Source organism: Scyliorhinus canicula, chromosome 18 (genome assembly GCF_902713615.1).
Source record: "Scyliorhinus canicula chromosome 18, sScyCan1.1, whole genome shotgun sequence".
Lineage (NCBI taxonomy): Eukaryota > Metazoa > Chordata > Chondrichthyes > Carcharhiniformes > Scyliorhinidae > Scyliorhinus > Scyliorhinus canicula.
The window spans coordinates 66,861,913-66,933,474 of record NC_052163.1 but is presented as its reverse complement, the minus strand read 5'-3'; the positions used below and the strand labels follow the sequence as shown (position 1 = coordinate 66,933,474).

The following is a 71,562-nucleotide window of genomic DNA, read 5'->3' as shown; positions in this document are numbered from 1 at the left end:
GGCCTCCTATTGGTCCTTGAGCTCGATCTGTCTAGCCCGGGGTCCAGCACTGTGTTAAAGTCCCCCCCCATGATCAAGCCCCCTGCCCCCAGTCCCGGAATGAGGCCCAATAGGCGCCTCATAAAACCCGCGTCATCCCAGTTCGGGGCATATACGTTGACCATCACCACTTTCTCCCCCCTGCAGCTTACCCTTCACCATCACATACCTACCCTCCTTATCCGCCACCACCTCCTCCGCCACGAACGACACCCTCTTTCCCACCAGAATCGCCACCCCCCGGTTCTTTGCGTCCAATCCAGAGTGGAACACCTGTCCCACCCACCCCCTTCTCAGGCGAACCTGGTCCACTACCTTCAAATGGGTCTCCTGTAACATTGCTACATCAGCCTTCAGTCCCTTCAGGTGTGAGAATACCCTTGATCTCTTGACCGGCCCATTCAACCCCCTCACGTTCCAAGTGATCAGCCGGGTCGCGGGACGACCCGCCCCCTTCCCCTGCCGATTAGCCATGTCCTGTTCCCTGCTCGCCCCGGGTCGACCTTCCCCTTCTGACCCGCTCCCCATGGCGATGTCCCCCTCCCCCCACCTCTCCAGTCCTCCACTTCCCGTTTCTGGTCTTTTCAGCAGCAACCCGGTGTCCCTCCCTAACCCCCCCCCCCCCCCCCCCCCCCCCAGGCTAGGACCCCTCCTAGCCGCGATGTACCCTCCATCGTACTCCCGTAAGTCAGCTGGTTCACGCTGACCCGGCTGCTCCTGCCACACTCCGACTCCCCCCGGCTCGGGGGGGGGGCCTCCCCCCCCCTTGCCACTCCTCCCTGGCCCCGCTCCAGCGCGGGAAAGGTCGCCATTGCTAGCCACGCCCCGCACTCCTCCCCTCCCCCCTCCTCTGCCCCGCGCGCGGGAAAACAGAGGAAAGCCCGCGCTTTCGCCCTGCCACACCCCACCCCGCCATCTTCAGTTCCACCCCCGTCCCCGCCCATGCCTGTAAAGAACCCCCCCTAGGAGCCCATATCCCCGATCTGCTCTCCCCCCCGTCCCACCTCCCCAACTTAACATTATAAATAACAGATAAATAACAAATAACAATGTACTTAACAGTCGCCCTCTACCAAACAGCATAAATAACCATAAATAACCATGAATAACCACAATAACAATAACTAAGGGAAGTTGGCAAAGGGGGAAAAAACATCAGAAGAAAAACCACAGCAAGAGTTCAAAATCCAAACAAAGAATTCAGCTGAAAGTACCCGAGCGGCTACGGCCGCCAAGTATCCCCTGGGTCTAATTCGAGTCCAGTTTCTCTTCCTGTACAAAGGCCCACGCCTCCTCTGGGGACTCAAAATAGTGGTGTTGGTTCCTGTAGGTGACCCACAAGCGCGCTGGCTGCAGCATTCCGAACCTGATCCGTTTTGCATGTAGCACCGCCTTCGTCCGGTTGTACCGGGCCCGCCGCTTTGCCACCTCCGCACTCCAGTCCTGGTAGACCCTCACCGTCGAATTCTCCCACTTGCTGCTCCTTTCCCTCTTGGCCCACTCCAGCACTCTCTCACGGTCGCTGAGTCGCTGGAACCGCACCAGCACCGCCCTCGGGGGCTCATTTGCTCTTGGCCTCCTAGCCATGACCCTGTAGGCCTCTTCCAGCTCCAGGGGCGAAGGGACGGCCCCTGCCCCCATCAGGGAGCTCAGCATTTCTGCTACATATCCCGGGAGGTCTGACCCCTCCAGGCCTTCTGCCAGGCCCAAGATCCTCAGGTTCTTCCGCCTCATTCGGGTATCCAGCTCCTCAAAACGGCTCTGCCATTTCAGGTGGAGTGCCTCGTGCACCTCTACCTTTCCCACGAGGACCGTGGCCTCCTCCTCCCTCACAGTCATCTCCTGTTGCAGCTCCCGAATCGACGCCTCTTGGGTCGCCTGGGCTCCCATCAGCCTGGTGGTCGTCGCATTCATTGACTCCAAGAGCTCCATTTTCAGCTCCGTAAAGAAGCGCAGGAGAGCGGCCTGCTGCTCCTCCGCCCATTTCCTCCATTCCTCGGGTGCGCCACCGGCCGCCATTTTGGTCTTCTTCCCCCGCTTTTTTTTGGGAGCTGCTGTTGCTTTCTTTACCACCCCACTCCGGGTACCGACCATAAAGTTGGTCTGGTTCTCTTCAGGGAGCCTTCCCCCACCGGGATTTGTCCTTACAGCGCCGTTGGGGCCCTCCAATCGGCCTGAAAACACCTTTGTAGCTGGAGCAGCCAAACGTGCGACTTAGCTGGTCATAGCCGCAACCGGAAGTCGGGGTCATCAATTTTCAGCCAGTATACGTTGTCTGCTCCTCGGTACCCGAACCAGAGGTGATTGTTTCCATAGATGCTGAAAAGACATTGATAGAGTGCAGTGAGAATATCTCTTTGAGATTCTTGGGAGATTTGGATTTGGACAAAAGTTTATTTGTTTATTGTATAGGGACCCCACTGATTGTATTCACACAAATGCTATGAATTCTGGCCACTTTCCACTGAATGGGGGCACGTGCTTTGGCAATAGAACCACTCGCTATAGCGCTGACATCTTCTGTTAAAGATAAATCGGGGAGGGTGGAGCATAGAGTGTCCTTGTACGTGGATGACCTGCTTCTTTATATTACAGATCCAGTATCCACTATGGATGGGATAAAGAAATTGCTTTGGAGCTTTGGCTCCTTCTCTGGGTACAAGTTGAACTTGGGTAAGAGTGAATACTTCCCGGCTAACCCCCTGGGCAGGAGAACCAATTAGAGGACGTTACCTTTTCACCACGCCAGAACTAACTTTCATGATCTGGGTATCCAGGTGACCCATGATTGTGCCTCACTCCATATACTAAATTATACTAGTCAGGTTAATGGTGTCAAATCTGACCTTCAGAAGTGGGACAATCTTCCTGTCCTTGGCAGGCAGGGTCCAGACATTAAAATGAATGAGCTCCCCAACGTCTCCCCACTTTTCTCCCCAAGTCCTTCTTTGTGAAAGTTCATAAGTCAGTGTCCTCATTTATTTGGGTGGATAAAACTCCAAGTATCCACAGGGAGACAGACAATCAGGAGGCTTGGCTCGACCCAATTTATTCTTTTACAATTAGGCAGCCAACATTCAGAAGGTATTGTTGTGGTTCAGTGATACGGGTTCCATATGGGACAAATGGAGGCGAGCTCCTGCAAGGTTTCTAGCCTTGGTGCAATAGTAACCACATTGTTGCCTTTCTCTATGGTGTGATTTTCCCTGAATCCGGTAGTGGTGTCTATCCTGAGAATTTGCAATCAGTTCAGGCAGCATTTTAAGCTCCGTTCCCTGTCTTTGCTAGCACCCATCTGCAACAACCACCTTTTTCTGCCATCGGGTTTGGACATTTAGGTCATGGGAGGGGAAGGGCTTGGAGAGGTTTGGCGACCTGTTTCTGGAGGGAAGGTTTGCCAACTTTAAGGAGTTGTTGGAGAAATTCCAACTCCATGGTTCCAATCTGTTTCGGTACTTTAAGATTCACGATTTTTTTTGTGCAATGCTTTTCCCTCTTTCCCCTTGGTACCACCCTCCTCCCAGTTAAAGAGGATTTTGTCTTTGGGGGGAGTATTTTGTGCATACACAGCCAGATCCTATTAGCGCAATCGGCTGTGTTGAATGAGGTAAAGGTGAAATGGGTCCCATTCTGAACGATGAGTTATGGAGCGAGGCTCTTCACAGGGTAACTCCACGTCCTCTTGTTCTCGGTTTAGTCTGATCCAATTCAAGGTGGTGCACAGGTATATCTGACCAAGGTAAGGACGAGTGGGTTTTTCTCTGGTGTGAGAGGTGTTCTCGGGGCTAGCTAACCACATTCATCTGTTCTGATGTGGTCCTGAGCTAATATGCTTTTGGGTCTCTTTCGTCAACACCTTGTCGGAGATACTCAATGTTGATTTGGAGGTTTGTCCACTGGTGGCCTTTTTCAGAGTATTGGTCTCGCTGTGCTGCTGACGGGGGTGAAGGCTTCACTACGGTGATAGCCCGGAGATTAATTCTATTTGGGTGGAGATCTCCTACTCCACCTTGTGCCTAGGCTTGGTTGGGTGACCTCATGTCATTCGTACATTTGGAGAAGGTCAAGTACACTGTTAGAGGGTTGGGAGAAGGGTTCTACCTACGATGGCAGACATTCATTTCCGTTTTTAAAGAGCTAGTCACCGTTTAGTTTTTAGGGTTAGTGCATTTTCTTGTGTATCTTGTTATGTGTTTATTGTGTAACTGGTTGGTTCTTTTGTACAATTTTGTTTTTTATGAAAATTTTTAATAAACATACATAAAAAAAACAAAATAAAGCTCCCTTTACAACGTCCCAATCAAACACTCCCAAGACACGTACAGCACGGGGTCCGATACAGGGTGGAGATCGCTCTGCACTGTCCCCATCAAACATTCCCAGGACAGGTACAGCACAGTTAGATACAGAGTGCAGCTCCCTCTACACTGTCCCATTCAAACACTCCCAGGACAGGTACAGCACAGTTGGATACAGAGTGCAGCTCCACCTTCACTGTCCCCTTCAAATACTCCGAGGACAGTAATGATTTGGAGTAAAATGTAATTGGTCTGATTAGTAAGTTTTTGGACAACACAAAGATGGGTGGAATTGCGGATAGCGATGAGGACTGTCAGAGGATACAGCAGGACTTAGGTCGTTTGGAGACTTGGGCGGCGAGATGGCAGATGGATTTTAATCTGGACAAATGTGAGGTAATGCATTTTGGAAGGTCTGATACAGGTAGGGAATATACAGTGAATGGTAGAACCCGCAAGAGTATTGACAGTCAGAGAGATCTTGATGTACAGGTCTACAGGTTACTGAAAGGGGCAACACAGGTGGAGAAGGTAGTCAAGAAGGCATTTGGCATGCTTGCCTTCATTGGCCGGGCATTGAGTATAAAAATTGGCAAGTCATGTTGCAGCAGTATGGAGAGCGTCAGCTATGTGGAGAGGTTGAATAAACTTGCTTTGTTCTCACTGGAACGAAGAAGGTTGAGAGGCGACCTGATAGAGGTCTACAAGATTATGAGGGGCATAGACAGAGTGGATAGTCAGAGGCTTTTCCCCAGGGTAGAGGGGTCAATTACTAGGGGGCATAGGTTTAAGGTGCGAGGGGCAAGGTTTAGAGGCGATGTATGAGGCAAGTTTTTTACACAGAGGATAGTGGGTGCCTGGAACTCACTGCCGGAGGAGGTGGCGGAAGCAGGGACGATAGTGACATTTAAGGGGCATCTTGATAAATACATGAATAGAATGGGAATAGAGACCCAGGAAGTGTATAGATTGTAGTTTAGTTGGGCAGCATGGTCGGCACAGGCTTGGAGGGCTGAAGGGCCTGTTCCTGTGCTGTACTTTTCTTTGTTCTTATCAGAGTCACAGTGAGTATCAGAGTCACAGTGAGTATCAGTGTCACAGTGAGAGTATCAGAGTCACAGAGAGAATATCAGAGTCACAGTGAGAGTATCAGAGCCACTGTGAGTATCAGTCACTGTGAGTATCAGAGCCACAGTGGGAGTATCAGAGTCACAGTGAGAGTATCAGAGCTATTGTGAGTATCAGAGCCACAGTGAGAGTATCAGAGTCACAGTGAGAGTATCAGAGTCACAGTGAGAGTATCAGAGCCACAGTGGGAGTATCAGAGCCACAGTGAGAGTATCAGAGTCACAGTGATTATCAGAGCCACAGTGAGAGTATCAGAGTCACAGTGAGAGTATCAGAGCCACAGTGGGAGTATCAGAGCTATTGTGAGTATCAGAGCCACAGTGAGAGTATCAGAGCCACAGTGAGAGTATCAGAGTCACAGTGAGAGTATCAGAGCCGCTGCTCAGAGCCACAGTGAGTGTATCAGAGCCGCTGCTCAGAGTCACAGTGAGTGTATCAGAGCCGCTGCTCAGAGTCACAGTGAGTGTATCAGAGTCTCTGCTCAGAGCCACAGTGAGTGTATCGGAGCCTCTGCTCAGAGTCACAGTGAGTGTATCAGAGCCTCTGCTCAGAGTCACAGTGAGTATCAGAGCCACAGTGAGAGTATCAGAGCCTCTGCTCAGAGCCACAGTGAGTGTATCAGAGCCTCTGCTCAGAGCCACAGTGAGTATCAGAGCCACAGTGAGAGTATCAGAGTCACAGTGAGAGTATCAGAGCCTCTGCTCAGAGCCACAGTGAGTGTATCAGAGCCGCTGCTCAGAGCCACAATGAGTGTATCAGAGTCACAGTGAGTGTATCAGAGTCACAGTGAGTGTATCAGAGTCACAGTGAGTGTATCAGAGTCACAGTGAGTGTATCAGAACCGCTGCTCAGAGTCACAGTGAGTGTATCAGAGTTACAGTGAGTGTATCAGAGCCACAGTATCAGAGCCACAGTATCAGAGTCACAGTATCAGAGTTACAGTGAGTGTATCAGAGCCACAGTATCAGAGTCACAGTGAGTGTATCAGAGCCGCTGCTCAGAGCCACAATGAGTGTATCAGAGCCTCTGCTCAGAGCCACAGAGTGTATCAGAGCCGCTGCTCAGAGCCACAATGAGTGTATTCGAGACACAGTGAGTGTATCAGAGCTACAGTGAGTGTATCAGAGCCTCTGCTCAGAGCCACAGTGAGAGTATCAGAGCCTCTGGTCAGAGCCACAGTGAGTATCAGAGCCACAGTGAGTGTATCAGAGCCTCTGCTCAGAGCCACAGTGAGTGTATCAGAGCCTCTGCTCAGAGCCACAGTGAGTATTAGAGGCACAGTGAGAGTATCAGAGCCACAGTGCGTGTATCAGAGCCTCTGCTCAGAGCCACAGTGAGTGTATCAGAGCCTCTGCTCAGAGCCACAGTGAGTGTATCAGAGTCACAGTGAGTGTATCAGAACCGCTGCTCAGAGCCACAGTGAGTGTATCAGAGTCACAGTGAGTGTATCAGAACCGCTGCTCAGAGTCACAGTGAGTGTATCAGAGCCTCTGCTCAGAGTCACAGTGAGTGTATCAGAGCCGCTGCTCAGAGTCACAGAGTGTATCAGAGCCACAGTGAGTGTATCAGAGCCTCTGCTCAGAGCCACAGTGAGTGTATCAGAGCCTCTGCTCAGAGCCACAGTGAGTATTAGAGGCACAGTGAGAGTATCAGAGCCTCTGCTCAGAGCCACAGTGAGTGTATCAGAGCCGCTGCTCAGAGCCACAGTGAGTATTAGAGGCACAGTGGGAGTATCAGAGTCACAGTGAGAGTATCAGAGTCACAGTGAGAGTATCAGAGCCACAGTGAGTGTATCAGAGTCACTGTGAGAGTATCAGAGTCACTGTGAGAGTATCAGAGTCACAGTGGGAGTATCAGAGTCACAGTGAGAGTATCAGAGTCACAGTGAGAGTATCAGAGCCACAGTGGGAGTATCAGAGCTATTGTGAGCATCAGAGCCACAGTGGGAGTATCAGAGTCACAGTGAGAGTATCAGAGCCTCTGCTCAGAGCCACAGTGAGTATTAGAGGCACAGTGAGAGTATCAGAGCCACAGTGAGAGTATCAGAGCCACAGTGAGTGTATCAGAGCCACAGTGAGTGTATCAGAGCCTCTGCTCAGAGCCACAGTGAGTGTATCAGAGCCTCTGCTCAGAGCCACAGTGAGTGTATCAGAGCCACAGTGAGTGTATCAGAGCCACAATGAGTGTATCAGAGCCACAATGAGTGTATCAGAGCCGCTGCTCAGAGTCACAGTGAGTGTATCAGAGCCTCTGCTCAGAGTCACAGTGAGTGTATCAGAACCGCTGCGCAGAGTCACAGTGAGTGTATCAGAGTTACAGTGAGTGTATCAGAGCCACAGTATCAGAGCCACAGTATCAGAGTCACAGTATCAGAGTTACAGTGAGTGTATCAGAGCCACAGTATCAGAGTCACAGTGAGTGTATCAGAGCCGCTGCTCAGAGCCACAGTGAGAGTATCAGAACCGCTGCTCAGAGTCACAGAGTGTATCAGAGCCACAATGAGTGTATCAGAGCCGCTGCTCAGAGCCACAATGAGTGTATTCGAGACACAGTGAGTGTATCAGAGCTACAGTGAGTGTATCAGAGCCTCTGCTCAGAGCCACAGTGAGAGTATCAGAGCCTCTGGTCAGAGCCACAGTGAGTGTATCAGAGCCTCTGCTCAGAGCCACAGTGAGTATTAGAGGCACAGTGAGAGTATCAGAGCCACAGTGAGTGTATCAGAGCCTCTGCTCAGAGCCACAGTGAGTGTATCAGAGCCGCTGCTCAGAGTCACAGTGAGTGTATCAGAGTCACAGTGAGTGTATCAGAACCGCTGCTCAGAGTCACAGTGAGTGTATCAGAGCCTCTGCTCAGAGTCACAGTGAGTGTATCAGAGCCGCTGCTCAGAGTCACAGTGAGTGTATCAGAGCCTCTGCTCAGAGTCACAGTGAGTGTATCAGAGCCGCTGCTCAGAGTCACAGAGTGTATCAGAGCCACAGTGAGTGTATCAGAGCCTCTGCTCAGAGCCACAGTGAGTGTATCAGAGCCTCTGCTCAGAGTCACAGTGAGTGTATCAGAGCCACAGTGAGTGTATCAGAGCCTCTGCTCAGAGCCACAGTGAGTGTATCAGAGCCTCTGCTCAGAGCCACAGTGAGTATTAGAGGCACAGTGAGAGTATCAGAGCCTCTGCTCAGAGCCACAGTGAGTGTATCAGAGCCGCTGCTCAGAGCCACAGTGAGTATTAGAGGCACAGTGGGAGTATCAGAGTCACAGTGAGAGTATCAGAGTCACAGTGAGAGTATCAGAGCCACAGTGAGAGTATCAGAGTCACTGTGAGAGTATCAGAGTCACTGTGAGAGTATCAGAGCCACAGTGGGAGTATCAGAGTCACAGTGAGAGTATCAGAGTCACAGTGAGAGTATCAGAGCCACAGTGGGAGTATCAGAGCTATTGTGAGCATCAGAGCCACAGTGGGAGTATCAGAGTCACAGTGAGAGTATCAGAGCCTCTGCTCAGAGCCACAGTGAGTATTAGAGGCACAGTGAGAGTATCAGAGCCACAGTGAGAGTATCAGAGCCTCTGCTCAGAGCCACAGTGAGAGTATCAGAGTCACAGAGTGTATCAGAGTCTCTGCTCAGAGCCACAGTGAGAGTATCAGAGCCACAGTGAGTGTATCAGAGCCACAGTGAGTGTATCAGAGCCTCTGCTCAGAGCCACAGTGAGTGTATCAGAGCCTCTGCTCAGAGTCACAGTGAGTGTATCAGAGCCTCTGCTCAGAGTCACAGTGAGTATCAGAGCCTCTGCTCAGAGCCACAGTGAGTGTATCAGAGCCTCTGCTCAGAGTCACAGAGTGTATCAGAGCCACAGTGAGTGTATCAGAGCCTCTGCTCAGAGTCACAGTGAGAGTATCAGAGCCACAGTGAGTGTATCAGAGCCGCTGCTCAGAGTCACAGTGAGTGTATCAGAGTCACAGTGAGTGTATCAGAGCCGCTGCTCAGAGTCACAGTGAGTGTATCAGAGCCTCTGCTCAGAGCCACAGTGAGTGTATCAGAGCCTCTGCTCAGAGTCACAGAGTGTATCAGAGCCACAGTGAGTGTATCAGAGCCTCTGCTCAGAGTCACAGTGAGTGTATCAGAGCCACAGTGAGTGTATCAGAGCCGCTGCTCAGAGCCACAGTGAGTGTATCAGAGCCTCTGCTCAGAGTCACAGTGAGTGTATCAGAGCCACAGTGAGTGTATCAGAGTCACAGTGAGTGTATCAGAGCCGCTGCTCAGAGCCACAGTGAGTGTATCAGAGTCTCTGCTCAGAGCCACAATGAGTGTATCAGAGCCACAGTGAGAGTATCAGAGCCTCTGCTCAGAGCCACAGTGAGTGTATCAGAGCCACAGTGAGTGTATCAGAGCCTCTGCTCAGAGTCACAGTGAGTGTATCAGAGCCACAGTGAGTGTATCAGAGCCGCTGCTCAGAGTCACAGTGAGTGTATCAGAGCCTCTGCTCAGAGTCACAGAGTGTATCAGAGCCACAGTGAGTGTATCAGAGCCGCTACTCAGAGTCACAGTGAGTGTATCAGAGCCGCTGCTCAGAGTCACAGTGAGTGTATCAGAGTCTCTGCTCAGAGCCACAGTGAGAGTATCAGAGCCACAGTGAGTGTATCAGAGCCTCTGCTTAGAGTCACAGTGAGTATCAGAGCCACAGTGAGAGTATCAGAGCCTCTGCTCAGAGCCACAGTGAGTGTATCAGAGCCTCTGCTCAGAGTCACAGTGAGTGTATCAGAGTCACAGTGAGTGTATCAGAACCGCTGCTCAGAGTCACAGTGAGTGTATCAGAGTTACAGTGAGTGTATCAGAGCCTCTGCTCAGAGCCACAGTGAGTGTATCAGAGTTACAGTGAGTGATCAGAGCCACAGTATCAGAGTCATAGTGAGTGTATCAGAGCCACAATGAGTGTATCAGAGCCTCTGCTCAGAGCCACAGAGTGTATCAGAGCCGCTGCTCAGAGCCACAATGAGTGTATTCGAGACACAGTGAGTGTATCAGAGCTACAGTGAGTGTATCAGAGCCTCTGCTCAGAGCCACAGTGAGAGTATCAGAGCCTCTGGTCAGAGCCACAGTGAGTATCAGAGCCACAGTGAGTGTATCAGAGCCTCTGCTCAGAGTCACAGTGAGTGTATCAGAGCCTCTGCTCAGAGCCACAGTGAGTGTATCAGAGCCTCTGCTCAGAGCCACAGTGAGTATCAGAGTCACAGTGAGAGTATCAGAGCCACAGTGCGTGTATCAGAGCCGCTGCTCAGAGTCACAGTGAGTGTATCAGAGTAACAGTGAGTGTATCAGAACCGCTGCTCAGAGTAACAGTGAGTGTATCAGAGCCTCTGCTCAGAGTCACAGTGAGTGTATCAGAGTCACAGAGTGTATCAGAGCCGCTGCTCAGAGTCACAGTGAGTGTATCAGAGCCGCTGCTCAGAGTCACAGTGTATCAGAGCCACAGTGAGAGTATCAGAGCCACAGTGAGTGTATCAGAGCCTCTGCTCAGAGCCACAGTGAGTGTATCAGAGCCTCTGCTCAGAGCCACAGTGAGTGTATCAGAGCCACAGTGAGTGTATCAGAGCCTCTGCTCAGAGCCACAGTGAGTGTATCAGAGCCACAGTGAGTGTATCAGAGCCGCTGCTCAGAGCCACAGTGAGTATTAGAGGCACAGTGGGAGTATCAGAGCCACAGTGAGTGTATCAGAGCCTCTGCTCAGAGCCACAGTGAGTGTATCAGAGTCACAGTGAGTGTATCAGAGCCGCTGCTCAGAGTCACAGTGAGTGTATCAGAGCCTCTGCTCAGAGCCACAGTGAGTGTATCAGAGCCGCTGCTCAGAGCCACAGTGAGTATTAGAGGCACAGTGGGAGTATCAGAGCCACAGTGAGTGTATCAGAGCCTCTGCTCAGAGCCACAGTGAGTGTATCAGAGTCACAGTGAGTGTATCAGAGCCGCTGCTCAGAGTCACAGTGAGTGTATCAGAGCCTCTGCTCAGAGCCACAGTGAGTATTAGAGGCACAGTGAGAGTATCAGAGCCACAGTGAGTGTATCAGAGCCTCTGCTCAGAGCCACAGTGAGAGTATCAGAGCCACAGTGAGTGTATCAGAGCCTCTGCTCAGAGCCACAGTGAGAGTATCAGAGCCACAGTGTGTGTATCAGAGCCTCTGCTCAGAGTCACAGTGAGTGTATCAGAGCCACAGTGTGTGTATCAGAGCCTCTGCTCAGAGCCACAGTGAGTATTAGAGTCACAGTGAGAGTATCAGAGCCACAGTGAGAGTATCAGAGCCACAGTGAGTGTATCAGAGCCTCTGCTCAGAGCCACAGTGAGTATTAGAGGCACAGTGAGAGTATCAGAGCCACAGTGAGTGTATCAGAGCCTCTGCTCAGAGCCACAGTGAGTGTATCAGAGTCACAGTGAGTGTATCAGAACCGCTGCTCAGAGCCACAGTGAGTGTATCAGAGTCACAGTGAGTGTATCAGAGCCGCTGCTCAGAGTCACAGTGAGTGTATCAGAGCCTCTGCTCAGAGCCACAGTGAGTATTAGAGGCACAGTGAGAGTATCAGAGCCACAGTGAGTGTATCAGAGCCTCTGCTCAGAGCCACAGTGAGAGTATCAGAGCCACAGTGAGTGTATCAGAGCCTCTGCTCAGAGCCACAGTGAGAGTATCAGAGCCACAGTGTGTGTATCAGAGCCTCTGCTCAGAGTCACAGTGAGTGTATCAGAGCCACAGTGTGTGTATCAGAGCCTCTGCTCAGAGTCACAGTGAGTGTATCAGAGCCACAGTGAGTGTATCAGAGCCTCTGCTCAGAGCCACAGTGAGTATTAGATCTGCAGTCACTGCTCCGGGAGCCCTCTCGCTGCTTCTGTGTAACTGACTCCCCCGATGTCTCCCAGGGATTTACAGTCGACGCAATGAGCGACAAGTATCACAAGGCAGCTCGGGATGGTTACCTGGATCTGCTGAAAGAGGCCAGCAAGAGGGATCTGAACTCGCCTGACGAGGATGGAATGACCCCCACTCTCTGGGCTGTTTACCATGGCAACCTGGAGGCACTGAGGCTGATAGTCAGCAGAGGGTAGGTGCTCATTGTGGCCGCGGGACATTCACTCGCCCCATGGTTCATCCTTATCGTTTCCTTCATCTCCCTCTGCCTCAAATAATCCCACAACAGGGCAGGAGACCGTTCGCCCCCTTTGTGGCTCTCCCAAATGTTTTACCCACTTAGTCCCACTCTCCCTGTTCTTCCCGCTCAGCCATCAGTAAACACCTTTCTGAAGCTGTGAGCGAGTGGTTTTCCTGCCCCGGTATATATTTTTCCTTTTCGCCGATTTAAAGTATTGGTGACCCTCTGTGAGGGGCATTCACAAAGCTACAGACCCCCCCTGCACCAAACTCACTGAGATACTGAACCCCGACAGAGGGGCTGCATTTCAGATGAGACATTAAAACCAAGACCCTACCTGTCTGTCCAGGTGGGTGCAAAAGATCCCATGGCGCAATTTAGAAAAGGAGGAAGTCAGTTTTCCCCGGTTTCCTGGCCAATATTTGTTCCTCAATTGACGGCAGGACAGACTGTGTCATTCTCACATTGCTGTTTGAGCTTGTTGCGTACAATTTCGACGACATGCTGGCTACTTTACAGCAGTGTATTTGAAAAGGAGAGATAGGGACAGTAAATAAATACACATTGCTGTCCTGATCCACACAGAAGGCTGGAAAGTGGTTTGATAATTGTTGTGAAAAATGTTATATAAATGTACATTTCTCTGTTTATTTATCCAATCCCTGTTTGAAAATTACTGTTGCTCTTTCAGATAGTGCATCCCAGATCACAACAAAACCAGCCCCCATGGACCCCTGGCTCTTTTGGCAATCTTCTTAATTTTGTGTCCTCTTGTTCTCGACCTTCCTGCCAGTGGAAACCATTTATCCTTATTTATTCTATCGAAAACCTTCAAGATTTCAAACACCTCCTAACAAACCTTCCCGTCATCTTCTCCACTTAAAAGAACAATCACAATTTTGCTGGCCGCGCTGTAGCAGATTAGCTAAATTAGTTGGGCGGCTGGTTTGCAATGTGAACACCATGGGTTCAATTCCTGTACCAGCTGAGGTTACCCATGAACCTTCTCAACCTTGCCCCTTGCCTGAGGTATGGTGACCCTCAGGATAAATCAGCACCAGTCAGCTTCCCCCTCAAAGAGGAAAGCAGCCTGTGGTGATATTTACATTTATGTAAGTGAATGTCCCACCACCTCATTTTGTTGTTTTTCAATTGAACTTATGTTTAAATTTAATGAGCGACTTTCAGACCTGTTCAAATGTGTCATTGCTGGAATACCCTGTCAGTTTACCTTGAAGAGAGGGTGAGGATAGTGATAGTCTTGTAGAGAGAGTGAGGACAGGGTTAGTCTATAGAGAGAGTGAGGACAGGGTCAGTCTGTAGAGAGAGTGAGGATAGGGTTAGTCTGTAGAGAGAGTGAGGACAGCGTTAGTCTGTAGAGAGTGAGGATAGGGTTAGTCTGTAGAGAGAGTGAGGATAGGGTTAGTCTGTAGAGAGAGTGAGGATAGGGTTAGTCTGTAGAGAGAGTGAGGACAGGGTTAGTCTGTAGAGAGAGTGAGGATAGGGTTAGTCTGTAGAGAGAGTGAGGACAGGGTTAGTCTGTAGAGAGAGTGAGGACAGGGTTAGTCTGTAGACAGAGTGAGGACAGGGTTAGTCTGTAGAGAGAGTGAGGACAGGGTTAGTCTGTAGAGAGAGTGAGGACAGGGTTAGTCTGTAGAGAGAGTGAGGATAGGGTTAGTCTGTAGAGAGTGAGGAGAGGGTTAGTCTGTAGAGAGAGTGAGGATAGGGTTAGTCTGTAGATAGAGTGAGGATCGGGTTAGTCTGTAGAGAGTGAGGATAGGGTTAGTCTGTAGAGAGAGTGAGGACAGGGTTAGTCTGTAGAGAGAGTGAGGATAGGGTTAGTCTGTAGAGAGAGTGAGGATAGGGTTAGTCTGTAGAGAGAGTGAGGACAGGGTTAGTCTGTAGAGAGAGTGAGGACAGGGTTAGTCTGTAGAGAGAGTGAGGACAGGGTTAGTCTGTAGAGAGTGAGGATAGGGTTAGTCTGTAGAGAGTGAGGACAGGGTTAGTCTGTAGAGAGTGAGGAGAGGGTTAGTCTGTAGAGAGAGTGAGGATAGGGTTAGTCTGTAGATAGAGTGAGGATCGGGTTAGTCTGTAGAGAGTGAGGATAGGGTTAGTCTGTAGAGAGAGTGAGGACAGGGTTAGTCTGTAGAGAGTGAGGATAGGGTTAGTCTGTAGAGAGAGTGAGGATAGGGTTAGTCTGTAGAGAGTGAGGATAGGGTTAGTCTGTAGAGAGAGTGAGGAGAGGGTTAGTCTGTAGAGAGAGTGAGGACAGGGTTAGTCTGTAGAGAGTGAGGATAGGGTTAGTCTGTAGAGAGTGAGGATAGGGTTAGTCTGTAGAGTGAGGACAGGGTTAGTCTGTAGAGAGAGTGAGGATAGGGTTAGTCTGTAGAGAGAGTGAGGATAGGGTTAGTCTGTAGAGAGAGTGAGGATAGGGTTAGTCTGTAGAGAGAGTGATGACAGGGTTAGTCTGTAGAGAGTGAGGATAGGGTTAGTCTGTAGAGAGAGTGAGGATAGGGTTAGTCTGTAGAGAGTGAGGATAGGGTTAGTCTGTAGATAGAGTGAGGATCGGGTTAGTCTGTAGAGAGTGAGGATAGGGTTAGTCTGTTGAGAATGAGGACAGGGTTAGTCTGTAGAGAGAATGAGGACAGGGTAAGTCTGTAGAGAGAATGAGGACAGGGTTAGTCTGTAGAGAGAGTGAGGACAGGGTTAGTCTGTAGAGAGAGAGAGTGAGGATAGGGTTAGTCTGTAGAGAGTGAGGACAGGGTTAGTCTGTAGAGAGAGTGAGGACAGGGTTAGTCTGTAGAGAGAGTGAGGACAGGGTTAGTCTGTAGAGAGAGTGAGGACAGGGTTAGTCTGTAGAGAGAGTGAGGACAGTGTTAGTCTGTAGAGAGTGAGGATAGGGTTAGTCTGTAGAGAGTGAGGACAGGGTTAGTCTGTAGAGAGAGTGAGGACAGGGTTAGTCTGTAGAGAGAGTGAGGATAGGGTTAGTCTGTAGATAGAGTGAGGATCGGGTTAGTCTGTAGAGAGTGAGGACAGGGTTAGTCTGTAGAGAGAGTGAGGAGAGGGTTAGTCTGTAGAGAGAGTGAGGACAGGGTTAGTCTGTAGAGAGTGAGGATAGGGTTAGTCTGTAGAGAGAGTGAGGATAGGGTTAGTCTGTAGAGAGTGAGGATAGGGTTAGTCTGTAGAGAGTGAGGAGAGGGTTAGTCTGTAGAGAGAGTGAGGACAGGGTTAGTCTGTAGAGAGAGTGAGGACAGGGTTAGTCTGTAGAGAGAGTGAGGACAGGGTTAGTCTGTAGAGAGAGTGAGGACAGGGTTAGTCTGTAGAGAGTGAGGATCGGGTTAGTCTGTAGAGAGTGAGGACAGGGTTAGTCTGTAGAGAGAGTGAGGACAGGGTTAGTCTGTAGAGAGAGTGAGGATAGGGTTAGTCTGTAGATAGAGTGAGGATCGGGTTAGTCTGTAGAGAGTGAGGATAGGGTTAGTCTGTAGAGAGAGTGAGGACAGGGTTAGTCTGTAGAGAGTGAGGATAGGGTTAGTCTGTAGAGAGAGTGAGGATAGGGTTAGTCTGTAGAGAGTGAGGATCGGGTTAGTCTGTAGAGAGTGAGGACAGGGTTAGTCTGTAGAGAGAGTGAGGAGAGGGTTAGTCTGTAGAGAGAGTGAGGATAGGGTTAGTCTGTAGAGAGAGTGAGGATAGGGTTAATCTGTAGAGAGAGTGAGGACAGGGTTAGTCTGAGAGAGAGTGAGGATAGGGTTAGTCTGTAGAGAGTGAGGATAGGGTTAGTCTGTAGAGAGTGAGGAGGGGGTTAGTCTGTAGAGAGAGTGAGGACAGGGTTAGTCTGTAGAGAGAGTGAGGATAGGGATAGTCTGTAGAGAGAGTGAGGATAGGGTTAGTCTGTAGAGAGTGAGGACAGCGTTAGTCTGTAGAGAGAGTGAGGATGGGGTTAATCTGTAGAGAGAGTGAGGATAGGGTTAGTCTGTAGAGAGTGAGGACAGGGTTAGTCTGTAGAGAGAGAGAGTGAGGACAGGGTTAGTCTGTAGAGAGAGTGAGGATAGGGTTAGTCTGTAGAGAGAGAGTGAGGACAGGGTTAGTCTGTAGAGAGAGTGAGGATAGGGTTAGTCTGTAGAGAGAGTGAGGAGAGGGTTAGTCTGTAGAGAGAGTGAGGATAGGGTTAGTCTGTAGAGAGAGTGAGGACAGGGTAAGTCTTGGAGAGAGAGTGAGGAGAGGGTTAGTCTTGGCTGTGATTCCAGTTATGCTCCAATAGTTTATTCGGGGCAACCAGGAAGGGCAAGGGCCTAGGGGTTACAAGGCCTCTGGAAACCCCCACCCTCAAAGCAGTCGATGACTTTGGAAGGCGAGTGGAGGGGTGACGGGAAGCGAGCGGGCAAATGGAAATGTTGGGAGAGGAGGTTATATGAGTGGAGGGGAGGGGAAAGGAACGGTAATCAATGTGAAATGGATCCCGAGCTGTATCTTTCTCATGAGATCTCCTTGGGATTTGCTTGGTAGCTATGGAGCCTTGCTTTGTATGAGGGAGATCCTTCGCTAATTTGAGCTCCTCTGTCACATGTGAACAGAGATAGTTTTGGAAAAGAAACAGCTGTAGAAAGAGCAGCTCTATTCAGGAGCTGGTTTCTCTGGCTTCTGCTCCCAGTTGTATCAGAGGCAGGACATGCCGATATGGGCCGTCTCAGTCTGATCAGACTGATAATTGAACCTGTGACCCTGTGTTGTGTGTTGGATCCCAGACCATGCTACACTTCGCTTTCTCCCAGTGCGAATGACAATCCGTGTCTCCTGATGCAGAGAGGCTCACACTGAAAGATTAATGATTGTGACATAATCTTTGTACGTTTACTGAGTGAGAACCAACAGCTAATTACTGAGAAACAGTACCCATGTAAATATTATATAACTCAGCCGGAACAGAGTGCAATGGGATCAGTAGTGCGATGGGCAAAATACTGGTCAAGATTGTGCTCAAAAATCCTGCTAGCCTTCAGTTATATTCTGTCGTAATCCCTATTTACTATATAATTCCGACACAGTGTTAATGGTGTCTTGGGGATCTGATGCCTGGTCTTAGCTTAATAATAATAATAATCTTTATTAGTGTCAAAGTGGGCGTACATTAACACTGCAATGAAGTTACTGCAAAAATCCCTAATTGGCACACTCTGGGACCTGTTCAGGTACACAGAGAGAGAATTCAGAACGTCCAATTTCCCTAACAGCGTGGGCGCAATTCTCCGCTCCCCAGGCCGGGTAGGAGAATCGCGGGAGTGCCGCTCTGGCACGCCCCGCGATACTCCCACTCCCCCCAAAATGGCTTGTCGCGATTTGCGACACACCGCTCGGAGAATCGCGGGTCGCTGTTTTTCATGGCGACCAGCGATTCTCCGGCCCGGATGGGCCGAGCGGCCTGCCATTCCCGACCTGTTCACGCCGGCGGCAACCACACCTGGTCGCTGCCGGTGTGAACAGCGCGCAAAAGGTGAGTTTGGGGCCTGTGGGGGGCGGAGAGGGGATTGAGCACCACGGCCATGCTCGGGAAAGGACTGGCCCGCGATCTGTGCACACTGATTGTCGGGCCGGCGTCGCCAAGAGACGCACTCTTTCCCCTCCGCAAGATCAAGCCGCCACATATTGCGGGGCAGCGGAGGGGAAGACGGCAACCTGCGCATGCGCGGCTGACGTCATTAGGCGCCGCCGGCCGCATCATTCTTGGCGCGCCACCTTGACCCAGTGTCAAGGCCCGGCGGCCGAAATTGAAAAAATGCTGCTCCTAGCCCACCGGGTGGGGAGAATAGGGGGCGAGGAGCAGCCTCCGATGCCGAAACACTCCGGGTTTCACGACAGCGTCAGCCGTTGCGGAGAATTCCGCCCCATGTCTTTCAGGACTTGTGGGAGGAAACCGGAGCACCCGGAGGAAACCCACAAAGAAATGGGGAGAACTTGCAGACTCCGCACAGACAGTTACTCAAGCCGGGAATTGAACCTGGGTCAATGGCGCTGCGAAGCAACAGTGCTAATCACTGTGCTTACCGTGCTGTCCTCTGCAGTCTCCTTACAGTTCACCCCCACCACCCAACTTTGTATCATCTGCGAAGTTGGAGATACTACATTTAGTTCCTTCACCCAAATCATTAATATATATTGTGAACACTTGGGGGCCCCAGCACAGATCCCGGCCCTACCCCATCATTTACTGCCTGCCAATAAAATACCCATTTATTCCAACTTTTTGTTTCCTGTCTGCTAACCAGCTGTCTATCTATCTCAACCCACTACCCGCAACCCCATGCGTTTTAACTTTATACAATAATTTGTGGAGTTTTACTCCCGAAATTCCTATTAAAAAGTTGGACTAATTCAATGTAGTGCAGGGGGCTTGCAGAGACCCAGAGTAAATCTCGCAGCTTTAGCTGTGGATACAGGCTCCCGCACTTCCGGTTCGGAGTCCACGCATGCAGGAGAGGGGTTACTGGGCAGGAGAGGGGTTACTGGGCAGGAGAGGGGTTACTGGGCAGGAGAGGAGTTACTGGGCAGGAGAGGGGTTACTGGGCAGGAGAGGGGTTACTGGGCAGGAGAGGGGTTACTGGGCAGGAGAGGAGTTACTGGGCAGGAGAGGGGTTACTGGCAGGAGAGGGGTTACTGGGCAGGAGAGGAGTTACTGGGCAGGAGAGGGGTTACTGGCAGGAGAGGGGTTACTGGGCAGGAGAGGGGTTACTGGGCAGGAGAGGGGTTACTGGCAGGAGAGGGGTTACTGGGCAGCAGAGGAGTTACTGGGCAAGAGAGAGGTTACTGGGCAGGAGAGGAGTTACTGGGCAGGAGAGGGGTTACTGGGCAGGAGAGGGGTTACTGGGCAGGAGAGGGGTTACTGGGCAGGAGAGGGGTTACTGGGCAGGAGAGGAGTTACTGGGCAGGAGAGGGGTTACTGGGCAGGAGAGGGGTTACTGGGCAGGAGAGGGGTTACTGGGCAGGAGAGGGGTTACTGGGCAGGAGAGGGGTTACTGGGCAGGAGAGGGGTTACTGGGCAGGAGAGGAGTTACAGGGCAGGAGAGGGGTTACTGGCAGGAGAGGGGTTACCGGCAAGAGAGGAGTTACTGGGCAAGAGAGGGATTACTGGGCAGGAGAGGGGTTACTGGCAGGAGGGGAGTTACTGGGCAGGAGAGGGGTTACTGGGCAGGAGAGGGGTTACTGGGCAGGAGAGGGGTTACTGGGCAGGAGAGGAGTTACTGGGCAGGAGAGGGGTTACTGGGCAGGAGAGGGGTTACTGGGCAGGAGAGGGGTTACTGGGCAGGAGAGGAGTTACTGGGCAGGAGAGGGGTTACTGGCAGGAGGGGAGTTACTGGGCAGGAGAGGGGTTACTGGGCAGGAGAGGGGTTACTGGGCAGGAGAGGGGTTACTGGGCAGGAGAGGGGTTACTGGGCAGGAGAGGGGTTACTGGGCAGGAGAGGAGTTACTGGGCAGGAGAGGGGTTACTGGGCAGGAGAGGGGTTACTGGGCAGGAGAGGGGTTACTGGGCAGGAGAGGAGTTACTGGGCAGGAGAGGGGTTACTGGCAGGAGGGGAGTTACTGGGCAGGAGAGGGGTTACTGGCAAGAGAGGAGTTACTGGGCAGGAGAGGGGTTACTGGCAAGAGAGGAGTTATTGGGCAGGAGAGGGGTTACTGGGCAGGAGAGGGGTTACTGGGCAGGAGAGGGGATACTGGGCAGGAGAGAGGTTACTGGGCAGGAGAGGGATTACTGGGCAGGAGAGGGGTTACTGGCAGGAGAGGGGTTACTGGGCAGCAGAGGAGTTACTGGGCAAGAGAGAGGTTACTGGGCAGGAGAGGAGTTACTGGGCAGGAGAGGGATTACTGGGCAGGAGAGGGGTTACTGGGCAGGAGAGGGGTTACTGGGCAGGAGAGGGGTTACTGGGCAAGAGAGAGGTTACTGGGCAGGAGAGGAGTTACTGGGCAGGAGAGGGGTTACTGGGCAGGAGAGGGGTTACTGGGCAGGAGAGGGGATACTGGGCAGGAGAGGAGTTACTGGGCAGGAGAGGGGTTACTGGGCAGGAGAGGGGTTACCGGGCAGGAGAGGGGATACTGGGCAGGAGAGGGGTTACTGGGCAGGAGAGGGGTTACTGGGCAGGAGAGGGGTTACTGGCAGGAGAGGGGTTACTGGGCAGCAGAGGAGTTACTGGGCAAGAGAGAGGTTACTGGGCAGGAGAGGAGTTACTGGGCAGGAGAGGGGTTACTGGGCAGGAGAGGAGTTACTGGGCAGGAGAGGGGTTACTGGGCAGGAGAGGGGTTACTGGGCAGGAGAGGGGTTACTGGGCAGGAGAGGGGTTACTGGGCAAGAGAGAGGTTACTGGGCAGGAGAGGAGTTACTGGGCAGGAGAGGGGTTACTGGGCAGGAGAGGGGTTACTGGGCAGCCGAGGAGTTACTGGGCAAGAGAGAGGTTACTGGGCAGGAGAGGGGTTACTGGGCAGGAGAGGGGTTACTGGGCAGGAGAGGGGTTACTGGGCAGGAGAGGGGTTACTGGGCAGGAGAGGGGTTACTGGGCAGGAGAGGAGTTACTGGGCAGGAGAGGAGTTACTGGGCAGGAGAGGGGTTACTGGCAGGAGAGAGGTTACTGGGCAAGAGAGAGGTTACGGGCAGGAGAGGGGCTACTGGGCAGGAGAGGGGTTACTGGGCAGGAGAGGGGTTACTGGGCAGGAGAGGGGTTACAGGGCAGGAGAGGGGTTACAGGGCAGGAGAGGGGTTACTGGGCAGGAGAGGGGTTACAGGGCAGGAGAGGGGTTACAGGGCAGGAGAGGGGTTACTGGGCAGGAGAGGGGTTACTGGGCAGGAGAGGCATTACTAGATTGGAAAGCAGTTATTTTCCATTATGTTGAGCCTTCATTGCCCCCTTTCGCTGTCCAGAAACCTACTCCATTAAAGATCGTTAGGGTGATCACGCCTCCCATTCCCATTCAATAACCAGTCCCTGGCCTGCTCCCAGCTGGTCAATAACTGATCATTAAGAGGTGGATGGATTAAAACAAAATGGGTCCTGACCCGACCAGCTGCTCTGCTTAACTTATTAATTAAGCTGAAGATCTACAGCTTGTCTGATCCCATTCGCTATCTCATTAGAGTCAGGGCTATAACTCATGTTACAGGCAGTCCTCTCCAGTCCCAGTTATTGGAGACATTCAACCACTTTCCATCATTCTGTAATTGAATGTGAACCGTTCTGCAGCTGTCCGATGTTGTTGTTGATTTGCTGTGACAGTTTAATTGGGAGCATCGCACTCCGACCTTTAGCCATTGCTGACAGTGATTGGGCAAGCTGTGCGAAGGTACTGGAAATAAATCATCAAAACAACTATCATTGCTCCACCATTGCCGATTGTGCCTTCAGCTGCCTGAGCCGCAAGCTGTGACATCCCCTCTACATCCCTCTCTCACTCTCTCTCTCTCTCCTCCTTTTAAATGCTTCTTAAAATCCCTTCTTTCAACTGTTCCGCTATCTCCGTCAAGCCTGTCCACCATCTGCAAGGTACAAGGCATAATTTGTGGATAAGCAATAAACCTTTTAGGACTGAGGTGAGGAGAAATTTCTTCACTCAGCGAGTGGTGAATTTGTGGAATTTATTACCACAGAAAGTAGCTAAGGCCAAAATGTTGTGTAATTTCAAAAAGGAATTAGATATTTTGTTTTAGAAAATATTTTATTGAAGCATTTGTAATTGTCACAGTTTAACACATTAGCATTTCTCAAACAACCGCGTGGGCCGACACCCACAATAATCCTAAAAAAAACAATGTCCCCTCCTGCCCCCGCCCTATTCCCTAACTACCCGTATACTGAGTTCCCTGTCCTTATCTAACACTGCCATGCCTCCTATTCTCTTCCCCCCCCCCCCCCCCGATTGCTGACGTTTAATTTTCTTTGAAGAAGACATTGCGGTGGCTCCCACTCTGGTCAGACGTTTGGACCGTTTCCCCCGATTTTCTACTGGACTTGAATTGTAAAACTGATGACAGAGGCAATTGTGTACTAAATTCCCACATCGGTGCATGGAGAGGAGGACTAGAAGTGCTCGCAAAGGCAGGAACAGAAAGACAGAGAAGGCTTGGGTTGAAGCTGCAGCGGGAGACAGCATGGCGGAGGACTGGACCTCTGGTTTCTCGACCCAGCGGTCGACGGAGCAGCTGATGCAAGTCATTCAGGAAGGCTTTGCTAAGCGATAATGGGCTGCTTGGACCCGATAGAAGAGTCGATTGAGCGGCCGGAGCTTAGATTGGACACCCAAGATCGGGCGATCCAGAAGGTGGAGAAGACGCTGGCTGAGCAGGAGGAACATCAAACTGCGGTGGAGGTGGGGATGCTGAGAGACCAGCAGAAGAAGCTCCTGGAGAAGGTGGAGGATCTAGAGAATAGGTCCCGCCGGCAGAACTTGAGAATCGTTGGGCTCCCGGAGGTGTCCGAAGGAGTCGACTCTGCGGCATACATCACAGATATGTTTGAGAAGCTGCTGGGGGATGGGGCATTCTCCCGACCCTTGGAGGTGGACAGCCCTCAAAGAGCACTCATGAGGAAGCCGCGAACGGGAGACCCCCCCAAGGGCAATGGTGGTGACATTCCACAGGTACCTGGATGTGATAGTCACCACTGTTGTATCTACCACATACGAGATGTAATACGGTGAAGCTCCTGTACTACAGGTACGGGGGTAGATCCCTGCCTGCTGGCTCTGCCTAGTAGGCGGAGTATAAATGTGTGTGCTCACCAAGCTGCAGCCATTTCAGCAGCAGCTGCAGGAGGCTACGCATCTCTGCTTAATAAAGCCTCGATTGCACTCTACTCTCATCTCGTCGTAATTGATAGTGCATCACTGCATAAGTAGCACATTCTACAGTGGGCCACGCAGACATGGAGCTGTAAGTGGGACGATAGTATCCTGCGGGTTTACCAAGACCTGAGTGTGAAGGTAGCCAGGAGAAGAGCAGGCTTCAACCAGATTAGGTCGATCCTTATTCAGATAGAGGTGAAGTTCGGACTGTTGTATCCGGCTGTTGTATCTGGGTCATGTACGAGGAACAGCACTTTTATTTCGAGTCACCTGAGGACGCGCTGGACTTTGTGAAAAGGAAGGACTGGTGGTGGACTGAGAACTTTTGAACTTTGCTGCTTTTTTTTCTTTTTGTTTCTCTGTTCTTTTTAAAAGAAAGTTTCTCATTTTTCGTTTTGTGGAAGCTATTTGTAATGCCTTCTGTATTGATTTGGGACCAGTGGCAGAGCTGAGTGAGTTAAGGTTTTCATTTGCACTGTTGGGGGATGGAGGTGTGCTTGTTTAGATCTTGGTGTTTTTCTGTCGGGCAATTGTGTGGGGATTGTTTGATGTTGGAGTATGTTTGTATGAGCAGGTGGTGGGGGGTGGGTGGGTGGGGGGGGGGGTGGGAAAGGAGCAATAGGTGGGAGACTAGCCGGTGCCAAGGATGGGGGCCATCAAGCTAGCTGGGCGGGCTAGCTCATGGAAGCGCAGTGGGGGGTGTGCATATGTTCGGTTTATCAAAGGAGTTGGGTTACAGAGTATTTTTACTGGGGGGGGAGGGGGGGGAAATGTTCTGCTGACGAGGGAGGGACTTTGCTAAGGGACAGAGAGGAGGTTGGGAGCGGTGGCTGCCTGGGGGCGGACCGGTGGAGCTGCGGAGCATGGGCTGGAGGCGGGCCCAAAAAAGGGAATGGCTGATCAGCGAAGGGGGGTGGGCAATGAGCCCCCCAACTAGGCTGATCACCTGGAATGTTCGAGGGTTAAATGGGCCGGTCAAGAGGGCACGTGTGTTCGTGCATCTTAGGGGACTGAAGGCTGACGTTGTAATGTTGCAGGAGGCGCACCTCAGAGTAGCTGACCAGATTAGATTGAGGAAAGGCTGGGTCAGTCAGGTTTTTCACTCGGGACTAGATTCAAAGACTAGAGGGGTCGCGATCCTGATCAATAAGCGGGTGGTGTTTGAGGCGGGTAGAATAGTCTCGGATGTGGGAGGTCAGTGGGAAACTGGAGGGGGTGCAGGTGGTATTAGTAAATGTGGATGTAGTGTACATGGATTTTAGTAAGGCATTTGATAAGGTTCCCCATTGTAGGCTTGTGCAGAAAGTAAGGAGGCATGGGGTAGTGGGAAATTTGGCCAGTTGGATAACAAACTGGCTAACCGATAGAAGACAGAGAGTGGTGGTGGATGGCAAATATTCAGCCTGGAGCCCAGTTACCAGTGGTGTACCGCAGGGATCAGCTCTGGGTCCTCTGCTGTTTGTGATTTTCATTAACGACTTGGATGAGGGAGTTGAAGGGTGAGTCAGTAAATTTGCAGATGATACGAAGATTGGTGGAGTTGTGGTAGTGAGGAGGGTTGTTATCGGCAGCAAAGAGACATAGATAGGATGCAGAGCTGGGCTGAGAAGTGGCAGATGGAGTTTATCCACCAGCAGAGAGGAGGACAGTTAATTGTTCCCACACCGTTAGCACGGTAGCATTGTGGATAGCACAATTGCTTCACAGCTCCAGGGTCCCGGGTTCGATTCCCTGCTGGGTCACTGTCTGTGCGGAGTCTGCACGTTCTCCCCGTGTGTGTGTGGGTTTCCTCCGTGTGCGTGTGGGTTTCCTCCGTGTGCTCCGGTTTTCTCCCACAGTCCAAAGACGTGCAGGTTAGGTGCATTGACCACGCTAAATTGCCCTTAGTGTCCAAAAAGGTTAGTGGGAATTATTGGGTTATGGGGATAGGGTGGAGGTGAGGGCTTAAGTGGGTTGGTGCAGACTCGATGGGCCGAATGTCCTCCTTCTGCACTGTATGTTCTATGTTCTATCTATGCACCCCTTTCCGCCTAGTCGTCCAGGGGCAGGAACTATGTTTGTGGGGATCCATGTCCACTGCACGTCTGCGAGTAGGGGGGAGATCCCTGGAAGATCAGGTCAGATTCACTGCCAGAATTCATTGTGTAGATTTTGTTTTTCCACCCAAGATGTTAAATATGGCTGGGGTGGAAAATACTGAGGCAAATTGGGCTGATATGACACCAACCTGCCCAGTGAAGCTCTCTGCCCTTTGCTCAGGCGATTACTGGGTGGCTATCTCCAATCTCCAAAGACAGTTAATAAATGACAGGGTGAAACTGATTTACCATATAATTAATTTTATTTAAAGAGGACACATTTTTCTGGCTACATTTGACTCAATTAAGGGTGATTTATTGCTCAGCATGAGCTGGTCAGAATCATTCTTCAACCCGAGTCTCCTTTGGGGAGTGATTAATGTCAGAAATTGAATTATACTGTGTTATATATTACCCAGACAGCGGTGTATGAAACAGGCGAGATCTCGGTGAACACAATAGATTGAAAGGTCACACATACAATAAATTGTTACTTCCCAAAAACAATTTGCAGCCTTCTGCAAACACAGATGAAATTTTCATAGAGTCTAAAGAGAGAGCTCAAAAATTAGCTTCTAACATAAACCTCCAATCCAACACTCAACCCTCCGAACCTTGATAACAAACGTGACACTATTAATTGATCATTTCCTTACAATCACTGGGTTGAGACCCACTCAAGTAGAGTTCCCCTGATAGTGATGCTAACTGGGGTAGAGTTCCACAGTTTTGAAGGGGATAAACACTGTCAGAGGGTCAGCACTGAAGGAGTGCTGCATTGTCGGAGGGTCAGTACTGAGAGCGTGCTGCACTGTCAGAGGGTCAGTACTGAGGGAGTGCTGCACTGTCAGAGGGTCAGTACTGAGGGAGTGCTGCACTGTCAGAGGGTCAATACTGAGGGAGGGCTGCACTGCCAGAGGGTCAGTACTGAGGGTGTGCAGCACGTTAGGGTCAGTACTGAGGGCGTGCTGCACTGTCAGAGTCAGTATTGAGGCAGTGCTGCACTGTCAGAGGGTCAGCACTGAAGGAGTGCTGCATTGTCGGAGGGTCAGTACTGAGAGCGTGCTGCACTGTCAGAGGGTCAGTACTGAGGTAGTGCAGCACTGTCAGAAGGTCAGTACTGAGGGAGTGCCGCACTGTCACTGGGTCAATATTGAGGGAGTACTGCACACTCAGAGAGTTAGTATTGAGGGAGTGCTGCACTGTCAGAGGGTAATTACTGAGGGAGTACTGCACTGTCAGAGGGTAATTACTGAGGGAGTACTGCACTGTCAGAGGGTAATTACTGAGGGAGTACTGCACTGTCAGAGGGTAATTACTGAGGGAGTACTGCATTGTCAAAGGGTAATTACTGAGGGAGTACTGCACTGTCAGAGGGTAATTACTGAGGGAGTACTGCACTGTCAGAGGGTAATTACTGAGGGAGTACTGCACTGTCAGAGGGTAATTACTGAGGGAGTACTGCACTGTCAGAGGGTAATTACTGAGGGAGTACTGCACTGTCAGAGGGTAATTACTGAGGGAGTACTGCATTGTCAAAGGGTAATTACTGAGGGAGTACTGCACTGTCAGAGTGTAATTACTGAGGGAGTACTGCACTGTCAGAGGGTAATTACTGAGGGAGTACTGCACTGTCAGAGGGTAATTACTGAGGGAGTACTGCACTGTCAGAGGGTAATTACTGAGGGAGTACTGCATTGTCAAAGGGTAATTACTGAGGGAGTACTGCACTGTCAGAGGGTAATTACTGAGGGAGTACTGCACTGTCAGAGGGTAATTACTGAGGGAGTACTGCACTGTCAGAGGGTAATTACTGAGGGAGTACTGCACTGTCAAAGGGTCAGTACTGAAGGAGCACTGCACTGTCAGAGGGTCAGCACTGAAAGAGTGCTGCACTGTCAGAGGGTCAGTACTGAGAGAGTGCTGCACTGTCAGAGGGTCAGTACTGAGAGAGTGCTGCACTGTCAGAGGATCAATTCTGAGGGAGTGCTGCACTGTCAGGGTGATGCACGATCAATTACACAAAGGCGAGTGTTGGATGCAATCGAGCCTTTATTACACTAAGATGTGTGGCCTCCTACAGAGGGTCAGCACTGGGGGTGTTCTGCACTGCCTGAGGATCAATTCTGAGGGAGTGCTGCACTGTCAGGGGCCGGGATTCTCCCCTACCCGTTGAGCCGCCCCAAAGGTGCGGAAGTCTCTGTGTTCTTTGTTCTTTAGGGGCCAAGCACTCACATCGAGGGGCTAGGCCCATGCCGGAGAGGTTGGCGCTACGCCGGCTGGCGTGGAAGGCCTTTGACTATGCGAAGACGGAAGGAAAAGAGTGTCCCCACAGCACAGGCCCACCCGCCGATCGGTGAGCCCCGATCGCGGGCCAGGCCACCGTGGGGGTACCCCCCGGGGCGAGATCGCCCCGTGCCCCCCCCAGGACCACGGGACCCGCTCGTGCCACCTGCTCCCGTCGGTAAGGTAGGTGTTGTGATCCACGCCGGCGGGAACAGTATGACAGCGGCGGGAATTCGGCCCATTGCGAGCCAGAGAATCGCTGGGGGTGGGGGCCCACCAACCGGCGCAGAGCGATTCCCGCCCTTGCCGAATCTCCGGTGCCGGAGAATTTGGGACACGGCGGGGGCGAGATTTACGCCGGCCCCTGGTGATTCTCTGACCTGGCGGGGGGTCGGAGAATCCCGTCCCATTTCAGTACTGGGGGAGTGCCACACTGTCAGAGGGTCAGTACTGAGGGAGTGCCACACTGTTAGAGGGTCAGTACTGAGGGAGTGCCACTCTGTCAGAGGGTCAGTCCTGAGGGAGTGCTGCACTGTCAGAGGGTCAGTACTGAGGGAGTGCCACACTGTCAGAGGGTCAGTACTGAGGGAGTGCCATACTGTCAGAGGGTCAGTACTGAGGGAGTGCCACACTGTTAGAGGGTCAGTACTGAGGGAGTGCCACTCTGTCAGAGGGTCAGTACTGAGGGAGTGCCACACTGTTAGAGGGTCAGTACTGAGGGAGTGCCACTCTGTCAGAGGGTCAGTACTGAGGGAGCGCTGCACTGTCAGAGGATCAGTACTGAGGGAGTGCTGCACTGTCAGAGGGTCAGTACTGAGGGAGTGCTGCACTGTCAGAGGGTCAGTACTGAGGGAGTGCTGCACTGTCAGAGGGTCAGTACTGAGGGAGTGCCACTCTGTCAGAGGGTCAGTACTGAGGGAGTGCTGCACTGACAGAGGGACAGTACTGAGGGAGTGCCACAGTGTCAGAGGTTCAGTACTGAGGGAGTGCCGCACTTTCAGAGGGTCAGGACTGAGGGAGTGCTGCACTGTGAGAGGGTCAGTACTGAGGGACTGCTGCACTGTCAGAGGGTCAGTACTGAGGGAGTGCCCGCACTGACAGAGGGTCAGTACTGAGGGAGTGCCCGCACTGACAGAGGGTCAGTACTGAGGGAGTGCTGCACTGTCAGACGGTCAGTGCTGAGGGAGTGTTGCACTGTCTGAGGATCAGTTCCGAGGGAGTGCTGCACTGTCAGAGGGTCAGAACCAAGGTAGTGCTCTTCTGTCGGATGGTCAGTACTGAATGAGTACTGCACTGTCAGCGGGTTAGTACTGAGGGAGTGCTGCACTGTCAGAGGGTCAGTACTGAGGGAGTGCTGCACTGTCAGACGGTCAGTACTGAGGGAGTGCTGCACTGTCAGAGGGTCAGTACTGAGGGAGTGCTGCACTGTCAGAGGATCAGTTCTGAGGGAGTGCTGCACTGTCTGAGGATCAGTTCTGAGGGAGTGCTGCACTGTCAGAGGATCAGTTCTGAGGGAGTGCCACACTGTCAGAGGGCCAGTACGGAGGGACTGCTGCACTGTCAGCGGGTCAGTGCAGAGGGAGTGCTGCATTGTCAGAGGGTCAGTACTGAGGGAGTGCCACAGTGTCAGAGGTTCAGTACTGAGGGAGTGCCGCACTTTCAGAGGGTCAGGACTGAGGGAGTGCTGCACTGTGAGAGGGTCAGTACTGAGGGACTGCTGCACTGTCAGACGGTCAGTACTGAGGGAGTGCTGCACTGTCAGAGGGTCAGTACTGAGGGAGTGCTGCACTGTCAGAGGATCAGTTCTGAGGGAGTGCTGCACTGTCTGAGGATCAGTTCTGAGGGAGTGCTGCACTGTCAGAGGATCAGTTCTGAGGGAGTGCCACACTGTCAGAGGGTCAGTGCAGAGGGAGTGCTGCATTGTCAGAGGGTCAGTACTGAGGGAGTGCCACAGTGTCAGAGGTTCAGTACTGAGGGAGTGCCGCACTTTCAGAGGGTCAGGACTGAGGGAGTGCTGCACTGTGAGAGGGTCAGTACTGAGGGAGTGCTGCACTGTCAGAGGGTCAGGACTGAGGGAGTGCTGCACTGTGAGAGGGTCAGTACTGAGGGACTGCTGCACTGTCAGACGGTCAGTACTGAGGGAGTGCTGCACTGTCAGAGGGTCAGTACTGAGGGAGTGCTGCACTGTCAGAGGATCAGTTCTGAGGGAGTGCTGCACTGTCTGAGGATCAGTTCTGAGGGAGTGCTGCACTGTCAGAGGATCAGTTCTGAGGGAGTGCCACACTGTCAGAGGGTCAGTGCAGAGGGAGTGCTGCATTGTCAGAGGGTCAGTACTGAGGGAGTGCCACAGTGTCAGAGGTTCAGTACTGAGGGAGTGCCGCACTTTCAGAGGGTCAGGACTGAGGGAGTGCTGCACTGTGAGAGGGTCAGTACTGAGGGAGTGCTGCACTGTCAGAGGGTCAGTACTGAGGGAGTGCCCGCACTGACAGAGGGTCAGTACTGAGGGACTGCTGCACTGTCAGACGGTCAGTACTGAGGGAGTGTTGCACTGTCTGAGGATCAGTTCCGAGGGAGTGCTGCACTGTCAGAGGATCAGAACCAAGGTAGTGCTCTTCTGTCGGAGGGTCAGTACTGAAGGAGTACTGCACTGTCAGCGGGTTAGTACTGAGGGAGTGCTGCACTGTCAGAGGGTCAGTACTGAGGGAGTGCTGCACTGTCAGAGGTCAGTACTGAGGGAGTCCTGCCCTGTCAGAGGTTCAGTATTGAGGGAGTGCTGCACTGTCAGAGGTTCAGTATTGAGGGAGTGTTGCGCTAACAATTGCACACAGAAACACGAAACGGTACAAAGAGGCTTTATTACCGTGAGATGATATTCCCTCAACTGCAGCTCAGGAGATCTCATGGATATTTATACCGCTCCCTGTCGGCGGAGCTAGCTGGCAGGGGCTTACCGACAAACCTGTAATAGCAGGTACTATTGTACATCCCCTAATAGAGGCACACACATGAAATGAAATGAAATGAAAATTGCTTATTGTCACGAGTAGGCTTCAATGAAGTTACTGTGAAAAGCCCCTAGTCGCCACATTCCGGCGCCTGTCCGGGGAGGATACAGTGGTGGATTACCACATTCACCCCCTGTTAAGAATGAGTCCGACGTGGTGACGTGAAACTATAATACATAAGCAGTGATTTATTTACAGGGGGGGGGGGGGAGAAAAAAAATCAGGTGTCCATCTTGCAACCCGGTGCCCATCATAGGTTGAGTCTGACCGGTGGTTTGACGGTTCGTTGAGAGCGACGCAGCAGCGGTGGCGACGTCTGCACAGGTGGTGTCCACGGCATCGGTGGTGGCGGTGTTGGTGCTGGCCAGTGGCTGGACGACTCCGGGAGCGTGCCGAAATCTTCCATGTCCTCGAGTGTGGGTAGGGGAACGAGGGATGGACCTGGTGGGGCTGATGTCGGGGGCGCCGGGGAAAAGGAGGGTGGCGTGTGGGTGGGGAGGTGTGTGGGCGTGGGATCGGCACCCGAGGGAGCCAGGTCCCTGAGCGAGACTGTATCCTGGCGGCCGTCGGGGAACTCCACGTAGGCATACTGGGGGTTTGCGTGGAGCAGGCGTACCCTGTTCACCAGAGGGTCCGCCTTGTAGAGTCTGACATGCCTACGAAGTAGGACGGGCCTTGGAGCTGTGAGCCACGTCGGGAGCGACACCCTAGGGAAGGCAAAAACACGTTCATGGGGTGTACTGTTAGTAGCGGTGTACAGCAGTGACCGAACGGAATGGGGCGCGTCAGGGAGGACCTGCTGCCAGCGAGCGGCTGGGAGGTTCCTGGACCATCGGGCCAACTGGACGGCCCTCAATACCGTCCCGTTCTCCCTCTCTACCTGCCCATTTCCCCGGGGATTATAGCTGGTCGTCCTGCTGGAGGCGATACCCCTGCTGAGCAGGAACTGATGCAGCTCGTCGCCCATCAATGAGGATCCCCTGTCACTGTGAATATATTGTCAGGGAAACCGAACAGAGCGAATATGGAATCGATTGTGGGACCCACTGGGCGTAGTAAGAAAAGAACCCTAGGCATCATTTGAGAGCCTTGGGGCAGTGGGGGAGGGGAAGCTCCATGATGGGGTGCATGCAGTCGGGATCGGGCCCCACTAGTCCGTTTTGGACTACGTAGCCGAGGATGGGTAAGCGGTCTGTGCTGAATACACATTTCTCCCTGTTATAAGTGAGATTGAGGAGAGATGCGGTGTGGAGAAATTTGGCAAGGTTGGCGTCATGGTCCTGCTGGTCGTGGCCGCAGATGGTGACATTGTCTAAGTACGGAAACGTGGCCCGCAGTCCGTACCGGTCAACCATTCGGTCCATTTCTCGTTGAAAGACCGAGACCCCGTTAGTGACGCCGAAGGGAACCCTAAGGAATTGATAGAGGCGACCGTCCGCCTCGAAGGCAGTGTAGGGACGGTCCGATTTACGGATGGGGAGCTGGTGGTAGGTGGATTTCAGGTCAATAGTAGAGAAGACCCGGTACTGTGCAATCTGATTGACCATATCAGATATGCGAGGGACGGGGTACGCATCGAGCTGCGTGTACCGGTTGATGGTCTGGCTGTAGTCCACAACCATCCTGTGTTTCTCCCCAGTTTTAACCACTACCACCTGGGCTCTCCAGGGACTGTTGCTGGCCTTGATGATACCCTCCCGAAGCAGCCGCTGGACTTCGGACTTGATGAAGGTCTTATCCTGGGTGCTGTACCGTCTGCTCCTGGTGGCGACGGGCCTGCAATCTGCAGCCAGATTGGCAAAGAGAGAGGGAGGGTCAACTTTGAGGGTCGTGAGGCCGCAAATGGTGAGTGGGGGTAGGGGTCTACCGAATTTGAGGGTGAGGTTCTGGAGGTTACACTGGAAGTCCAGGCCCAGTAAAAGTGTTGCACAGAGGTTGGGGAGAACGTACAGGTGGAAACGGCTGAATTCCACACCTTGTACGGTGAGTCTGACCAGAGAGAAGCCCCGGATCGGGACAGAGAGGGATCCGGAGGCCAGGGAGATCCACTGGTTGGCGGGATGGACCGCGAGGGAGCAGCGGGTCAGTGCTGAGAGAGTGCTGCCCTGTCAGAGGGTCAGCACTGAGGGAGTGCTGCACTGTCTGAGGATCAGTTCTGAGGGAGTGCTGCACTGTCAGAGGATCAGCACTGAGGGAGTGCTGCACTGTCTGAGGATCAGTTCTGAGGGAGTGCTGCACTGTCAGAGGATCAGAACCAAGGTAGTGCTCTTCTGTCGGAGGGTCAGTACTGAAGGAGCACTGCACTGTCAGGGGGTCAGTACTGAGGGAGTGCTGCACTGTCAGAGGGTCAGTACTGAGGGAGTGCCGCACTGACAGAGGGTCAGTGCTGAGGGAGTGCTGCCCTGTCAGAGGGTCAGTACTGAGGGAGTTCTGCACGGTGAGAGGGTCAGTACTGAGGGAGTTCTGCTCTGTGAGAGGGTCAGTACTGAGGGAGTGCTGCACTGTGAGAGGGTCAGTACTGAGGGAGTTCTGCTCTGTGAGAGGGTCAGCACTGAGGGAGTGCTGCACTGCCAGCGAGTCAGCTTCTTGAAAAGCATTTAATTCGGAAGCGTGGACATGATGACATGATTTCAGCTGTGGTTATGTTAATGATGAGAGTAACAGATGGCACTTTTTATCTCACATGGGTTAGGTACTCAATCCCTTACTAACCCCTTAGCAGCCTTGGCAACACTCCATATGTATTGATATGTTCTCATGAGGCCCACATCTGGGGGAACCTGGCACAATGCCAGTGTGTCTTCTGTCGATGCCAAAAGCCAACACTCCAGCTGGTTACCTAACATCAAATATATCCTGCATGAAAAAGTTGTGTGCCAATATATTTTTGATATTAATATGATAATGGATATTAATAGAATAATACAGCATGGAAGAAGGCCATTTACCTGATCATGCCTTACTGAGAAGTCACCAAGAATTCACCCTGGCTCTTCCTACTTAGTTGGAAGATTTGTTGGGAGCGGAACTTGTGTCTGCAGGTGTACTGAGTCATGTTTATCAGGGAATGGATTCCGTTGCATTTGCAACCGGTGGATCGGATTCCTTGTCGAGCCTCTGAAACCCTACTCCGATCACTTATATTAAATTTCAAGTAACAATCATTCGATTGCTGTTGTTCCCGAGGGTAATACCTACACCAGGCGATCAGTGAGCTTACTAAATGGGGGTACCTCGCCCAATAGAAAGAGGCAAGCGACCAATCAGTTCCTGCTTTTGGTGGTCGTTGAGACATTTGTATCAAAGCTCAGCAGGATTTAACAATCAAATGAGAAAAATAGCAAGCTTTTAATCAAATTCTAATGAGCCGTTACCTGACTCTTTATGATACGTGTTCTTTGCTGATAGAAGAGCATTATTACAACTCAATGCTCAGCTTCTTGGGGATAAACACAAGATAAGGACAACCAGAATTAGCTTTCATTACCGACTGCCTAACAATGACTCTGATCTCTGATAGGTGCTGCCCTGCGTTCTACCAGAGGTATGACCGACCTTTTCTTTTGCTGGTTGACTTCCTCCCAATATATAGGTTAAATAATTAATGGATAAATGAAGGGTTACTGTGCAACATGAATTATTCATTTGTTAAAGGTTCCCAAGGTACTTGAGGAGGCTGGGAAGGCTTTCAATGGTCCATATTAAATGCCCAATGCCTATTTTGCAGGACATCGCCCAGACTGAAAAAAACAGAGAAGATTCAGTAAATCTGAATATACAGAAAGCATTTCTATCACACCTTTCCCGACCTCAGGATATTCCAAATGAAACACGGTCACTGGTGTAATGTGGAAGACACTGCAGCTAATTTGTGCACAAGATTCCTCAAACAATATGTTAAGGGATCAGATAATCTGCTTTGCTGCTGCAATCTATTCACCAACTCCATCCAGCTCCCTGGCAACAATCTGAGATTAAGCCAATCCTTTTGCAACCTTGATGTCCCATTTGACTGCGAGTGGAGGTTTTGACCTCTAAAACCACCTAATTTCCACCTCTACCACATTGCTCAACCTTATCCCCGTCTCTGCTGGGCCATTGGTGAATCCTTCATTCATGCCTTTTTCACCTTTACGCTCAACTATTCCAACACATTCCTGGCTGGTCTCACACTCTACCCTCTGTAAACATTGTGGTCATCCAAAACTCTGCTGCCCGTGTCTCCCACTACCTCCCACCTATCATCACCAACCCCCCCCCTCTCCCCCCCCACCCCCCCCCACCCCCCCACCCCCCCACCCCCCCCTCCACCCCCCCCCCCACCCCCCCCCCCCCCCCCCCCCCCCCCCCCATGCCCACTGACCCACATTGGCTCCTTGTCAAACAATATCCTGATTTTAAAGTTTTCATCCTGGTTTTCAAATCCCTCCATGGATTTGCCCCCTCCCTCTCCCTGTAATCTCCTTCAGCTCCACAACTCTCAGAGACATCTGCACTTGTCTGATTCCAGCCTCTTCAGCATTCCCGATTTTTGGTTGCTCCTTCAGATGCCTGGGCTCTGGAATTTCCTGCCTCCAGCTCTCCACATTGGTACCTCACCCTGCCACTTTAGGACACTCCTTAAAACCTGCCCCTTTTCCCAAGCTGTTGGTCACCAAACCCAATATCCCCTAATGGAACTTGGTGTTATAATGCTTTGGATCGTCTGCCATATCCCGAACATTGAAAACCCGCCCATCATACACTCGCACATTACACACCCGCCCATTACACAACTGTGGATTACACAATTGTGCACTTCACACTCGCCCATTACACACTTCCCCAATGCACATGCACCCAATACACACACGCCCATTACACATTCACCCATTACACTTTTGCCAAATGCACACCCATCCATTACACATAGAATAATATCATAACCCAGTAACCCTACCTAACCTTTTGGACACTACGGGGCAATTTAGCCTGGCCAATCCACCTAACCTACCATAGAACCATAGAATTTACAGTGCAGTGCTAGCACATCAGCTCAGGAAGAGGGAGGCGGCCAGGGAGATAGGAAGAGTGAAGGACAGAGGAGGAAGCATTGGTACTGGACCCAGCGGGGATGAATGGGGTGTTTAAGAAGTTTTACAGTCAGAGCTTATGAGTCGGAGCCCCCAGCTAGTGTGGAGGGAATGAGGCAGTTCTTGGAAAAGTTGAAGTTTCCGAAGGTGGAGGAAGAGTTGGTGGAGGGGCTGGGAGCCCCGATCAGGATTGAAGAAATGCTCGAGGGATTGGAGGCCATGCAGTCGGGCAAGGCCCCGGGACCGGACGGCTACCCAGTGGAAATTTACAAGAAGTTTTCTGGGATGCTGGGCCCGCTGCTGGAGAGGGCATTTAATGAGGCAAGGGAGTCGGGTGTTCTTCCCCCAACAGTATCACAGGCTTCAATTTCATTGATCCTGAAGCGGGAGCAGGATCCGGAGCAATGTGGGTCAAACAGACCAATCTCCCTATTAAATGTTGATGCCAAATTGCTGGCCAAAATCCTGGCCTCGAGGATAAAGGGCTGTGTCCCAGGGGTGATAGGGGAAGACCAGACAGGATTGTTAAGGGTAGGCAGTCAACGGCCAATGTTACAAGGCTCCTGAATATGATCATGATGCCCTCCGATGGAAGGGAAGCAGAGGTGGTGGTTGCTATGGATGCGGAGAAAGCCTTCGACTGGGTGGACTGGAATTATTTTTGGGAGGTCCTGGGACGGTTCGGATTTGGGCAGGGCTTCATTGACTGGGTTCAGTTGCTGTACCAGGCACCAGTGGCGGGCGTGCAGATGAAGCGGGTGAGCTCGGACTATTTTAGATTGCACCGAGGGACAAGGCAAGGATGTCCCCTCTCCCCACTGTTGTTTGCCCTGTCTATAGAGCCATTGGTGATGGCGCTGAGAGCGTCAAAGGAAAGGTATAGTCCGGGGGGTGTGGAACATAGGGGGCGGGATTCTCTCAGCCCGGGGCCGCCGTTGGGATAAAGCCGAGTCCCACCGGCGCTGTCCACACCTGCTGTCAGCCGGCGGGAACTCGGCGTCGAAGTGTCGGGGGGCGGCCTGTGGTGAGGAGGGGGAGTCCGACTCCAGGGGGGGCCTCCGATGTGGCCTGGCCAGCGATCTGGGTCCACTGATCGGCAGGCCGGCCTCTCTGGCTTGGCTGGGGTCCTTATTTCTGTGGGAGATGGAGGGGTGTGTTACGCGTTGAACCATGTTTATATCTGTACTTGTGTCTTTTATTATTATAAAACTATAAATGCCTTAATAAAATGTTTTTAAAAAAAACAAATTTGCAGTGCAGAATGAGGCCATTCGGCCCACAAGTCTGCACCGGCCCCTTAACCCAGTAACCCACCACCTAAACACCAAGGGCAATTCAGCATGGCCAATCCACCTAACCTGCACATATTTGGACTGTGGGAGGAAACTGGAGCATCCGGAGGAAACCCACGCAGACACCGGGAGAATGTGCAGACTCGAGGCTGGAATTGAACCCAGGTTCCTTGGGCTGTGAGGCAGCAGTGCTAACCACTGTGCCACCGTGCCGCCCCACATCTGCCCATTACACATACCGCCAATACAAACCTGTCTATCACACATTCACCCATTCCACACCTGTCCATTCCACACCTGTCCATTCCACACCTGTCCATTCCACACCTGTCCATTACACGCCTGCCCATTACACACCTGTCCATTACACGCCTGCCCATTACACGCCTATCCATTACACGCCTGCCCATTACACGCCTGTCCATTACACACCCGCCCAATACACACTTGCAGAATACACATCCCCATTACACACCCACCCAATACAGACGCGCCCATTACATGATTCTATTACACAGCTGCCTAATACACACCCACCTATCATACACTCAATCATTTCACACCTATCCATTTCAAACCCACCCATTATGCACTCCGCCATCACACACCTTACCATTACACACTCACCCATTGTATATCTGCCCATTACACACTTGCCCATTACACACGCGGCCATTATCTGCCCGGCCATTACACACCTGCCCATGGCACACCTCCCCATTACACTCTCCCATTATACACTGCCATTAAACATTCACCCATTGTCCCCCACTCATTGCACAGTCACCCATTACACACTCATGCAGAACATACATATGTCCATTTCACACCCGCCCAGTACACACCCGTCTATTACACACATGCCCATTATACACCCAAATGTGACATACCTGTCTAATACATACTTGATCATTGCACACCTACCCATTACACGCCCGCCAATTATACACTCGCACATTACACACACAAGCCCATTACAAACTCGCAGAATACACACCTCCATTATACACCCGCCTGATACACTACCGCCCACGACACACCCGCCCATTCGACACCTGCCCACTACATACTCACCCATTACCCATCTGTCTGCTACACATCTGTCCACTCTGCACCGGCCCATTCGGCACTCACCCATTACACACTCGTCCATTGCGCCTGCAGGCCTGGGATGTCTGACACCCTGAATATAGCTCCTGGGGGCCCTCGATCCAAATTCACATGCACTACCCCCAAGGTGACACTGACAACCTCCCTCCAATACATCTCCAGCTTCGGACAGGACCGAAACATATGCACAAGGTCTGCGGGGCTCCTCCCATATCGCTCACATATGTCCTCCACTCCCAAAAAGAGTTGGCTCAACCTCGCCCTCACGAGGTGCGTCCTATACACAACCTTCAGCTGTATCAGCCCCAAGGTGAGGTTGAGGCACTCACCCACAGACCGTCTTCCATAACCTCCCCCAACTCTTCCTCCCACTTGGCTTTGATCCCCACCACGGATATCCCATCCTCCCTCAAAATTCTCCCTCTTCCAACAATATACTTTATGATCTGGCACAAGGAACTAAAGGCACTGTTGCTAAGCTTATAGATGATATAAAGATCTGGAAAGAGCATCAAAGGCTCATAGATGAGATGTCGGAGGTGGACAGGAGGTACGCGGGGATACAGATCCAGCACTTTTGGACAGAAGGAGGGAGCTACAAACATAGAAATAGAACATTACAGCACAGTACAGGCCCTTCGGCCCTCGATGTTGCGCCGACCTGTGAAACGATCTAAAGCCCATCTACACTATTCCCTTATCGTCCATATGTCTATCCAATGACCATTTGAATGCGTTTAGTGTTGGCGAGTCCACTACTGTTGCAGGCAGGGCATTCCACACACTTACTACTCTCTGAGTAAAGAACCTACCTCTGACACCTATCCTATATCCATCTCTCCTCAATTTAAAGCTATGCCCCCTCGTGCTAGCCATCACCATCCGAGGAAAAAGGCTCTCACTGTCCACCCTATCTAATCCTCTGATCATCTTGTATGCCTCAATTAAGTCACCTCTTAACCTTCTTCTCTCTAACAAAAACAGCCTTAAGTCCCTCAACCTTTCCTCATAAGATCTTCCCTCCATACCAGGCAACAGCCTTGTAAATCTCCTCTGTACCCTTTCCAATGCTTCCACATCCTTCCTATAATGCGGCGACCAGAACTGTACGCAATACTCCAAATGCGGCCGCACCAGAGTTTTGTACAGCTGCAACATGACCTCATGGCTCCGAAACTCAATCCCTCTGCCAATAAAAGCTAACACACCGTGCGCTTTCTTAACAACCCTATCAACCTGGGTGGCAACTTTCAGGGATCTATGGATATGGACACCGAGATCTCTCTGCTCGTCCACACTACCAAGAATCTTACCATCAGCCCAGTGCTCTGTCTTCCTGTTACTCCTTCCAAAATGAATCACCTCACACTTTTCCACATTAAACTCCATTTGCCACCTCTCAGCCCAGCTCTGCAGCTTATCTATGTCCCTCTGTAACCTGCAACATTCTTCCGCACTGTCCACAACTCCACCGACTTTAGTGTCATCTGCAAATTTACTCACCCATCCTTCTACGCCCTCCTCCAGGTCATTTATAAAAATGACAAACAGCAGTGGCCCCAAAACTGATCCTTGTGGTACACCTCTAGTAACTGGACTCCAGACTGAACATTTCCCATCAACCACCACCCTTTGTCTTCTTCCAGCGAGCCAATTTCTGATCCAAACTGCTAAATCATCCTGAATCCCATGCCTCCATATTTTCTGCAATAACCTACCGTGGGGAACCTTATCAAACACTTCACTGAAATCCATATACACCACATCAAATGCTTTACCCTCGTCCACCTGTTTGATCACCTTCTCAAAGAACTCAATAAGGTTTGTGAGGCACGACCTACCCTTCACAAAACCGTGTTGACTATCCCTAATCAAATTGTTCCTTTCTAGATGATCATAAATCCTATCTCTTATAAGTCTTTCCAAGACTTTTCCCACAACAGAAGTAAGGCTCACTGGTCTATAGTTACCGGGGTTATCTCTACTCCCCTTCTTGAACAAGGGGACAACATTTGCTATCCTCCAGCCTTCTGGCACTATACCTGTAGACAATAATGACATAAAGATCAAAACCAAAGGCTCAGCAATCTCCTCCCTAGCTTCCCAGAGAATCTTAGGATAAATCCAATCCTGTCCAGGGGACTTATCTATTTTCACACTTTCCAGAATCGCTAACACCTCCTCCTTATGAACCTCAAGCCCTACTAGTCTAGTAGCCTGTATCTCAGTATTTTCTTCGACAACATTGTCTTTTTCCTGTGTGAATACTGAAAAAAAAATTCATTTAGTGCCTCTCCTATCTCCTCGGAGTCCATGCACCACTTCCCACTACTGTCCTTGACTGGCCCTACTCTTAACCTAATCATTCTTTTATTCCTATAGAAAGCTTCAGGGTTATCCTTGATCCTACCTACCAAAGACTTCTCATGTCCCCTCCTGGCTCTTCTTAGCTCTCTCTTTAGGTCCTTCCTAGCTAACTTGTAACTCTCGAGCACCCTAACTGAACCTTCACGTCTCAGCTTTACATAAGCCTCCTTCTTCCTCTTGACAAGTGATTCAACTACTTTAGTAAACCACAGTTCCCTCGCTCGACCACTTCCTCCCTGCCTGACAGGTACATACTTATCAAGGACACGCAGTAGCTGTTCCTTGAACGAGCTCCACATTTCAATTGTGCCCATCCCCTGCAGTTTCCTTCCCCATCCTATGCATCCTAAGTCTTGCCTCATTGCATCATAATTGCCTTTCCCCCAGCTATAACTTGCCCTATCCCTTTCCATGGCTAAAGTAAACGTAACTGAATTGTGGTCACTATCACCAAAGTGCTCACCTAACTCTAAATCTAGCACCTGTCCTGGTTCATTACCCAGTACCAAATCCAATGCGTCAGGAAACACTCCTGCACACATTGGACAAAAACAGACCCATCTAAAGCACTCGATCCATAGCGTTTCCAGTCAATATTTGGAAAGTTAAAGTCCCCCATAACAACTACCTGTTACTTTTGCTCCTATCCAGAATAATCTTTGCAATCCTTCCCTCTACATCTCTGGAACATTTCGGAGGCCTATAGAAAACTCCCAACAGGGTGACCTCTCCTTTCCTGTTTCTAACCTCAGCCCATACTACCTCAGTAGACGAGTCCTCATCAAACGTCCTTTCTGCCACCGTAATACTGTTCTTGACTAACAATGCCACCCCTCCCCCTCTTTTACCACCTTGCCTGAGCTTACTGAAATATCTAAACCCCGAAACCTGCAATGATCATTCCTGTCCCTGCTCTAGCCATGTCTCCGAAATGGCCACAACATCGAAGTCCCAGGTACCAAACCATGCTGCAAGTTCACCCACCTTATTCCGGATGCTCCTGACGTTGAAGTAGACACACTTTAAACCACCTTCCTGCCTGCCGGTACACTCCTGCAACCTTGAAACCTTACTCATGACCTCACTACTCTCAACCTCTTGTATACTGGAGCTACAATTCAAGTTCCCAACCCTCTGCTGAATTCGTTTAAATCCTCCCGAAGAGCATTAGCAAATCCCCCCCCCCCCCCCCCCCTCCCAGGATATTGGTACCCCTCTGGTCCAGGTGTAGACCATCCCGTTTGTAGAGGTCCCACCTACCCCAGAATGATCCCCAATTATCCAGGTATCTGAAACCCTCCCTCCTGCACCATTCCTGTAGCCACGTGTTCAACTGCTCTCGCTCCCTATTCCTCGTCTCACTAGCACGTGGCACGGGTAACAACCCCGAGATAATAACTCTTTGTTCTCACTCTAAGTTTCCACCCTAGCTCTCTGAATTCCTGCCTTACATCCCTATCCCTATGTCATTGGTGCCTATGTGGACCACTATTTGGGGCTGCTCCCCCTCCCCCTTAAGAATCCCGAAAACACAATCCGAGACATCACGGACCCTGGCACCTGGGAGGCAACTGCGAGTCTCTCTCGTTCCCACAGAATCTCCTATCTATCCCCCTAACTATTGAGTCTCCAATAACTAATGCTCTACTCCTCTCCCCCCTTCCCTTCTGAGCAACAGGGACAAACTCTGTGCCAGAGACCTGTCCCCCATGGCCTACCCCTGGTAAGTCCCCCCCCCACCAGTATCCAAAGCGGTATACTTGTTACTAAAGGGAACAACCACAGGGATCCCTGTCCTGACTGCTTCCTCCCAGCCCCTCTCACCGTCACCCATCTATCCTCATTCTTCGGAGTAACTACATCCCTGAAGCTTCTATCTATGACCACCTCTGCCTCCCGAATGATCCGAAGTTCATCCAACTCCAGCTCCAGTTCCCCCACACGGTTTCTGAGGAGCAGGAGATGGGTGTACTTCCCACAGGTGAAATCAGCAGGGACACTGACGGCGTCCCTCACCTCAAACATTCTGCAGGAGGAGCATTGTACTGCCTTCCCTGCCATCCCCTCTAGATAAAAAACAAGAAAAAGAAAGGAAGAGCTTACCTGATATTCCCTCAACCCCTTAGGTTAGAGGAGGTGGACGGGTGGGGGACACTACAAGTGTAGTGTCTCGGGTTTAGCAACTGCCCAACTTATACCCTGGTACTACACACCTTCCCAGAAATCCCCATGGCCGACTTTTGGTTTCCTGCTGCTCTGAAACAAAAACTCCGAAAAAAAAGTTAGTTAAAAAACGAAGGCCACTTACCTGTAAGGTAAGTTTTTAAAGCGGGAAACTTACCTTCCCGACAGCCCCCTGGTTACTGCTCTCGCGACTACCGCTGAAAAACCTATGGCCGCTTTTCCTGAAAGGTAAGTTTTTAAAGCGGGAAACTTACCTTCCCGACAGACCCCTGGTTACTGCTCTCGCTGCTACCGCTGAACAACTACAGGCTAGTTTTGATCGGTTATCCAGCTGAGGTGGGTGAAGGGAGCAATTTATGAGTATGGGGAGAACGCAGGTATTTTGTCAAGCCAACTTCAGAGGGAGGCAGCGAGGAAAATTGTCCAGGTGCGAGATAGGACAGGGAAATTGGTGGTGACCCCGGACCAGATTAATAAGGTGTTTAAGGAGATTAATGAAAATTTGTACAGGTTGGAACCGCCGGGGAGGATCAGAGGATGCAGCAATTCCTGGACTGATTGGAGTATCCGAAGCTGGAGGAGGAAGATAGGGCCACACTGGAGAGGCTGATAGGCGAACAGGAGGTAAAGGAGGCAATTGGGAGGATGCAATCAGGGAAGGTGGCAGGGCCAGATGTGTTCCCAGTGGAGTATTCCAAGAAATGTAAGGATAAATTGGCACCGTTGATGATGGGGATGTTTGAGGAGGCGATAGGGAACGGGTTGCTACCATAAACATTGAGACAGGCCTCAATCTCCTTGTTGTTAAAGAAAGATTATGGGCGGGATTCTCCGGCTCCCCGTCGGGCCGGAGAATCGCCGGCGGGCCGCGCGAATCGCACCACGCCGCCCCGATGCCGCCTCCAGGGCCTCCCATACCACCGCCTGCTTCCCCAGTACAATTAAAGCCCACGTACTCCTCAATCACCCTCCTGATCTTCTCACAAAAACTTTAGTCCCCAGCAACCCCATGTCCTTTCTCCATCCCGGTCTCTGTACCTTTTCCTTTTCTTTCAGAAAATATTTTATTGAAGCATTTGTAATTTTCACAATTTAACATGTTGACATTTCTAAAACAACCGCGCGGGTCGACGCACAAAATACCCGCTAAAATAATAAACAATCAACCACGTCCCCCACTTCTCCCGCCCTGTCCCCAATTACCGGTATACTAAATTCCATGTCCTTATTTAACATTACCATGCCTCCAGTATTCCTCCCCCCTTTTCCCTTTCCCCCCTTACTGCTGACGTTCAATTTTTGTTAAAGAAATCGATGAACGGCTGCCAACTCCAGGCGAATCCCTGTATTGATCCTCTCAGAGCAAACTTGATTTTCTCCAGACTGAGAAACTCTACCATATCGCTGACCCACACTCCTGATTTTGGGGGCTCGTGTCCCTCCATCTCAGCAAGATCCGTCTCCGGGCCACCAGGGAGGAGAAGGCCAGAATCTCGGCCTCCCTCCCCCTCTTTGCCCCCGGATCTTCCGACACACCAAATATTGCCAATTCTGAACTTGGAGTTACCCTACCTTTCAGGACTTCTCACATAACATTCGCAAATCCCTGCCGGAATTCCCTCAGTTTCGGACATGCCCAAAACATAGGAACGTGGTTGGCCCACACCGCCCACATCTGTCCTCCACCTCCTCGAAGAACCGACTCATCCGGGCTACCGTTCCGTGGGCCCTGTGGACTACCTTTAACTGAATCAAGCTGAGTCTAGCACAGGATGAGGATGCATTTACCCGTTTCAACGCTTTTTCCCACAGTTCAGTTTCCAGCTCTCCTCCTAGCTCCTCTTCCCACTTCCTCTTCATCTCTCTGATGGGGGCCACTTTCCACTCTAACAATTCCCTGTATATTTCTGAAACCTTCCCACCTCCAACCCCTGCTTTTGACAGCACTTTATCCTATCGCCCCCTCAGTGGGAGGCGAGGAAGGCTTGGGACCTGTCTCCGTACAAAGTCCTGCACTTGAAGATACCGAAACCCATTCCCACCCAGCAAATCAAACTCCTCCTCTAATGTCTCTAAGGTCAGAAAGCCCTCCTGGATGAATAGATCCCCAAACCTCTCAATCCCTGCCCGTTGCCATACCTTAAAGCCCCATTGAGCCCCCCCGTAGAAAACCGGTGATTGTCACAGATCGGTGACCACACAGATGCTCCCTCCAGTGTCATATGCTGCCTCCATTGCCCCCACACCCTCAGGGCTGCCACCACCACAGGACCTGTGGAGTACTGAGCCGGCGAGAACGGCAGGGGCGCCGTCAGTAAAGCCTCCAGACTTGTGCCTTTGCAGGACGCTGCCTCCATCCGCTCCCAGACTGACCCCTTCCCCACTACCCACGTCCTGACCATCGATATGTTGGCAGCCCAGTAATAGTTAATAAAGCTCAGGAGAGCCAATCCCCCCTCCCTGCGGGTCCGTTCCAGGAGTGCCCTCTTTACTCTCGGGGTTTTACCGCCCATATAAACCTCGATATCGCCACTTTCATACTTCTGAAAAAAGCCATTGGGCCAAAAATTGGGAGACATTGAAGAAAGAAAAGCAGTCTCGGAAGGACCGTCACCTTCACCGTCTGAACCCTCCCCGCCAGCGTCAGTGGGAGCATGTCCCATCTACAAAAATCCCTTCTCATTTGATCCACTGCTTTGCCCAAATTTAACTTGGGAAGCTGCCCCCAATGCTTGGCCACTTGAATCCCCAGATACCTAAAACTCCTCCCAACCACTTCAAAAGGTAGCTCCTTCAGCCTCCTTTCCTGCCCTCGTGCCTGAATCACGAACATCTCGCTCTTTCCCATATTTAACTTATAGCCTGAAAATCGCCCAAATTCTCCCAATACCTCCATGATTCCGGTCATCCCCCCCCCCCCAACCAGGTCTGTGACATAAAGCAGCAAATCGTCCGCATTGACAGAGACCCTGTGTCCCAACCCCCCCCCCCCCCCCCCCCCCCCCAAAAGCAGGTCTGTGACATAAAGCAGCAAATCGTCCGCATTGACAGAGACCCTGTGTCCCAAACCCCCCCCCCCCCCCCCCCCCCCCCCCGCCTGCCCCACTATACCCCGCAAGTCATTCGCTGCTCTCAGGGTTCTATGGCCAGGGAAAACAATAATGGAGAGAGCGGGCATGCCTACCTTGTCCTCCGACATAGACTAAAGTATTCTATCCCAGGTTACTGAGGGAAGTGAGAGAGGAAATAGCTGGGGCCTTAACAGATATCTTTGCAGCATCCTTGAACATGGGTGAGGTACCGGAGGACTGGAGAATTGCTAATGTTGTCCCCTTGTTTAAGATGGGTAGCAGGGATAACTCAGGTAATTATAGACCGGTAAGCCTGACGTCAGTGGTAGGGAAGCTGCTGGAGAAGATACTGAGGGATAGGATCTATTCCCATTTGGAAGAAAATGGGCTTATCAGTGATAGGCAATGTGGTTTTGTGCAGGGAAGGTCATGTCTTACCAATTTAATAGAATTCTTTGAGGAAGTGACAAAGTTGATCGATGAGGGAAGAGCTGTAGATGTCATATACATGGACTTCAGTAAGGCATTTGATAAGGTTCCCCATGGTAGGCTGATGGAGAAAGTGATGTCTCATGGGGTCCAGGGTGTATTAGCTAGATGGATAAAGAACTGGCTGGGCAACTGGAGACAGAGAGTAGTAGTGGAAGGGAGTTCCTCAAAATGGAGAACTGTGACCAGTGGTGTTCCACAGGGATCGGTGCTGGGACCACTGTTGTTTGTGACATACATAAATGATCTGGAGGAAGGTATAGGTGGCCTGATTAGTAAGTTTGTAGATGACACTAAAATTGGTGGAGTAGCAGATAGTGAAGAGGACTGTCAGAGAATACAGAAGAATATAGATAGATTGGAGAGTTGGGCGGAGAACTGACAGATGGAGTTCAATCCGGGCAAATGCGAGGTGATGCATTTTGGAAGATCCAATTCAAGAGCGAACTATACGGTAAATAAAAAAGCCCTGGGGAAAATTGATGTACAGAGAGATCTGGGTGTTCAGGTCCATTGTACCCTGAAGGTGGTTGCGCAGGTCGATAGCGTGGTCAAGAAGGCATACGGCATGCTTTCCTTCATCGGAAGGGGTATTGAGTACAAGAGTTGGCAGATCATGTTACAGTTGTATAAGACTTTGGTTCGGCCACATTTGAAATACTGCGTACAGTTCTGGTCGCCACATTACCAAAAGGACGTGGATGCTTTGGAGAAGGTGCAGAGGAGGTCATCCAGGATGTTGCCTGGTATGGAGGGTGCTAGCTATGAAGAGAGGTTGAGTAGATTAGGATTATTTTCATTAGAAATACAGAGGTTGAGGGGGGACCTCATTGTGGATAGCAAGAAGCTTTTTCCCAGAGTGGGGGACTCAATTACCAGAGGTCACGAGTTCAAGTTGAGAGGGGAAAAGTTTAAGGGAGATATGCATGGAAAGTTCTTTACGCAGAGGGTGGTGGGTGCCTGGAACGCATTGCCAGCGGAGGTGGTAGAGGCGGGCACGATATCGTCATTTAAGATGTATCTAGACAGATGCATGAATGGGCAGGGAGCAGAGGGATACAGATCCTTAGAAAATAGGCGACAGTTTTAGATAGAGGATCTGGATCGGCGCAGGCTTGGCGGGCCGAAGGGCCTGTCCTGTGCTGTAATTTTTCTTTGTTTCTTTATTCCGACCGAATAGGTTAATTCTTACGTTTGCCATCGGGACCCAGTACAACAACCGAACCCACTCCAAACATCCCTGCCCAAACCCAAACCTGCCTAAAATATCCCATAGATACTTCACTCCACCTGGTCGAAAGTCTTCTCCGCGTCCCTCCGCTGGCATCATAATTACATTAAGAAGCCGTCTAATGTTGGATGTCAGGTGGCTGCCCTTTACAAATCACGTCTGATCCTTCCCAATTATCTCTGGGACACAATCCTCTATTCCAGTGGCCAGGATCTTTGCTAATAATTTGGCATCTACATTCAAGGGCAGTACGGTAGCATTGTGGATAGCACAATGGCTTCACAGCTCCAGGGTCCCAGGTTCGATTCCGGCTTGGGTCACTGTCTGTGTCGAGTCTGCACATCCTCCCCATGTGTGCGTGGGTTTCCTCCGGGTACTCCGGTTTCCTCCCACAGTCCAAAGATGTGCAGGTTAGGTGGATTGGCCATGATAAATTGCCCTTAGTGTCCAACATTGCCTTTAGTGTTGGGTGGGGTTACTGGGTTATTGGGATGGGGGAGGTGTTGACCTTGGGTAGGGTGCTCTTTCCAAGAGCCGGTGCAGACTCGATGGGCCAAATGGCCTCCTTCTGCACTGTAAATTCTATGATAAATCCAGCTTAAAAACCATTAGAAAAGCCACAAAGGGCGAGAGCTGCTGAATGTGCGACCGTTTACTCCATGGCTGCCACCAGAAGTCGCTATTCCCTTTTCCAGGACCATGTCCACCCAATGCGGTGTATGGTCCGGAATTGCGATCGCCGAAATACTCTGAGTCCCTTAACCCCAGCCAACAGCGTCTTCCCTACTGCAAAAAAGTCTATCCTCGATTAAAACACAAGAACCGATGAGAAAAACGAATACTCCTGCTCCCTCGGGTACAAGAACCTCCACGTGTCCACTCGTCCCATTTCCCTCATGAGTCCAGTCAGCGCCTCCCCCCCTCTGACTGGGCGAGCGAGCGCGGTTGAGACATATCCACACGTGGCTCTTGTGAATACAATGCATTGATTGGGGTGCAGTGTGTTGGTGAGGGGCAGTGTGTTGGTGAGGGGCAGTGTGTTGGTGAGGGGCAGTGTGTTGGTGAGGGGCAGTGTGTTGGTGAGGGGCAGTGTGTTCGTGAGGGGCAGTGTGTTGGTGAGGGGCAGTGTGTTGGTGAGGGGCAGTGTGTTGGTGAGGGGCAGTGTGTTGGTGAGGGGCAGTGTGTTCGTGAGGGGCAGTGTGTTCGTGAGGGGCAGTGTGTTGGTGAGGGGCAGTATTTTGATTGAGATTGAATGCCAGTTGTTGATTTTTTGACCTTCTGTCTTTTCAGCGGCGACCCTGATAAATGTGACATTTGGGGAAATGCTCCTCTTCACTTGGCAGCTGCGAATGGACACCTCAACCTCCTTTCCTTTCTGGTATCGTTTGGGGCAAACATCTGGTGCCTGGACAATGACTATCACACTCCACTGGACATGGCCGCCATGAAGAATCACATGGAGTGTATCCGCTATCTGGACTCCATTGCTGCAAAGCAGACCACACTGAATCCCAAGCTGGTCAGCAAGCTGAAGCAGAGGGCCTTCAGAGAGGCTGAGAAGCGTATCAAAGAGTGTGCAAAGCTGCAGAAGAGGCACCACGAGAGAATGGAGAAGAGATACAAAAAGGAGATGATGGACACCGCTGATACCATGAGTTTCTCCAGCTACTCGAGCAGTACTCTGAGCCGCCAGCTGCAACGCATGTCCATCATGGCCTCAGTGCCTTATTCACAGGCCACTCTCAACGCAACCACCAAGGGCAAGACCAAGATTCAGAAGAAGCTGGAAAAGAAGAAACAAACGGAGGGAACTTTCAAGATATATGAGGACGGGCGGAAGAGTGTCCGCTCCCTATCTGGACTGCAACTTAGCAACGAAGTGATGTTTGTCAAACAGGGGACCCACGCCAGCCCCAGGGACAGGATGAGACGTAATATCCGGGACATGTTTGCTACTGACGAGGACACAATGTCACACGCCATCAGTGAGCCAGGTTTACACATGGACACAGCCAATTCAGAGATCAGTACCGACTCAGGGCACGAGTCACTCTTCAATCGGCCTGGCCTGGGGACCATGGTCTTCCGCAGGAATTATGTGAGTGGGGGTCTCTTTGGGATCGGACACAACGGCGGAGAAGCGATGGGGAATGGTGAGGTCAAGAACACAGGGGTCAAGCTGAGGAGCCGACTTCAGCGCTCCACCAGTGTGGATGACAGCATCGGTAGTGCGCGCAGTTTACAGGAGAGGGATGATGCTGAGCTGCCCTGGGGGGACGTGGAGTTGGGCTTAGATGATGACCTCGAGCCTGAGACCAGCCCCCTGGAAACCTTCCTGGCCTCTTTGAGCTTGTTTGAGTTTGTGCCAATCTTTAAGAAGGAGAAGATTGACCTTGAAGCCCTGATGCTTTGCTCAGATGAGGATCTCAGAAGCATAAGCATGCCACTGGGACCCAGGAAGAAAATCCTGGAGGGGATTCAGAGGAGGCAGCAGGTTCTCGAGGAGCCGGAGAAACTGGATGACACGAGTCTGTAAGTGCCAGTGGAAGGGGCAGTTTTACTGGTTTTCGCAGAGACAGAGAGCAGCTCTTTATCGAGGTCAAACAATCCATCTGTAAACTGAGAGATTTTGCAACAAGCAAGGATGATACGATAAGCGATTAAAGTTATGTCAGGTAAGCAGGACATTCATATTTGCACCCTTCAGTATCATCTTTGTAAGTAACTGGGAGAGCTGTGATAATGAGGTAAGGGGCATAACTGCAGGTTTCACCAATCAACCTGCTCGCTGGCAAATTCCCTTTCTCCCCAATATTGCGGTGGATCATGTAGTTCCTCCAAAAGACCTTTGTAATGTTATAGAACATAGAACATACAGTGCAGAAGGAGGCCATTCGGCCCATTGAGTCCACACCGACCCACCTAAGCCCTCACTTCCACCCTATCCCCGTAACCCCTCCTAACCATTTTTGGTCACTAAGGGCAATTTATCATGGCCAATCCACCTAACCTGCACGTCTTTGGACTGTGGGAGGAAACCGGAGCACCTGGAGGAAACCCACGCAGACATGGGGAGAACGTGCAGACTCCACACAGACAGTGACCCAGCAAGGAATTGAACCTGGGACCCTGGCGCTGTGAAGCCACAGTGCTCTCCACTTGTGCTACCGGGCTGCCCACAGAACCCTACAGTGCAGAAGAAGGCCATTCAGCCAATCGAGTCTGCATTGACTCTCTGAAAGACACCCTACCAAGGCCCACTCCCCACCTATCCCCATGGTCCCACTTAACCTGCCCATCTTTGGACACTAAGGGGAAATTCAGCATGGCCAATCCACCTAAGCTGCACACCTTTGGACTGTAGAAGGAAACCAGAGCACCCAGAGAAACTCATGCAGATACAGGGAGAATGTGCAAATTTCATACAATCACCCAAGGCCAGAATCAACCACAAAGATCAGAAAATGTCCCTACTTGCTCCCGAACGTGTGCTGGGTTAACTGATTCCGCTGTGGTTACAATTGAAATTCTTTAATCCGCCTTGTCTTCCTTGAGTGCAGAAAACTCAGCCAGATTCCTCTTTCTGTTCATGATCGAGTCACTTAAAATGGACGGTGTGTGTTAGCACCAGTTCAGCCTGCTGCACACACTGCCAAACATACTGCTGACTCAATCGGCCTGTGGAAACCTTCTCTTGTGTTCTTGGGTTTTTAACTGCACATATTTAGTCAGTTCGATGGCCTCGGTGTGATTCTTGTTTGTGCCATGGACCCATTTCTCCGCTCTATGCCATAATGACTCCGTGGGGTTTTCCTTGAAATTGACTAGGCATAAAAGTGGCCGGGGAAATCGGTGTTTGACCCGCTAAAGGCAATGGCAGCTTATTTCCATCGTAATATGCACTACTTTGTGGAAACAATTGAGAGGCATGGGTTTCATTTTGAAGCACTAGCGGGTTGACCTCTGATTCACCCGTCCCGCTGTGACCTCAGGCCTTCAGTAATCTGGGTGCCTTATTTAAAGGGCCCCCTCCACAGAGCCAGCACTCTAACTGACCAAAAGATGCTGGAAAGTGACATGGCTTCCAAAGGGAGGAAACATACTGCCCCCCATATTCAGGAGGCAACACTGTAGTGGTATTGTCACTGGACTGGTGATCCAGAGATCCAGGGTAATTTGGACATTCTGAATTCTCCCTCTGTGTGCCCGAACAGGCACCGGAGTGTGGCGACTATGGGCTTTTCACAGTAACTTCATTGCAGTATTAATGTAAGCCTGCTTGATAGAATATAGAACATAGAAAAATACAGCACAGAACAGGCCCTTCGGCCCACGATGTTGTGCCGAACCTTTGTCCTAGATTAATCCACCTAACCTGCACATCTTTGGACTGTGGGAGGAAACCGGAGCACCCGGAGGAAATCCACGCACACACGGGGAGGATGTGCAGACTCCGCACAGGCAGTGACCCAGCCGGGAATCGAACCTGGGACCCTGGAGCTGTGAAGCAATTGTGCTATCCACAATGCTACCGTGCTGCCCTTAAGAACAAATTAATCGACACTCCATTATTCTACCATAATCCATGTACCTATCCAATAGCCGCTTGAAGGTCCCTAATGTTTCCGACTCAACTACTTCCACAGGCAGTGAATTCCATGCCACTACTCTCTGGGTAAAGAACCTACCTCTGACATCCCCCCTATATCTTCCACTATTCACCTTAAATTTATGTCCCCTTGTAATGGTTTGTCCCACCCGGGGAAAAAGTCTCTGACTGTCCACTTTTATCTATTCCCCTGATCATCTTATAAACCTCTATCAAGTCGCCCCTCATCCTTCTCCGTTCTAATGAGAAACGGCTGAGCACCCTCAACCTTTCCTCGTAAGACCTACTCTCCATTCCAGGCAACATCCTGGTAAATCACCTTTGCACCTTTTCCAAAGCTTCCACATCCTTCCTAAAATGAGGCGACTAGAACTGCACACAATTAATTAATTAATTAATTGTGACAATTAATATTATATAAAAAAAGATGACGGAAATTTAATCCAATAAATATGTGCAGCGAGATACTCCCTCGGTGGGATCCTCCACTTAACCAGCAGCATACCCACGCGCGCAGATTTCCTGACAATGGCCACAATGGCCATTGGCCACCTGCGGGAACAGGGAATCCCGCTGCCAGCTGGGGCGTGCCGCACTGGAAAATGGGGCTGACGGGATGGGAAATCCCGCTGCCGGGGGCATGCCGCACTGGAAAATGGGGCTGGCGGGACAGGGAATCCCGCTGCCGGGGGCATGCCGCACTGGAAAATGGGGCTGGCGGGACGGGGAATCCCGCTGCCAGGGGGCGTGCCGCACTGGAAAATGGGGCTGGCGGGATGGGGAATCCCGCTGCCAGGGGGCGTGCCTCACTGGAAAATGGGGCTGGCGGGACGGGGAATCCCACTGCCAGTGGGGGCGTGCCACACTGGAAAATGGGGCTGGCGGGAAGGAGAATCCCGCTGCCAGTGGGGGAGTGCCTCACTGGAAAATGGGGCTGGCCGGAAGAAGAATTCGTCCCAAGGAATTAAAAGTCTCATGATGACCACAAAATCAATGTATATTATTGTTAAAAAGCCAGCTGGGAAACCTTTAGGGAAGAAAATCTGCCATCCTTACCTGGACTGGCCGACATGTGACTCCACATCCTCAGCAATGTGGTTCACTCTTAAATGTCCTCTGAAATGGCCGAGCAGTCACTCAGTTAAACCATTACAAAGTCAATAAAAAGGAAAGTAACCGGATGGACCACCCGGCATCGACCTAGGTACTGGAAGCAGCAATGGCAAACCCAGCCCTGTCGGCCCTGCAAAGTCTTCCTAACATCTGGGAGCTTGTGCCAAAGTTGGGAGAACTGTCTCATAGACTAGTCAAGCAACAGCCTAACATTGTCATACTCACGGAATGATACCTTACAGACAATGTCCCAGACACCACTATCACCATTCCTGGCTATGTCCTGTCCCACCGGCAGGCCAGACCCAGCAGAGACGGCTGCACAGTGGTATACAGTCAGGAAGGGAGCTGCCCCGGGAGTCCTCAACATCAACTCTGGACCCCATGAAACCTCATGGCTTCAGGTTAAACATGGGCAAGGAAACCTCCTGCTGGTTACCATGTACCGGCCACCATCAACTGGTGAATCAGTACTCCTCCATGTTGAACATCACTTGGATGAAGCATTGAGGATGGCAAGGGTGCAGAATATATTCTGTGAAGAGACTTCAATGTCCATCACCAAGAGTGGCTTGGTCGCACCACTACTGACTGAGCTGGCCGTGTCCTAAAGGACATAACTGCTATACTGGGACTGCAGCAGGTGGTAAAGGAACCAATAAGAGGGAAAACGTACTTGACCTCGTCCTCATCAACCTGCCTGCCGCATATGCATCTGTCCATAGCAGTCTCGGAAGGAGTGACCACTGCACAGTCCTTGTGGAGACAAGTCCCATCTCCGCATTCAGGATGCCCTCCATTGTGTTCTGTGGCACTACCATTGTGTCAAATGGGATAGGCTTCAAACTCATCTAGCAATTCAAGACTAGGCATCCATGAGGCATTGTGGGCCATCAAAAGCAGCAGATCTGTACTCAACCACTATCTGCAGCATCATGGCCCAGCATATCCCCCACTCTACCATTACCCCCAATCCAGTGGATCAACCCTGGTTCAATGAAGAGTGCAGGAGAGATGCCAGGAGCAACATCAGGTATACCGAAAAATCAGGTGTCAGCCTGTTGAAGCTACAACACAGGACAAATTGCGTGCCAAACAGCATAAGCAGTAAGTGGCAGACAGAGCTAAGCGATCCCAAAACCAACAAATCAGATCTAAGCTTTGTACTCCTGCCACATCCAGCCGTGAATGGTGGTGAACAATTAAACAACTCACTGCAGGAGGAAGCTCCACAAATATCCCCATCCTCAATGATGGAGGAGCCCAGCACATCAGTGCAAAATACAAGGCTGAAGAATTTTCAACAATCTTCATCCAGACCTCAGCCGAGTGGATGATCCAGCTCGGTTTCCTCCAGAGGTCCCCAGCAACACAAATGCCAGCCTCCAGCCAATACGATTCACTCCCCATGATATCAAGAAACAGCTGAAGGCACTGTATACTCAAAGGTCCTGACAATATTCCAGCAATAGTACTGAAGACTTGTGCTCCAGAATTTGCCGTGCCCCTAGCCAAGGGTTTAGCACACTGGGCTAAATCGTTGGCTTTTAAAAAGCAGACCAAGGCAGGCCAGCAGCACGGTTCAATTCCCGGACCAGCCTCCCTGAATAGGCGCCGGAATGTGGCGACTAGGGGCTTTTCACAGTAACTTCATTGAAGCCTACTCGCAACAATAAGTGATTTTCATTTCATTTCATTTCGAGCTGTTCCAGTACAGCTACAACACTGACATCTACCCGGCAATGTGGAAAATTGCCCAAGTACGTCCTGTACACAAAAAGCAGGACAAATCCAACAGGCCAATTACCACCCCATCAGTCTACTTTCAATCATTAGCATTGATGGAAGGGGTCATCAACAGTGCTATCAAGTGGCAATAATCTGCTCACGGACGCTCAGATTGGGTTCACCAGGGTCACTCAGCTCCTGACCTCACTACAGCCTTGGTTCAAACATGGACAAAAGAGCTGAGTTCCAGAGGTGAGGAGAGAGTAACTGTCCTTGAAATCAAGGCAGCATTTAACCGAGTATGGCATCGAGGAGCCCCAGCTAAACTGTAGGCAATGAGAATCAGGGGGGAAACTCTCCGCTGGTTGGAGACATACCTGACACAAAGGAAGATGGTTGTGGTTGTTGGACTTCAATCATCTCAGTCCTGGGACATCATTGTAAGAGTTCCTCAGGGTAGTGTCCAAGACCCAACCATCTTTAGTTGCTTCTTCAAGAACCTTCCTTCCAATATAAGATCAGATGTCGGGATGTTCGCTGATACTTGCGCAACATCGAGGGCCGAAGGGCCTGTTCTGTGCTGTACTGTTCTATGTTCTATATTCAGCACCATTCACAACTCCACAGATGCTCTCTTGTGCTGTCAGGAGTGGCCTCAGTCAGTCTTGCCATCCTCATCATGCATTATTCCAGCTGTTAGTGCCTCACGAGCCAGCCTGACATGTCTGGCCAAAGCAGTGCCGTAATCGCCTGCATCCTCGGCTTCCAGGGCCTCATCACCCTCCTCCCCTCTCACTGGAAGAGAGGTGCAGCTCCCCCATATCCTCTTCATCCTGGACATTCATTCTTTGCATCACCCAGTTGTCTAGTATGCAACACTCCACAGTGATGCATGACACCCTCTGCTGCATGTACTGCATTGCTCCATCAGATCTGACAAGGCACTGGATCCTCATTTTCAGGATGCCAATGGTGTGCTGCACCAGAATCCAGGTTGTCCTCCTTTTCTCTCAGCAGGTGTCTGAGGCAACCGCAAGGACATCATCAGCCACCTCCTCTGTAGGTAGCCCTTGTCCCTGAGGTCCCTGAGGTGCCTGCAGCCTCTGAGGATCAAGGAAGATGTCCGTGATTTGGGAACTGCTGAGGATGTATGAATCATGGACACTCCCTGGGTATCATCCTCAGACCTGCATGATCTGTTTTTTTATGAGCAGCTGAATATTGAGCGAATGGAAGTCCGCATTCCACATACTGAACGGTTTGTTTCCATGGAGAGTTTAGAGCCACGTGAATGCAGTCGACGGCACCCTGCAGCTGTTCAAAGCTGTAAATCTCAGCTAATCCCAGCACTCTCCTCTGACCTTGCTGGAAATTGACAAGGTTCTGTGCCTTAGCTGGTCACATTTGTGGGAGTTGGCTTGAGAGATCCCACACAGGTTTCCTGTGGAGCCCTGGAAGAGCCATTGCTGTAGAAATTGATGGAGGAGGCCCTACTGCCCCTTCATGTTGAGCGTTGTGCTCCTCCCTTTGCAGAGCCAGCTGCGTCTGTATTAAAGAGGAGATGTGAGGGGTCGCACTTGTCTCCTAGAGGCTGTCTGAAAGTGCCAGGGACCTGGGTTCAATTCTGGCCTTGGGTGTCTGTGCGGAGTCTGCACGTTCTCCCCATGTATGCTTGGGTTTCCTCCGGATGCTCCAGTTTCCTCTCACAGTCCAAGGGTGGGCAGGTTAGGTGGATTGGCCATGATAAAATTGTTCCTTAGTGTCCAAAAGGTTAGGTGGGGATAAAGGGATTGGCTGGGGGGATGGGCCAAGGTCGGGTGCTCTTTGAGAGTGTCGGTGCCGAATGGCCTTGTTCTGCATTGTAGGGATTCTGTGGTTCTATGGTAGGGAACTCTCTTGATTAAGTCTCCAGCTCTGGTTGTATCTCAGGGCTCCTTCCCATAGGCCAGAGAGGCCGCCAATTGGATGGCCAGAGTTCAGTTGATGTCTGACTATATCTCCATCCCACACCATATGGCTGAGTGGTGAGAGCTTTGGCAACTCGACTGCATCCTGTGCTCCCGGCTCAGACACAGATAATATCTGCATTTGCACTCCAAGACTGTGCCATTAGCTTGGATCATGAGGGTTAGAACAAAGAACAATACAGCACAGGAACAGGCCCTTCGGCCCTCCAAGCCTGTACCGGTCATGATACCAACCGTGGCACTTCCTTGTGCCGTATCCCTCTATACCCATCCTATCCATGTATTTGTCAAGATGCCTTTTGAACGCCGTTAATGAATCTGCTTCCACAACCTCCCCTTGCAACGCTCTCCAGGCACTCACCATCCTCTGTGCAAAATACCTGCGTCACACATCTCCTCTAAACTTTGCCCCACGGACCTTAAACTTAACTGACCCATCCACCCTGGGAAAGAATGCCTGCCCATCCACTCTATCCATGCCCCTCATAATCCGATAGACCTCTATCATGTCATCAGGCTTAATCCTCAAATTCTGAATAACTGCAATGTGAGCGGTTCTGAGCACATCTCTCATTGGTGTTCCATATCCACCTCACACAAGGATATCCTATCACTTACCAAGTCTCCCAATTATTCTGGAATCCTATATTTAACAGTCAGCACCGGTCAAGGGGTGGGAAGGGATTAAAAGCTCAGGAACAATCAGTGGCACATTGACTAATTAGTGGTTGGAGTGGCAATAATTATTTCAGAAGCCAGACTCCCAGCGTGGCAATGGAGCTGATGCTGGATGGTCCCAGCTATGGTAGAATGCTCAAGGCTCAAATACCTGGCCGATTTGTTCAAGCCCACAACCCCAACCCTCCCCCTTGAGTGGCCTTGCTACCCCAGCACACTCAGCACTGGAGCCCTGCCTCACAGACACTGTCTGCTCCTCCCGCCACACAGACGCTGTCTGCTCCCCCCAGACACAGACACTGTCTACTCCCCCTACAGACACTGTCTGTTCCCTCCCACACAGACACTGACTACTCCCCCTACAGACACTGTCTGTTCCTCTCCCACACAAACACTGCTCCCATCTCTCAACAGATACTGCTGCCGTCCCACACAGACACTGTCTGCTCCCGTCCCACACAGACACTGCTCCCGTCCCACACAGACACTGCTCCCGTCCCACACAGACACTGTCTGCTCCCGTCCCACACAGACACTCTCTGCCCTCCTCACACACAGACACTGTCTGCTCCCGTCCCACACAGACACTGTGTGCTCCCGTCCCACACAGACACTGTCTGCCCTCCTCACACACAGACACTGTCTGCTCCCGTCCCACACAGACACTGTCTGCCCTCCTCACACACAGACACTGTCTGCTCCCATCCCACACAGACACTGTCTGCTCTCCTCACACACAGACACTGTCTGCTCCCGTCCCACACAGACACTGTCTGCTCTCCTCACACACAGACACTGTCTGCTCCCCCCACAGGCACTGTCCGCTCCCCCAGACAGAGACACTGTCTGCTCCCCTCACAGGCACTGTCCGCTCCCCCAGACAGAGACACTGTCTGCTCCCCTCACACACAAACACTGTCCGCTCCCCCCACACAGACACTGTCTGCTCCCGTCCCACACAGACACTGTCTGCCCTCCTCACACACAGACACTGTCTGCTCCCGTCCCACACAGACACTGTCTGCTCTCCTCACACACAAACACTGTCCGCTCCCCCAGACAGAGACACTGTCTGCTCCCCTCACACACAAACACTGTCTGCTCCCCCCACACAGACACTGTCTGTTCTCCTCACACACAGATACTGCTGCCGTCCCACACAGACACTGTCTGTTCCCTTCCCACACAGACACTGTCTGTTCCCCTCCCACACAGACACTGTCTGCTCTCCTCACACACAGAGACTGCTGCCGTCCCACACAGACACTGTCTGCTCTCCTCACACACAGACACTGTCTGTTCCCCTCACACACAGAGACTGCTGCCGTCCCACACAGACACTGTCTGCTCTCCTCACACACAGACACTGTCTGTTCCCCTCACACACAGAGACTGCTGCCGTCCCACACAGACAATGGGTGAAATTCTCCGACCCCACGCAGGGTCGGAGAATCGCCCGGGACCGCCAAAAATCCTGCCCCCGCCGTGGCAGAAATTCTCTGCCACCCGGGAATTGACGGGGGCGGGAATCGCGCCACGTTGAGCGGCGAGCCCCCTGCGGCGATTCTCCGGCCCGCGATGGGCCGAAGTCCCGCCGCTGGGAGGCCTCTCCCACCACCGAGGTTTGAACCACCTCTGGTGGCGGCAGGATCGGCGGCGCGAGCGGGCCCCCGGGGACCTGGGGGGGACGTGGGGGGGATCGGACCCCGGGGAGTGTCCCCACGGTGGCCAGGCCCGCGATCGGGGCCCACCGATTGGCAGGCGGGCCAGTGGCATGGGGGCACTCTTTCTCTTCCGCCGCCGCCACGACCTACACCATGGCGGAGGCGGAAGAGAATCCCCCAGCGCGCATGCGCCGGTGGTGACGTCATCACCGGAGCATGCGCGAATCGGCGAAGGCCTTTCGGCCAGCCCCGGCGCCGGGCGTCAAAGGCCGCTGGTGCCGGTTTTGGCGCCAGTCGGCGTGGCGCCAACCGCTCTGGCGCGGGCCTAGCCCCCAAAGGTGCGGAGAATTCCACACCTTTGGGGAGGCTCGACACCGGAGTGGTTGGTGCCACTCCCCTACGCCGGGAGCCCCCACCCTGCCGGGTAGGGGAGAATCCCGGCCCTGGTCTGCTCCCCCCACACAGACACTGTCTGCTCCCCCCAGACACAGACACTGTCTGCTCCCCCCAGACACAGACACTGTCTGCTCCCCCAGACACAGACACTGTCTGCTCCCCCAGACACAGACACTGTCTGCTTCCCCAGACACAGACACTGTCTGCTCCCCCAGACACAGACACTGTCTGCTCCCCCAGACACAGACACTGTCTGCTTCCACCAGACACAGACACTGTCTGCTCCCCCGAGACACAGACACTGTCTGCTCCCCCAGACACAGACACTGTCTGCACCCCCCAGACAGACACTGTCTGCTCCCCCGAGACACAGACACTGTCTGCTCCCCCCAGACACAGACACTGTCTGCACCCCCGAGACACAGACACTGTCTGCTTCCACCAGACACAGACACTGTCTGCACCCCCCAGACACAGACACTGTCTGCTCCCCCGAGACACAGACACTGTCTGCTCCCCCCAGACACAGACACTGTCTGCACCCCCGAGACACAGACACTGTCTGTTTCCACCAGACACAGACACTGTCTGCACCCCCCAGACACAGACACTGTCTGCTCCCCCCAGACAGACACTGTCTGCTTCCACCAGACACAGATACTGTCTGCTCCCCCCAGACAGACACTGTCTGCTCCCCCCAGACACAGACACTGTCTGCTCCCCCCAGACACAGACACTGTCTGCACCCCCCAGACAGACACTGTCTACTTCCACCAGACACAGACACTGTCTGCACCCCCCACATAGACACTGTCTACACCTCCACACAGACACTGTCTGCTCCCCCCAGACAGACACTGTCTGCACCCCCCAGACACAGACACTGTCTGCACCCCCCAGACAGACACTGTCTGCTCCCCCTACATAGACACTGTCTGCACCCCTCACATAGACACTGTCTGCTCCCTCAGACAGACACTGTCTGCTCCCCCCACATAGACACTGTCTGCTTCCCCCAGATACAGACACTGTCTGCTTCCCCCAGACACAGACACTGTCTGCACCCCCCAGACACAGACACTGTCTGCTCCCCCAGACACAGACACTGTCTGCTCCCCCCAGACAGACACTGTCTGCTCCCCCCACACACAGACACTGTCTGCTCCCCCAGACACAGACACTGTCTGCTCCCCCCAGACACAGACACTGTCTGCTTCCCCCAGACACAGACACTGTCTGCACCCCCCACACACAGCGTCCAGATATTGAAATGAGCCGAATGGCTCATTGAAATATGCAGATCTGGATCCAGATCGTGCCGGGCGTAGTGAGTCGGGTGACTCGTGATGGTCCAAGCACCTGCACGGACCCCGATTTGGGTCTCCCTTGATCCTTCCCCCGGATCGTCTCGGCACGGATCTGGGCACAACTCGGCCACTGAATCGAGCCCCATGTCCATTATACACTCCCCAGGGAACCAACTTAATATAAACAAAAGTCCATTTGCTCAAACTTTTATGATGCTTTAATTGCATTCTGTCTCCAAAAAGCCTAGCTGGCTTGCAAACCAAGATTTTTAAAATCAGAACTGTGCCAAATACATATTATACAATATATCTGAAATTCATACAGACATCACACATGTGTCTGGGGGACCACATGTGTTGGAGGTTTCCCCAGCTGCTGGGGTTGGAGTCACTGTGGAACACAAGACACAAATAGGATCAGGAGTAGACCATTTGGCCCATTGAGCCTGCTCCACCATTCAATACGATCCTGGCTGATCTTCGGCTTCAACTGTATTTTCCCACCCACCTCCCTTAATTCCTCGAGAGACTATGTCAATCCCAGCCTGAAATATATTCAACAATGGAACATCCACAAGCGTAGAATAATAGAATTTCTCCAGTGCAGAAGGGGACGCTACGGCTCACTAAGTCTGCACCAGCCCTCTGAAAGAGCACCTCACCTAGGCCCACTCCCTGCCCTTTCCCCAAAGCCTAACCTGCACATCTTTAGACACTAATTATTAACATGGCCAATTTACCTAGCCATCTTTGGCCTGTGGGAGGAAATAGGAGCACCCGGAGGAATCACACACAGGCACGGGGAGAATGTGCCAACTCCACACAGACAGTCACCCACGATCAAAATGAAACCGGGTCTCTAGCGCTGTGAGGCAGAGATGGCTAACCATTGTGCCACCAAGCTTCCCAGCCGCCCACTGCTCTGGGGTGGATAATTCCAAGGATTCACAACCCTTTGAGTGAAACAATTCCTCCTCACCTAATGCGAAATAATCGACGACTTATCCTGAGACTGTGTCCCTGAGTTTTAGATTCCCCGACCAGTGGAAACAATCTCTCAGAATCTTGGAGGTTACATTGTTCTAAACTCCAGACAATATAAAGCCAATTTACTCAGCCTCACCTCATAGGACAAGCCCCTCATCCCAGGGACCAATTTAACAAACCTTTACTGCACCGTCTCCAATGCGAGTAAATCATTTCTTAAATGTGGAGACCAAAACTCTACAGTGTTTCAGCTGCTGTCTCACCAAAATCCTGTTCAACTGGAGTGAGACTTCTGTATTCATCGAACATAGAATTACATTCACCTTCCTAATTGCTTCCTGTATCTGCATGCTAATCGTCTGTGAAATAAAAGCAAATTATTGGGGATGCTGGAATCTGAAACAAAAACTGAAAATGCTGGACAATGTCAGCAGGTCTGACAGCCTCTGTGGAGAGAGAAGGAGCTAAAGTTCCCAGTCTGGGTAACTCTGCATCAGAGCTTTGACTCAAGTCACCCAGACTCGAAACGTCAGCCCCGTTCTCTCTCCACAGAGGCTGTCAGACCTGCTGAGATTGTCCAGCAGTTTCTGTTTTTGGTGCTAATGTGCTCACACCCAAATCTCTGAACATCAACCTTTACAAGTTTCTTACCTTTCACAAAATAGTCTGCTTTTTAATTCTTACGACCAAAATGAATAACTTCACGCTTTCCGACATTATACCCAATCTGCCATCCTGTTTTCCAATTACTTCACCTGTCTGTATCTCTTTGCAGCCTCTCTAAGTCCTCCCCACAACTTACCTTCTTGCCCACCTTGGTAGCATCCACAAACTAGCATTAGGGAGGATGAGAGTTTCCTGGGTCATACGTTTTAGTGCAGGAAGAGTTCAGGATAACAGATGGGTGGCCATCGGGAAGAGTAAGAAAGGCAGGAAGCCAGAAAGCCTTTGACAAGGTGCCACACAAAAGGTTGCTGCATAAGATAAAGATGCATAGCATTGAGGGTAAAGTAGAGGCATACAAAATGATCAGAGGGTTAGATAGGGTGGACAGCAAGAGCCTTCTCCCGCGGATGGAGGTGGCTAGCACGAGGGGATATAGCCTTAAATTGAGGGGTAATAGATATAGGACAGAGGTCAGAGGTGGGTTTTTTACGCAAAGAGTGGTGAGGCCGTGGAATGCCCTACCTGCAACAGTAGTGAACTCGCCAACATTGAGGGCATTTAAAAATTTATTGGATAAGCATATGGATGATAAGGGCATAGTGTAGGTTAGATGGCCTTTAGTTTTTTTCCATGTCGGTGCAACATCGAGGGCCGAAGGGCCTGTACTGCACTGTATCGTTCTATGTTCTATGTTCTATGTTCTAGTAGCATGGATAGAGGATTGGTTAATTAATAGAAAATGGGGATTAATGGGTGTTTCTCTGGTTGGCAATCAGTAGCTAGTGGTGTCCCTCAGGGATCAGTGTTGGGCCCACAATTGTTCACAATTTACATAGATGACTGGAGTTGGGGACCAAGGGCAATGTGTCCAAGACAACACTAAGATGAGTGGTAAAGCGAAAAGTGCAGAGGATACTGGAAGTCTGCAGAGGGATTTGGATAGGTTAAGTGAATGGGCTAAGGTCTGATAGATGGAATACAATGTTGACAAATGTGAGGTTATCCATTTTGGTAGGAATAACAGCAAAAGGGATTATTATTTAAATGATAAAATATTAAAGCATGCCGCTGTGCAAAGAGACCTGGGTGTGCTAGTGCATGAGTCGCAAAAAGTTGGTTTACAGGTGCAACAGGTGATTAAGAAGGCAAATGGAATTTTGTCCTTCATTGCTAGAGGGATGGAGTTTAAGACTAGGGAGATTATGCTGCAATTGTATAAGGTGTTTGTGAGGCCACACCTGGAGTATTGTGTTCAGTTTTGGTCTCCTTACCGTAGAAAGGACGTACTGGCACTGGAGGGTGTGCAGATGAGATTCACTAGGTTAATCCCAGAGCTGAAGGGGTTGGATTATGAGGAGAGGTTGAGTAGACTGGGACTGTACTCGTTGGAATTTAGAAGGATGAGGGGGGATCTTATAGAAACATTTAAAATTATGAAGGGAATAGATATGATAGATGCGGGCAGGTTGTTTCCACTAGCGGGTGACAGCAGAACTAGGGGGCATAGCCTCAAAATAAGGGGAAGTAGATTTAGGACTGAGTTTAGGAGGAACTTCTTCACCTAAAGGGTTGCGGATCTATGGAATTCCTTGCTCAGTGAAGCAGATGAGGCTCCTTCATTCAATGTTTTAAGATAGAGATAGATATTTTTTTGAAGAATAAAGGGATTAAGGGTTATGGTGTTCAGGCCGGAAAGTGGAGCTGAGTCCACAAAAGATCAGCCATGATCTCATTGAATGGAGGAGCAGGCTCGAGGGGCCTGATGGCCTACTCCTGCTCCTAGTTCTTATGTTCTTATGATTCAGGATGGGGAAGGGCAGAGTGTGGTGTGGTATGTTACTCTGAAACTGGTATTCAGCATTGAAGAATGTTGGGAGTGATGATACCCTGAAGGAGGAGTGCAGCCAGACCATGGCACTAGGTAAGGTAAGATAAAGTCGCCATAGTCCCAGATAACCGTAGGCTACTTTCCCTTTGAGGGGGAGAGCTGACTGGAGCTGAAGATCACCACACCTCAGGCGAGGGGGCAAGGTGGAGAATAACATCATGAATAACATCAGTAGGTATGGGAATTGAACCTGCATCACAAACCAGCTGTTTAGCTGACTGAGCTAAACCATGGTACTAATGGACAAGAAGCTCAATAAGTTCTCTCCAGCTCTGATGAAGAGTTAGCCAGACTTGAAACGTTAGCTCTCTTTTCTCTCCACAGAGGCTGCCACAGGTTTAGCACAGTGGGCAAATCGCTGGATTGTAATGCAGAACACAGCCAGCAGCGCAGGTTCAATACCCGTACCAGCCTCCCTGAACAGGCGCCGGAATGTGGCGACTAGGGGCTTTTCACAGTAACTTCATTGAAGCCTACTTGTGACAAAAAGTGATTATTAGTTTTATTATTACCTGCTGAGATTGTCCAGTATTTTCTGCTTTTGTTTCACGTTTCAGCATCCGCAGTGATTTGCATTTATCTTAAGAAAATAATGCCACTGTTTTTGAAGATTCCACATTCGGGGGACAGACAGGCTGTGACTGTCATTGTGAGCCCAGCATGGTGTGTGGCCTCCCTGTGAAGTGATGTGGCGATGCCGACGTTGGACTGGAGTGAGTACAGTAAGAAATCTTACAACACCAGGTTAAAGTCCAACAGATTTGTTTCGAGTCACTAGCTTTCGGAGCGCTGCTCCTTCCTCAGGTGAATGAAAAGGTAGGTTCCAGAAACACATATATAGATTTGAATGCAAGTCTTTGCAGGTAATTAAGTCTTTACAGATCCATAGAAAGGGGTAACCCCAGGTTAAAGAGGTGTGAATTGTCTCAAGCCAGGACAATAGGTAGGATTTCGCAAGCCCAGGCCAGATGGTGGGGGATGAATGTAATGCGACATGAATCCAAGATCCCTGTTGAGGCCGCACTCATGTGTGCGGAACTTGGCTATAAGTTTCTGCTTGGCGATTTTGTGTGTCGCGCGTCCTGAAGGCCGCCTTGGAGATCGCTTACCCAGAAATCAGAGGCTGAATGCCCTTGACTGCTGAAGTGTTCCCCGACTGGATGGGAACATTCCTGCCTGGCGATTGTCGCGCAATGTCCGTTCAACCATTGTCGCAGCGTCTGCATGGTCTCGCTAATGTACCACGCTTCGGGACATTCCTTCGTGCAGCGTATGAGGTAGACAACATTGGCCGAGTCGCATGAGTATGTACCGCGTACCTGGTGGGTGGTGTTCTCACGTGTAATGGTGGTGCCCATGTCGATAATCTGGCACATCTTGTAGAGATTGCCATGGCAGGGTTGTGTGGTATCGTGGCTGCTGTTCTGAAGGCTGGGTAGTTTGCTGCAAACAATGGTTTGTTTGAGGTTGCGCAGTTGTTTGAAGGCAAGTAGCGGGGGTGTGGGGGTGACCTTGGCAAGATGTTCGTCTTCATTGATGACGTGTTGAAGGCTGTGAAGAATATGTCGTAGTTTCTCCGCTCCGGGGAAGTACTGGATGACGAAGGGTACTCTGTTGGTTGTGTTCCATGTTTGTCTTCTGAGGAGGTAGGTGCGTTTTTTTTCTGTGGCGTGTAGGAACTGTCAATCGATGAGTCGAGCGCCATATCCCGTTCATAGGAGGGCATCTTTCAGCGTCTGTAGATGTCTGTTATGCTCCTCCTCGTCTGAGCAGATCCTGAATGGAGGGCTTGTCCATAGGGAATTGCTTGTTTAGGGTGGAAGCTGGTGAAGGTACTCCATGTGGAGTACATGGGATCCAAGACCTTGGATCCAGACCTTTAGAGCACCCTACGTGCTCTCATCCCACGTACTCCCCGCGTTGGAGATCTCTACTGCCTCCCAAAATACACAAGGCCAACGCACCAGGCCGGCCTATCGTGTCAGGCAATGGGACCCTGTGCGAGAACCTTTCTGGCCACATCGAGGGCATCTTGAAACCCATGCGTACAAGGAACGCCCAGCTTCTGTCGCAACACGACGGACTACCTACAGAAACTCAGCACCCATGGACCAGTTGAACCAGGAACATTCGTCGTCACAGTGGATGTCTCGGCACTCTACACCAGCATCCCCCATGACGACAGCATTGCTGCAACAGCCTCAGTCCTCAACACTGACAACTTCCAATCTCCAGACGCAATTCTGCAACTCATCCGCTTCATTCTAGATCACAACGTCTTCACCTTCGACAACAAGGTCTTCATTTAGACGCACGGAACAGCCATGGGGACCAAATTCGCACCTCAATATGCCAACATCTTCATGCACAAGTTTGAACAAGACTTCCTCACCACACAGGACCTGCAACCAACGTTATGCACCAGATACATTGATAAAAATGTTTTCCTTTGGACCCAGGGCGAAGAATCACTGAAACAACTACACGATGACATCAATAAGTTCCATCCCACCATCAGACTCACCATGGACTACTCTCCAAAATCAGTTGCACTCTTGGACACACTCATCTCCATCAAGAACAGTCACCTCAACAATTCGCTTTTCCGCAAGCTCACGGATAACCTCACGATGCTCCATTTCTCCAGCTTCCACCCTAAATACATTAAAGAAGCCATCCCCTATGGACAAGCTCTCCATATACGCAGGATCTGCTCATAGGAGGAGGAGCGTAACAGACATCTACAGACGCTGAAAGATGCTCTCGTGCAAACGGGATATGGCGCTCGACTCATCGATCGACAGTTCCAACGCACCACAGCAAAAAACCGCACCGACCTCCTCAGAAGACAAACACGGGACACAACCGACAGAGTACCCTTCGTCATCCAGTACTTCCCCGGAGCAAAGAAACTACGACATATTCTTTGCAGCCTTCAACACTCATCGATGAAATTAAACATCTTGCCAAGGTCATCCCCACACCCCCACGACTTGCCTTCAAACAGCCGCGTAACCTCAAACAAACCATTGTTTGCAGCAAATTACCCAGCCTTCAGAACAGCGACCACGACATCACACAACCCTGCCATGGCAATCTCTGCAAGACGTGCCAGATTATCGACATGGGCACCACCATTACACGTGAGAACACCACCCACCAGGTACGCGGTTCATCATCGTGCGACTCGGCCAACGTTGTCTACCTCATACGCTGCAGGAAAGGATGTCCCGAAATGTGGTACATTGGTGAGATCATGCAGACGCTGCGACAATGGATGAATGGACATTGCATGACAATCGCCAGGCAGGAATGTTCCCTTCCAGTTGGGGAACACCTCAGCAATCAAGCGCATTCAGCCTCTGATCTCCGGGTAAGCATTCTCCAAGGCGGCCTTCAGGACACGCGACAATGCAAAATCGCTGAGCAGAAACTTATAGCCAAGTTCCGTACACATGAGTGCGGCCTCAACCGGGACCTTGGATTCATGTCGCATTACATTCACCCCCCACCATCTGGCCTGGGCTTGCGAAATCCTACCAACTGTCCTGGCTTGAGACAATTCACACCTCTTTACCCTGTGATTTTCCCTCCCTCTGGATCTGTAAAGACTTAATTACCTGCAAATGCTCGCATTCTAAGCATTGTCTGACATCTTTAAATTTGTCTATATATATATTTCATTTGTCTATATATATGTTTCTGGAACATACCTCTCCATTCACCTGAGGAAGGAGCAGTGCTCCAAAAGCTAGTGTTTGAAACAAACCTGTTGGACTTTAACCTAGTGTTGTCAGACTTCTTACTGTCCCTGTGAAGTGAAGAGAGGAATAAAGTGCATAAAGAAGTGAGGGACGGTGTTGTGCTGTTTCAAACAGTATCAAAAGTACAGGTACAGGCATTCAAATCCAGCTATCAGAAAATTGGCATCTGCGGAGAGAGAGCCTCTCTCAGGATGGCGATCTTCCACCACGCTGACCCGGAAAAACATCTTGCTGCGGTCCAGCACGGCCGGTGAATGTCGGGAGACCTGGCTACCGGGATCCACCCAGCTCACAACGCCTTGTGAGGTTCAACGCAATCTCACGAGATGTTGCATGGAGAATCCCACCTATCCGAATCCCGGAGGGATCAAGTTTCAGCAAATTAGAGCGAGGCAGTAATCCTCACTCTAATGTGCAGATTCCTGACGTACCTGAGGCTTTGGGATTCAATCCCTTTGTCACGGAGACCTCGGCCGAGTGCCGTTCAGCACTGACGGAACGGCATTAGTGGAGTCTTCAAGGGGATCGGAGGGCCCCAGCTGCATGCCCTTGGGCAGGGTGGTGCCCTGGCACTGCTGGTGTCACCTGGGCACCCTGTCAGTGCCAGCCTGTCACCTTAGCAGTGCCACCTGGGTGCCACCCTCGTACTGCCAAGGTGCTTGTGTTTGCACGATTGGGCCGGGGTGGGCGAGTGGAGCTGGGGGACCAACCTCCCGTGTTGCATTCAGGCTGGGGGGAGGTCTGGGATTTTATTTGTGGGCCAGTGGCACTAATTTATATATTCATTTTGTTTTGTTTCTCACATGTAGATAATATTCATGAGATGCCTCCTATTTACTGCCTGAGACACATTGCCAGAAAAATCGAACCTTCACACTCTGAACTCGAAAACCATCGCCTCGTCCAGACCTCATCCATTGGACTGTAATTGATATCAAGCAGATCGGGATTTCTGTGTCAGCAGGAGGTTTGTCAATGTGACGCCCAGCCTGGTGAGCTGTGATCTGGGAGTTTCCCGGCCTGAGAAGAATGAGCAGGGTCAGGATGAGAGACCAGCTGCACCACAAGCTCTCCTTACACATTGTGAGGGGGGAGCTGATTGCCAAGGCTGCAGCTCAAGGATTTATTCCTGATTCACATCACATTCCTTCTCTTTGGCACGTCATGCTTCCTTGAGCCATGTCCCGCCAACCCTCCCACCACACCTCTACCACAAACAGTCTGACCCTTTCCCACCTAGCTGAACACCCTGCCTCCCTCCGAGCCTGTACATTCCAGACACCCACCTTCTCTTTTGCTTCAAAGCAGTCACTTAGACCATGCGGCCTGAGAAGAAAAGGGGTTGGATTCTCTGATTTTGAGGCTATGTCCTGGTGCCGGAATGGGAACGGTGGCTTTACGACCAAACATTTGGTGCAAAAAGCCACTGATCCTCCATTTGGCTGGAGCCTCGCAGGAAGGCAGCATAGAGCACCCGGCTCTAGCTACCGATACAGCCCGGAGAACTGGGGCAGCACAGTAGCATGGTGGTTAGCATAAATGCTTCACAGCTCCAGGGTCCCAGGTTCGATTCCCGGCTGGGTCACTGTCTGTGTGGAGTCTGCACATCCTCCCCCTGTGTGTGCGTGGGTTTCCTCCGGGTGCTCCGGTTTCCTCCCACAGTCCAAAGATGTGCGGGTTAGGTGGATTGGCCAGGCTAAATTGCCCTTAGTGTGGTAAAAAATAAGGTTAATGGGGGTTGTTGGGTTACTGGGATAGGTATACGTGGGCTTGAGTAGGGTGATCATTGCTCGGCACAACATCGAGGGCCGAAGGGCCTGTTCTGTGCTGTACTGTTCTAATTCTAATTCTAACTGCTGGGTCCGTGGCCGTGCATGCGTACAGCAGCGGCCACACCGTGCAACATGACGCCAGTCGCTCATGGACCCGGCCTGCAAAATAGTGCCCCCCCCTTTGGCTGGCTCGCAAGCCCTGGACCAACCCCCAACAGTGCCCTGGCCCCTGACAAAGTCCCCCTTGCCCGCGGATTGGTCTCCCCTGACTGTGGCGGACTGAGTTCCAGACAGGTAAGACCATGAGAGACCCACGCTGTGGGAACTCAGCCGGTTGGGGTGGAGCATCAGGGGTGGGCCTCAGGCGTGCGGCGAACACGCCGCTTTGGGGGGAGCGGAGCATCGCGAAATGGCGCCGCCCCCGATTTCATCGGAAACAGATATTCTCCATCCGATTTTGTAGTCGACGACAGGAGAATCCCACCCAAGAAGCCTGCAATCCAGGTGGCTGCCATTTCTCCCTGATTCTGAGGGAGTTTGACTCCAGTTACCCTGGTTGGGCCTGATGGCCTGTTTCCATGTAGCAGGATCCATGTAGCTCTGCCCCATGTGCCTCCTGGGCAGGTTGCACAGCCATAGTGGGTGTCTATGACTCTGGTCCCCTCGGAGTCCCATTTCTATGTGTAACACTCGGTGATGGAGAACACACATTGTCAGGTTCTCTCATCTGTACAGAACAGTATTCTCAATGTCTTCCAGAGAAATGCAACATGTGCTGGTGCAAATAACCAACAACAAAACCAAATGACTTGTTTCTTCTGAGTTGCTGATTTTAAATGGTCTGCAGTGAGGAGGTTTAATGACAGGCTCCCTTCTTGTGAAATCTTCATAGGTTTGATTTCTGATTGGAAAAATTCTTTGACCTTCAACAGAACCGGTTATTGACCATAAGACCATAAGACATAGGAGCACAATTAGGCCACTTGGCCTATCGCGTCTGCTCTGCCATTCAATCATGCCTGATATTTTCTCATCCCCAGTCTCCTGCCTTCACCCCATAACCCCTGATCTCCTTATTAATCAAGACCACAGCACAAAGATCTTCCTATTCTGATTCTGATTGTCAACAATACTCAAAACAAGCTCGCTAACAGCAGGGGGCACTCAACTGGAGTTGGTACTGAGGCCAATTCTGATGCTGTAAAGGGAGCTTTACTCTGTATCTAACCCCAAGCTGTACCTGTAAGGGCATGTTTGATGGGGACAGTGTAGAGGGAGCTTTATTCTGTATCTAACCCAGTGCTGTACCTGTCCTGGGAGTGTTTGATGGGGACAGTGTAGAGGGAGCTTTACTCTGTATCTAACCCCAAGCTGTACCTGTCCTGGGCATGTTTGATGGGGACAGTGTAAAGGCAGCTTTATTCTGTATCT

At 51.3% G+C, this 71,562-nt stretch overlaps 1 protein-coding gene across 2 annotated transcripts; it reads left to right on the top strand.

The window, feature by feature from the left end:
- The first annotated feature begins 12,252 nt into the window (after positions 1-12,252).
- Positions 12,253-69,882, top strand: LOC119953733 (Usher syndrome type-1G protein homolog). Of its 2 annotated transcripts, none has more exons than XR_005458087.1 (3): positions 12,253-12,541; positions 48,883-50,267; positions 69,169-69,882. XR_005458087.1 is itself a non-coding variant. In XM_038778296.1 (3 exons), the coding sequence occupies exons 1-3, from the start codon at positions 12,378-12,380 to the stop codon at positions 69,170-69,172; spliced, it is 1,410 nt and encodes a 469-aa protein (XP_038634224.1). In that variant the 5' UTR covers positions 12,253-12,377; the 3' UTR covers positions 69,173-69,882. The 2 variants fall into 2 exon arrangements, 1 of the variants encoding a protein (XP_038634224.1); XM_038778296.1 differs by having other exon boundaries at positions 48,883-50,124.
- Positions 69,883-71,562: the final 1,680 nt, after the last annotated feature.

Excerpts from the sequence above, each read along its gene's own strand:
- LOC119953733 (XM_038778296.1), top strand. The coding sequence starts at position 12,378 with ATGAGCGACAAGTATCACAAGGCAGCTCGGGATGGTTACCTGGATCTG. Across the intron at positions 12,542-48,882 it reads AGGCTGATAGTCAGCAGAGG|CGGCGACCCTGATAAATGTG; the intron begins GTAGGTGCTCAT and ends CTGTCTTTTCAG.